This window comes from Hordeum vulgare, chromosome 6H, assembly GCF_904849725.1.
Source record: "Hordeum vulgare subsp. vulgare chromosome 6H, MorexV3_pseudomolecules_assembly, whole genome shotgun sequence".
Classification (NCBI taxonomy): Eukaryota; Viridiplantae; Streptophyta; class Magnoliopsida; order Poales; family Poaceae; genus Hordeum; species Hordeum vulgare.
Window position 1 is genome coordinate 145,003,318 of NC_058523.1, and position 72,089 is coordinate 145,075,406.

Below are 72,089 nucleotides of genomic sequence, written 5' to 3' on the forward strand. Positions count from 1 at the left end.
AACCCATCATATACTTACTACTTCCCAATGCCTTCCTCTAGGCCCTAATAATGGTGAAGTGTTATGTAGTCGACGTTCACATAACACCACTAGAGGAAAAACAACATATAACACATCAAAATATCGAACGAATACCAAATTCACATGACTATTATTAGCATGACTTATCCCATGTCCTCAGGAACAAAAGTAACTACTCACAAAGCATAATCATATTCATGACCAGAGAGGTAATGAGTAGCATCAAGGATCTGAACATAAACTCTTCCACCAAGTAATCCAACTAGCATCAACTACAGAGAGTAATTAACACTACTAGCAACCTTACAAGTACCAACCGGAGTCGCAAGACGGAAATTGGTTACAAGAGATGAACTAGAGTTTGGAGATGAGATGGTGCTGCTGAAGATGTTGATGGTGATGAGTCCCCTCCGATGAGAGGAGTGTTGGTGATGACGATCGTGACGATTTCCCCCTTCGGGAGGGAAGTTTCCCCGGCAGGATCGTCCTGCCGGAGCTCTAGATTGGTTCTGCTCAAGTTCCGCCTCGTGGCGGCGGCGAATCCTTCGAAAAGCCTCCTCCTGATTTTTTTCCGGATGAAACCCTTCTTGTAGCAAAAGGGGGGAGCCAGTGGGCCAGCTGGGTGCCCACAAGCCCCCTAGGCGTGGCCAGGGGGGTGGCCGCGCCTAGCAGGCTTGTGGCCACCTGCTGGCGCCCCTCTGGCACTTCTTCGGCCCAGTATTTTTTATAAGTCCCGAAAAAATCCTCGTTGATCTGCACGGTGTTTGGAGTTGCGCAGAATAGGTATCTCAAACTTGCTCCATTTTCAAGCCAGAATTCCAGCTGCCGACATTCTCCCTCTTCATGCAAACCTTGCAAAAGAAGAGAGAAAAGGCATAAGTATTGTACCATGAAGTGAAATAACAGCCCAAAAAGCGATAAATATCAAAATGAAAGCATGATGCAAAATGGACGTATCAATGCTCAGTCCTGCATAATATAAAAATTAATTACAAAACCCCCCTAGCAAGTTGATTGTTTGGAGGGAACCCGAGGATTTGTCTAGCCATGGAATGTGTTTAAAAGGTGGACATGGGATAAAAATTCCAATTCCGATTGGGAATCGCTATTGATTTATTTAGCATGGTAGATACCAACATCCTTTGGCATGACTTTGACAGGAAAGGCATACCACCCAAAATATACATTCATCTGTGTTTTAAACCTTAAGCTCTGGCACCTCTGCATTTATGTTTTAGCGTCTCAGAAAGGGCTAACGAGATACCATTTTATCATATTATATCATGATTGTCTTATTAACTATTATCTTTTGAGACATCTTATTATTGCCCCCTAGTTTATTATGTTATTGATATGAGTAAACGTGATCTCTTAGTGATATCTTTATATGGTTAGTTCATGATACTTTTTGAAAACATGGTTACTAGTTAACTTTATATACAACAATAAAAACAAAAGAGTTTGTAAAAGCTTTCTTTATCACTTCCAGTTTACCAACTGAATTGCTTGAGGACACGCAATGAGTTAAGCTTGGGGGAGTTGATACGTCTCCATCATATCTACTTTTCCAAACAATTTTGCTCTTGTTTTGTACTCTAATTTGCATGATTTGAATGAGTCTAACTCGGACTGACGATGTTTCCAACAGAACTACCATGGTGTTGTTTTTGTGCAGAAATAGAAGTTCTCAAAATCGGACAAAACTTTGCGGAGATTTTTTATTGAATAAATAAAAAAATACTAAAACGAAGATCTACCAAAGGGGACACCTATTACCCAGAAGACAACAGGGTGTGCCTACCCCAACCTGGTAAGCCCTGATGTCTTGTGGAGCCCACGGGCAACTGTCTTACCTAATTTCAATGACATAAATTTCCTTTCCTCGAGAAAAAAAATAATAGAATTTTTTTCATCACATTTTATGATATGAAGCCACCGCCACCTCCTGTTCTTCATGAGGAGGGTGATTCTGGAGTCCGTCCGGGGCTACGAAGAGGGAGATTCATCGCCATCGTCATCATCAACCCTTCTCCATCAAAAAATCCCATGATGTTCACCATGGGGAGTGAGTAATTCCTTCATAGACTTGTTGTACGGTGATGGAGTTGGATAATATTTATCATGTAATCAAGTAAATTTGTTAGGGCTTGGTCCCTAGTATCCACTATGTTCTCAGATTGATGTTGTTATGACTTTCCTGTGCTTAATGCTTTCATTATGGCGCGGGTGCCATGATTTCAGATCCGAACCTATTATGTTTCTATGAATATGAGAGTGTTTTGGATCCTTTCTTTCAAGTTGTATGCACCTATTATGTGTTATGATCCGTAGACCCCAAAGTGATAATAGTTGGGACCCCCTCTAGTGATGACCGATGTATGAGGAGTTCATGTATTCATCATGTGTTAATGCTTTGTTCTGGTTTTCTATTAAAAGGATACCTTAATATCCCTTAGATTTCCTTATGGACCTTGCTGCCATGGGAGGGTAGGAAAAATATGTTATGCAAGTTCTTATTATAAGTGCGTATAACTATATACGGAATACATGCCTACATTACATTGATGAATTGTATCTAGTTCTGTGTCGCTCTAGGTTGTGATTGTTGCATGATGAATGACATCCAATTATACAAATATCCATCCCTGATCCAATGCATGTGCTTTTTTCATACTTCCTCTATACCTAAATACTTGTAGTTGTAAAAAACTAGTCTAGTTTTCCCCGATTACAATTATTTAGGTATACATGGAGTATTATTTTTCGCTAAGTTACTACCATTGCCGCTGTTACATTCACTACAAAACTTCTACTCAAACTGTTACTCTTGCTGCTGTTACCACGACTACCAAATGATCATATTACTATGCTACTAAACACTTTGCTGCAGATATTTAGTTTTTTAGGTGTGATTGAATTGACAGCTCAACTGCTAAGGCTCATAAATATACTTTGGCCCCCCTTGTGTCGAGTCAATAAATTGGGTGAAATACTACCCTTGAAGACTGTTGTGACCCCCTATAGTTGCAGGTCATCAATGCCTTCATTCCTCATTTGACGCTTCCGATACTGTACAAACGGAGGAAAGGAGTCGACCTCCCCTGGTTTTAAAATCTACTACTCCTTGTATGAGACTAGGCCGATCACATTCCGCCGCCTGCTTGACTTACTTCCCTCCTCATTCTCAGAAGATTCGTCTTGTGAAGAGAGGTTGGGATCCGATTGTCTCATGAGCTAAAAACCCACATAAGATCATTACTATCAAGACATATACCAACTATAATAATTTTCGAGAATGACACTTACCCACATAGGTATCTCGTTACCGTTGAGGTCTTGACTGGACCGTCCCAGAGAAGGACATTGTAGACTTTGTTGGAGCAACACGGTCCTCGTCTGATCGCCCAAGCAATACAACCACATCCTAGTGGCGCACGCCTGGAGCGGCTAGATCCCCCTGCTAACCTAGGATACTACAATGTCATCATTGCTAATCAACCCCAATTTTGACAAGGTGCCGATTTGCTCTGCCCTCATCATCTTGATGGACTATCCAGAATCCTAGTGAGCAATCGAATTCATGTATGGTAGCAGAGAAGCCGGACTATCCACAATGGAGAGATTGACACAATAGAACTATGTCAACTGCGAGCTCTTGACTAGGTCGAGCTATTTCATGTCGAAGTAGCCCGAGATCCTCTTCACCTCGATCTCGAGTCTGTCGTAGATCTGTATTATGTCCTTCTACACCGTTAGTTGTGACTACTTGGTTATACTTTTTTGACATGGCCTAACTTTCATATTTTGCAAGGAAAATTTCATGGTATATTAGTGATAACCCACAAGTGTAGGGGGTCGCAACAGTCTTCGAGGGGAGTATTCCACCCAAATTTGTTGATTCAACACAATGGAATCCAAAGAATATTTATTGGTCTTAGCATTTGAGTTGTCAATTCAACCACACCTGGGATTTCCTCTATAAAAAAAGTTTGGTAGCACAAAAAAATAGCAACAATAACAGTAACAACAGTAGTTTTGTAGTGATTGTAATAGTAGTAGCAACAATAGTAACTTAGCAAGAATCAATATATGAAAAACATAGGCATTTGGATCGGTGATGGATAATATATATTAGATAACATTCATCATGTAACAGTTACATACTAGAGGGATACATAACTAGCTCCAATTCACCAGTGTAATGTATGCATGTATTGTGTATATAGTCATACATGCTTATAGCAAGAACTTGCATGACATGTTTTGTCCAACCCTCCCGTGGCAGCAGGGTCCATAAGGAAACTAAGGGATATTAAGGCCTCCTTTTAATAGAGAACCGGAACAAGGCATTAACACATAGCAAATACATGAACTCCTCAAACTACGGTAAGCATCAGAAAGAATCCCAATTATTCCCACCTTGGGGTATGCGGAACATGACATGTAATATGTGCATATAACTTGCAAGATAGGATCCAAAACACTCTCATATTCATGAAAACATATTAGGTTCACATCTAAAATCATGGCACTTGGTTCCTAGTGACAAGCATTAAGCATAGCAAAGTCACAACAAGATCAATCTCAGAATATAGTTGATACTAGGGATCAATCCCTGTCGAAATAATCTGATTACATGATAAATCTCATCCAATCCCATTACCTTCCAGCAAGCCTACGAAGGAATTACTGACTCCCTATAGTGAGCAACATGGAATCGTTCATGGAGAAGGGTTGGTGATGATGACGATGACGAATCCCCCTCTCTGAGCCCGAAACAGGCTCCACACCAGCCCTACTGAGGAAGAACATGAGGTCGCAATGGTTGTGTCTCGTAAAACGCAATGAAAACCTCTCTCTTATTTTTTTCTCGGGGAATAGGAATTTATAGGCTTGGAATTTGGGTAACAAGGCAGCAGCTGCTTCCCCCGTTCGGTGGATCTTTGTTCCAATATTTTTTATATATTTCAAGAAAAATCTCTAAAAAGTTGCATCCAATTCCGAGAACTTCTATTTTTGCACAAAAACAACACAATGGTAGTTCTGCTGAAAACAACGTCACTCCGGATTAGTTCCATTCAAATCAGGCAAATTAGAGTCAAAACAAGGGCAAAAATGTTTTGAACAGTAGATATGTTGGAGACGTATTAACTCCCCCAAGCTTAACTCATTGCTTGTCCTCTAACAATTCAGTTGATAAGCTGAAAGTGACAAAGGCATTTTTATAAACTCTTTTGTTCTCGTTGTTGTATATATGCTTAGCTAGTGTTCAAGTTTTCATCATAGGTCATAAATAACCATATCGATGATAACACTTAAACATTATATTCACTCATGGCAACAACATAACCAACTAGTGAGCAATAATAAAATATCTCACACGCCAACAATCTATCAAAACAAGCATGATATAATATGATGATATGGTATCTCGCTAGCCCTTTCTCAGACTGCAAAACATTACTGCAGAGTACCTCTGAGGTTCAAGCAGTGACTCATTGTAATTTAGAGTAGAAAAGATCGAGTCATGCTTATATCCAACATTAACTAGACTCAATGCATAAGAATGAAAATAGTGCTCTCAGGTTTGGTGCTTTCGTAGGAACATGATTACTCAATATAATAGAAAATAACATAAAAGTAAATAGAAAGCCCCTTCGTAGAGGGAAGCATTGACTTGCACAGGTGCCAGAGCTCAAGGTTTAAAACTGAGATGAAATTGTAATTTTGGGTGGTGATCTTTTCCCGCCAACGTCACAACATATATTTTGGTATCTTCTATGCTAAAAACATTATTTGTGGTTCCTAAGCGGAAATATAAACTTTACAACCATCCACCATACATACACAATCCATGGCTGACCGAATCCTCAGGTGCCTTCCAACATCTCAACTGTCCTAGGAGTTTTGTTTAATTTATTTTTGAGTATGCAGGACTGGGCATGCTTTTTACGAGCCGCTGCCTGCAATGACAAGCGAATACACACCCATCTTCAGAATAACCCGCTTAGCATGGAAGATACTGACCGCCCCTCGCTCCATGAGCTGTACGACCACACAAAACAAATTTTTATTGGAATGTTTAGAGGTGGCACATGCAAATTTACTTGGAACAATAGAGTAATACCTATTATAGGTAGGTATGGTGATATCATTTGGAACAACTTGGGTTCAAGTATTTCATATGTACACGCAATATTCTTGTTTAGTACAGGTGAAGGATAGCAATATATTGAGAAGCGACAAGCTAGAGAGCGAAAACGGTCATAATCATGCATTGAGAATAATTAACATTGAAAGCTAGCATGAGAAGGACACGAACACTCTGAATTTAAATATCATGAAGGTTGCATTGGTTTTTTGTACATCGGCCAAGTCAAGCCGTTCGAATTACTCAAAGGAGGATACCATACTATCATACCACATCACAACCATTTTAGTGCATGTTGATCCATAAGATAAATCATTATCCACTCCTTGCTATTTAAGCATGGTATGAACAATCATAATCTCTAATAGTCATCATAAACATATTTACACATAATATGTTGAATCAGGATCGAACGAGCTAAACATATTTATAGAAACAAAAAACAAGAAGAGTTCATGCCGGCTTCCTTTACCATGATCACTTCATCAAATTATCATCATTATTGCCTTTCACTTGCATGACCGAATGATGTGAAAATAATAATAGTGCAAGTGTGTTGTGGACTAAGTTGAAATCTACAAAATAATTAAACAAAGGAGAAGAAGAGGTAAAGTTGGCTCTTTGTTAGATAAACAATAATGCATATGAGAGTCACGCAACATTTTCATTGTGGTCTTCTCCTTCCACTGACTCAACGAAAAGGGAAGAAATTCAAAGAAGCACACTAAAATATTTTTGGTGCTTTTAATTTTTTTAAAGAAAGCAAAAATAAAAAAAGAAAAACAAGAACGTGAAAACTATTTACACGAGAAAGCTCCCAACAAGCAAGATAACTCTTCTTGGGTTTTACTTTAATACTACAAACTGATTAAACAGGAAGGAAAAATAAAAAGAAGCAAGAAATATTTTTGGCTTTTCCGAAATTTATTCAAACGCACAAGAAGAGGGTGAAAAATAAAACTAACATGGATATACAACAAAGGAGGATGTACATTGACAGTTGGAATGAAAACGCGTGAACATGAATGTAATGTCGGTGAGAAGTATGCACTCCACTAAGCTTATGCTTTTGGCCTAGCTTGGTAATCACCATTATTGGTCTGGTTAATAGTCAAAGTGATAGTTTGTGGAGGCGTTCTGCGCCTCCTCCTCAGCCAGACGAGCAACCGCTACTGCCTTGTTGTGCTAGTGTGCTTCCTCCTCATAGGTAAAATATATATGCCTGTTCTCAAAGTCAAAGAGAGTAGGTGCAGTAAAAATAACATAAATAACATGGTATTTATCAAATGTCAAGTTGCAATCATAAGATTGAGGGAGATTCTCTTCTTCAGTTTGCACAACTTTAATATTTCATGTAAAGTATCTTGTTTCTTATGAGCAAGAAAATATTTTGCAAAGAAGTAATGTATCATATCCCGTGGGCTACGCACACCACGAGGAGCAAGAGTATGAAACCATTTCTTAGCATAACCTTTTAGAGAGAAATTTAAAAATGTTTAAGTATAGGGTTTAGGTATCCTTTTAGTATAGAACCGGAACGAAGCATTAACACATAGTAATCTTTATGAGTAGCACATATAGGAGAAGTAGCAAATTTAGGATCATGTTTCATTTTCTCCATTATACATTTTTTCAGTTTACATAGCAATTTTCTTAAATCATCTCTATCATTGCAAGAAAGAAAGTCTCTAGCTATCTCCTCCTCCAAAACATAACCCTCGGGTACTTTAGAAATATCATATCTAGTAGGAGATCTAGGCATCATAGGTGAATCATAGTTTTCATCACTTTCAGCATTTTCAGTTTCTATAGATCTAGCAATATTAGCATCAAGGAATTCACCTAGTGGCATAGTTTCAGCTTTATTAAGCATACTGGTAGAATCATCATGAGTCTCATGAAATTAAGAAGTAGCATCATCAAGTACTTGCGACATATCAGAACGAACAACAAGTGGTGGTGTCGCAAGCCTACTCAAAATAGAATGTGAATCAAGTGCACAACTAGATGGTAGTTCCTTACCTCCCCTCGTCTTAGAGGGTATGGTCTTGGTACTTGTATCTTTTAGATTCTTCATAGCAACAATTGGATTTACTCAAGTGTACACAATAAATACATCCATGCTCCCAAAAAATGGTTCCGGAAAATAGTCTTTATAACCTACAAGTGTAGGCGATTGCAATAGTCTTCGAGGGAAGTATTCTACCCAAACATATTGATTAGACACAAGGGGAGCTAGAGATTATTTACTGGTCTTAAAAGTTGAGTTTTCAATTCAACCACACCTCGGATTTGCTCTGTAATAAAAGTTTAGTAGCACAACAAAAATAGTAATAGGAACAACAATAGTAAGAGCAACAATTTTGTAGTGATTGTAACAACAGTAGCAGCAATAGTAACTTAGCAAGAATCAATATATGAAAAAGCATATTCATTTGGATCAGTGATGGACAAGTAGATATTGTATAACATTCATCATGTAACAATTACATACTAGAGCGACATAGAACTAGCTCCAATTCATCCATGTAATGTAGGCATGTATTCCGTATATAGTCGTACGTGCTTATAGTAAGAACTTGCATGGCATATTTTTTCCGACCCTTCACTAGCAGCGGGGTCAATAAGGAAACTAAGGGATTTTTAGGTCTCCTTTTATTATAGAACCAGAACGAAGCATTAACACATAGTGAATACATTAACTCCTAAAACTACAGGAATCACTAGAAAGAATCCCAATTATTGTCACCTTGGGGTATGCGGATCATGAGACGTAATAGGTGCATATAACTTGCAAGATAGGATCCAAAACACTCCCGTATTCATGAACACATAATTGGTCTAGATCTAAAATCTTGGCACTCGGGCCCTAGTGACAAGCATTAAGCATAGCAAAGTCATAGAAACAACAATCTCATAACACAGTGGATACTAGGGATCAAGCCCTATCAAAATAACTCGATTACATGATAAATCTCATCCAATCTCATCAGCTCCCAGCAAGACTACAAAGGAATTACTCACTTCTAGTGGTGATCATCATGGAATTGTTGATGGAGAAGGGTTGGTGACGACTCCAGATCCCCCTCTCCGGAGCCCCAGACGGACTCCAGATCAGCCCTCCCGAGGATGAACAAGAGGTGGCAGCGGCTCCATCTCGTATAACACGATGAAACCTTCTATCTTATTTTTCTCTCGGGGAATATGAATTTATAGGCTTGAAATAAGGGTCAGTGGAGCCACTTGGGCTTTCCAAGGTAACAAAGCACGCCCTATGGGGGTGGGTGCACCCTGATGCCTTGGCAGCAGCTGGTTGCCCCCTCCGGTGGATCTTCACTACATTATTTTTTATATATTCCAGAAAAAGCTACAAAAAGTTTCCTCCAATTATGAGAACTTTTATTTCTGCATGAAAACAACTCCATGGTAGTTCTGCTGGAAAAACAACATGAGTTCGGATTAGTTTCGTTCAAATCATGCAAATTAGAGTTCAAAACAAGAGCAAAAGTGTTTGAAAAAGTAGATACGTTGGAGGTGTATCTATTAGGCAGTACTACCATATTACGTTTTCACAACCAAACATAGATTTGGTCAAATATTTATAATTAGACTATTATTATTCTAAAATATTTGGATTTCTTAAGTTCCAAATTTTATTACTCCCCGTAATTCATATTAATTGGCGTTGATTTAGTACAACTTTGTACTAAAGTTGTACTAAAGCAGCATGGCTTAATATGGATTAGAGGGAGTATTAAATTTTTCATGCAGTTCTTTCACACTATCATTGCTTTTCGATGAGTTGCTTTTGATTTGGAGTTGGTCCCAGTATTTTCTAGGATTTATGTAAAGTCCCCACCATAGCCATGAATTCCCAACCATTACGTTTAGCAGGATCTAGCCTAGCCCGACAGACTAACACTAGTGTTTAATGTATATTTTGTTCTCACTCTTGTGCACCCGGGATCAACTTCCCACTCAGCCAACCATCCTCAAATCTCTCCAAGCACACGTAACTTTGAGGTTCCTTCTGACTGGGTATCAGAAATGAAGGAATTCCTTGCTGATATGATTAGTCTAGTATTCCTATAAAGTCAGGATGTCACATACAACTCCACTCAAAGAATAGACGTCCTAATCCACCTAAAAAAGAATGTTCCTCCTAGCACACATCAGTGCAAACTAGTGCCAGAATCCACATGTGCTCCTGTCATGTGCCATCATGGCGCACACACGCCATGCACATATGTGTGCCACTTACTCACACTAACCCATGTAACCGCAAGGGTCACCTCTCATACCATTTATAATGCCCCGACAACAACCAGTAGTTCCCGACCGTTACGTGATAACCCACAAGTATAGGGGATCACAACAGTTTTCAAGGGTAGAGTATTCAACCCAAATTTGTTGATTCGACACAAGGGGAAGCCAAAGAATATTCTCGAGAATTAGCAGTTGAGTTGTCAATTCAACCGCACCTGAAAGACTTAGTATCTGCAGCAAAGTATCAGTAGCAAAGTGGTGTGATAGCAACATTAGCAACAGTAACAGTAGCAGCAGTGACAGCAGTAGCGACAGAGTAATAGTAGCAGTAGTGACAGCAGTAGCGGCAAAGTAACGTAGCAAGGACCAGTAGGAAAAGCTCGTAGGCATTGGATCGGTGATGGATAATTATGTCGGATGACATTCATCATGCAACAGTTATAACATGGGGAGATATGTAACTAGCTCCAGTTCGTCAATGTAATGTAGGCATGTATTCCGTATGTAGTCATACGTGCTTAGGGAAAAGAACTTGCATGACATCTATTGTCCATCCCTCCCATGGTAGCGGGGTTCTAATGGAAACTACGGGATATTAGGGTTCTCCTTTTAATAGAGAACCGGAACAAAGCATTAGCACTTAGTGAATACATGAACTCCTCATACTATGGTCATCTCCGGGAGTGGTTTCGGCTATTGTCACTCCGGGGTTGCCGGGTCATAACACATAGTAGGTGACTACAACTTGCAAGATAGGATCAAGAACACACATATATTGACGAGAACATAATAGGTTCAGATTTGAAATCATGCTGCTCGGGCCCTAGTGACAAGCATTAAGCATGGCAAAGTAGTAGCAACATCAATCTCAGAACATAGTGGATACTAGGGATCAATCCCCATCAAAACTAACTCAATTACATGATAGATCTCATCCAACCCATCACCGTCCAGCAAGCCTATGATGAGATTACGCACGAACAGTGAAGAGCATCATGGAATTGGCGATGAAGGAAGGTTGGTGATGACGATGGCGACGATCTCCCCTCTCTGGAGCCCAGAACGGAGTCCAGATCTGCCCTCCAGAGGAAGAACAGGTGGTGGCGGCGCCTCCGTATTGTAAAATGCGATGAACTTTCCTCCTCGATATTTTCCGGATGAAAGGGACTAAATAGAGCTGGAGTTGGAGGCGGTGGAGCTCCGAGGGCCCCACAAGCCCGCTAGGCGTGGTCGGGGGGGCCCGCGCCTAGTGGGCTTGAGGGATCCTCGCTCCACTCCTCCGGTTGATTCTTGCACCCGTAATTTTTATATATTCCACAAAAAATCCTCGTAAATTTCCAGGTCATTCCGGGAACTTTTATTTCTGCGCAAAAACAACACCATGGCAATTCTGCTGAAAACAACGTTAGTCTGGGTTAGTTCCATTCAAATCATGCAAATTTGAGTCCAAAACAAGGGCAAAAGAGTTTGGAAAAGTAGATACGATGGAGACGTATCAACTCCCCCAAGCTTAAAGCCTTGCTTGTCCTCAAGCAATTCAGTTGACAAACTGAAAGAGACAAAAGAAAAACTTTTACGAACTCTGTTTGATCTTGTTGTTGTAATTATGTCTAACTCATATTCAGATTTTTAGCAAGATCACAAGCTAACCACATAAGCAATGACATTTAGGTCTCAAGAGGAACTCATATCAATGGCATAATCAACTAGCGGGCAATAATAATAAGTTTCAAACGTCAACACTTCAATCAAGACAATCATGAAGCAATATGAACAGATGGTATCTCGCTAGCTCTTTCTGAGACCGCAAAACATAAATGCAGAGCACCTTCTAAGACCAAGGGATGACTGAACATTGTAATTCATGGCAAAGAAGATCCAGGCACAGTCATACTCAATAACAATTAAAAGCAAAACATAGAAATGACATAGGTGCTCTCTAATTGGTCCTTTTTGGAAGAAGAGGATGACTCAACAAAAACATAAATAGATAGGCCCTTCGTAGAGGGAAGCATTGATTTGTAGAGGGGCGAGAGCTCAAGCTTTGAAGACAGAGAAAAATAATTTTGGGTGGCATGCTTTCATTGTCAACGCAATGACCAATAGTTTTCATCATCTTCCATGCTACACATACTATAGGCGGTTCCCAAACAGAAAGTAAAGTTTTGACTCCCCCACCACCGATCAATCACACTCCACGACTAGCCGAATACTCGGGTGCCGTCCATACCAACAACAATCTAGGGGGAGTTTTGTTTGCAATTATCTTTTCGATTTGAGCATGGAACTGGGCATTCCAATTACCGGCCCCTTTCTCGTGAATGATAGTGAATAAACACATATCGAGGACAAGACGCCTAGCATGGAAGATACAGATCACCCCTTGTCACCACATGAGCGGTTCGGGCATGCAAAACAGATTATTACTTGAAGGTTTAGAGAGTGGCATATGCAAATTTACTTGGAACGACAGGTAGATACCGCATATAGGTAGGTATGGTGGACTCGTATGGAACAACTTTGGGTTTATGGAAGTGGATGCACAAGCAGTATTCCCGCTTAGTACAAGTGAAGGCTAGCAAAAGATTGGGAAGCGACCAACTAGAGAGCGACAACAGTTATCAATATGCATTGAGATTAACCAACATTGAGTGCAAGCATGAGTAGGACATAAATCACCATGAACATGAATATCATAGAGGCTATGTTGATTTTGTTTTAACTACATGCGTAAACATGCGCCAAGTCAAGCCACTTGAATCATTCAAAGGAGGATACCATCCTATCATACTACATCATAATCATCTCAAAATTCATGTTGGCATCCAAGACAAACCATTATAAGCTCCTAGCTAATTAAGCATGTCATCAGAAACTATGATCTCTAAGTTGTCATTGCAAACATGTTTCTCTCACAACAAAGCTGAATTAGGAACGATGATCTAGTCATATTTACAAAAACAAAATAGATCGAGTTTATACCAGCTTTTCCAGGCTCAGTCACTTCATCATATATCGTCATTATTGCCTTTCACTTGCACGCCCGAATGACGTGAACTATAATAAGAGTACTCGTACATTGGACTAAGCTGGAATCTGCAAGCAAACACACAGGAGAAGACAAAGTAATATGGCTCATTGACAGATAAACAGATATGCATGTGAGAGCCAGTAAACATTGTAACCATGGTCTTCTACCTTGATCGAAAGAAAAAGAAAACTATTTACACGGGAAAGCTCCCAGCAAGCAAAAGAAGAACGAGAAATCTTTTTGGGTTTTCTCAAACTAGACAAACACACGAGAAGAAAGCAAGAAAAAGAAATAAACTAGCATGGATGATACAGTGGCAAAGTGTGAACACCGACTAACAAAGTGAAAGTGTGAGCAAGAATATAAAGTCGGTGATAAACACATACTCCCACAAGCTTAGGCTTTTGGCCTAAGTTGGTCTACTCCCAAGGAGGGAAATAACCGTCTCCGGGGTACTCCGGTGTGTACTGAGGGTGCCACTGTTGTGTGAGCTCCTCTGGCTCCCACTGATAAACTGGCGTCTCGTACTCGACTGGTAGCTCGGGCACGGGCGCCTGTGATGATGCTATGCCCCAATATGCGTAGATGTCCGAGGGCATAATAATATACCTGCCTAGATGAAGATTGAACAAAGAAGGAGCAGGCAAAGTAATAGTCTCACGAGTACCCTGACTAAATACCAGGTTATAAATCATCCTCTTATTTATATCTTTATCAAGAAAGTCATGGCGAACCATGCTATCATAATCTAGATATCTCTCAGGAAGAAGAATCTCTTCTTCCTCGTGCAGTCTAATAGGTATCTCAAAATGTCTAGCAAGACGGGTAGCATAGATACCTCCATAAACAACGCCTTTAGAATGATTCGTGTTCAACCGTTGAGCTATTATAGCGCCCAAGCTATAAGTTTTATCATTATAAAGGGCTTCGCGCAAAACCGCAAGATCTGGGGAGCTAAGGGCTCCAGCTTTCCCACGGCCAATCAAACATTTTCCCATGAATAATGAGAAGTACCGAAGCACGGGAAAATGTATGCTAGCAGCTCTAGCGCAAGACACTCCTCTCTCCTCTCCTACAACAATAGTATCTATGACAGCCTCAAAGTCCCGTGGACGAGGTTCATGAATTTCCCCAACATAAGGTAATTTGCAAACATTGCAAAAATCTTGAAGTGACTTGCGCTCGGGGATATCATATAACTTGAACTCAACCATAGGAGGACTCTTCCTCGGAAAGAAATTAAAGCTTTGCACAAAAACATTAGTGAGGAGGAGGTATTGCGGGCACTTATCTTCAACGAGGGCGGTAAGGCCTGCGTTCTGCACCAAGTAGTAAAAGTCCTCATAAAGTCCGGCGGCGCGTAAGAACACATCGCTTGGCCACTCGCAAGCTCGAACTTCTGCAACTCGGGGGACCGGATACTTGGGTTTATTCTTCACATTTTCATTATCCTCGGGGTCACGGCTTGAAGAGCCTCTTAAGAACCTCCTCATCTTTTCCTTTTTATTTCTCTAAAAAATTCTGAAAATTTTAGTGACTCTAAGGAAAAGTGAACAAGGCCCAACGAAACTCGTAGAAACTACTCCTACAAGTGCCTAGAGGCCATATCACGCATCAAAACTACTTGGGACCATCTAAAATTAGCATGCAAAGCTCAAGAACAGGGTCACCAAGGCAGCAAAACTACGCAACGAATAAGGAACTAGAGCAAAAACTAATTGGACCAATGGAGGAGTCACATACCGAGGAACAATTTCCCCAAAACAGTTTGGTGAATGGGGATTTGCACAAGGAGAACGAAAATCGCAGCAAGAAGAGCAAGAACGCGGGTTTGAGGTGTTGTCGTGGGTATAAGTCTGACAGTAGATGTGTAGGGTACGAAAGGATGGGCAGAGCGTTTGCTACGGCGAGGTTGTATGAGTTCAGGCCCCTCTGCGGTGGAGGTAAAAGCCCTACGTCTCAGTGCTCTTGGGAGCTTAGTGTCGAGTGGAATATAGGATTACAGTAAATGCCAACCCCTGCACCAATGGGGAAGGGCGGCTTATATAGAGTGCTCTGCCCTTCACAACGGCCCGATGGACAGGGGTGGAGTAGCGGCGAATAAATGCCTACGTTACAGGTAACGTATGCCTTAAATGCTAATAATGGTGTATGAAAACGTATGACCGTTGTCCTCCTGGGAGGTTACAATGTACAGAGTGGAATTCAGTCGGTACGATAAATATCTCCGAATGCTCGTCACCGACTGGATGATGGGGGGGGGTCCTTGGTTCAGTCGGAACTGTCTAAGGGCCTTGCCCTCTATGAAGGGTAGTCCTTGGGTAGGACCTATAGGGCAGGCCTATGACCCTACCCTGGGACTATAACCCCATCATTAGTCCCCAAATGGACCAGGGTTGGAACGACGAAGTGGTGCGTGGAGTACGGATCCGACTGGTATGGATGGGACTTTGGCGTTGTTTGCCTCGATCCATTTTATCCTTTCGACCAGTGATCCGAGTGAATATACCAGTGAAATGAACCGTCAGGGACCGAGTGCTTCCTCGGAATCTTTCGATGTGACTGGTCAAACTGACAGCGGCGGATTTTCTGGGATCTTCAAATTTCGGTTGCCGCGCGCTCAGCGGGGATGTCGACATCGTCATCGAGTAGTTTCTGCCGCCTCGATTACCGCGCCTTTATCTTCTCCACTAATATCGCAGCAGCCGGTCGGGGGATAAGATTCCGGGGCCACCTGTTAGTGACCCAGTCGTAACCTTATTTAAGCCTCTCCGGTGGGGGTTTCTTCTTGCGCTACCCTTGTTACTCGGACTCGCCCCGCTTCTCCCGTAGCTCCCTGCGCATTCCAAGCCTCTTCCTTCCTCTCCTCCTCTGCGGATCTGCTGCCTTCACCATGACGAAGGGGCAGACGAGCAAGCTCGAGTCGCAGAAGAAGAAGAAGAAGGCGGCATCTCCTGCTCAGCGGCGACAGCGAGCACTACCGGCGGGTTGGATACAGGGGGATTTCCTCCCCTCCATGGTGACGGCGGACAACCTGCTGGAGCTGGTGGAGCAAGGCATGATTGCCAACAAGTCGTGGAGGCTGCCGATGGAGGGCGAGATGGAGCCGGCATCGCAGGAGGGAGAGCGCGTCTTGCTGCTCAGCCACGTGTACAGGGGCTTCTCCTTGCCTCCCCACCCCTTCTTTAGAGGTATTATGAATCACTTCGGGGCGCAGCTCCATCATTTTCCTCCCAACGCGATAGCCCATCTCGCCGCATTCGTCACTTTGTGCGAGTGCTTTATTGGATGTCCCCCCCATTGGGGGCTCTTTAAGTACATCTTCTCCGCTAGGTCTCAGACTGTCAAAAAGCTTAGCTAGTCGGACGATAAAACCCATCTCCTCCAGCTCTGCGGGGGCTTAGGCTTCCAAAAGAAAACGAAGAGCAGCTACCCCCCTCTCAAGTTGTCCGAGTTAGTTAGGAACTAGCAGTCGACCTGGTTCTACTGCCAGGACATAGCTTGTCCGAATGCTGCGACCGGGTTGCCGCCCTTTAGCCTAGACCGTCCGGCTCCTCCCAGGCAACTTGCGCTCTCCAAGTTGGAAAAGATCTAGATCCAGCCTCTGGTCGACGCGCTGATAGCCGTCGTCCGCAAGGGAGTCACCGGCACGGACTTGCTGGAGACCTTTCTGGGTCGGCGCATCTAGCCACTGCAAGCCCGACACCACGCCATGTGGCACTATGTGGGGCCTGAGGATTCCACTCGAACTCACCCAGAGTGCGTGACCGGGGAGACGGTGACAACGTGGGTCCGTGGCATCACAGGTGCATGCGACAACCCCCAAGGAGCCCGACGAGTGAGGCCCTTCCGAGCCGACAACCCTCCTCCGAATGAGGTGAGCGCATCTTGTCGAGTGCTTTCAATCTTCTTAGATTTATCGTTTTTTTTGTGTCGCCGCTTGGTGTCTGACGTTGTCGACTGTATTTTGTGCAGGAGTGGACCAACTGGCATTCTCCCGTCTCGAACGGGAATCCCGCTGAGGAAGAGGAGGGCAGCCAAGAGGGCAGCATGGATAGCGCCGAGTACGTCTCCGACAGTGGGGAGACAGAGGAGGAGTCTGAAGAGGAGGAGGGGGAGGCTGGGGAGCAGAGCTCGCCACCTCCACCATCAGAGCCTCGAACTAAGCGCCGTCACAAACCCGCGGCTCCACCGGCTCCTCCAGCAGTTCCGAGTGCTCCGCCTGCTTCTCCCGTGGCTCCGAGTGATCCGCTAGCTCCTCCCGTGGCTCCGAGTGCTTGGAGCGTGAAGAGGACCAGGGACGCTTCTGCCGAGCCTACGGACCAACCGTCCAAGGTGGCCAAACCGAGTGGGCCCAAGCCTCGGAAAGCTTTGCCTCGGATGAGGATCGCTGTTCCAGTTGCCTCAGCGTAAGTGTCTTGTTCTCCCATCTTCTTTTAATATTTTACTGAACTCATGCTTATCGGACGAGTGGATTTTACTCGACAGAGCTGCCATCTCTGCCACCTCTCTGTCGCGCCAGGACGATGATCCCATGGATACGAATAACGTTGCCACATCTCAGCAAGGTACGTTGTGACGACTCCGAGAGTTTGCATTATTGTTTCGCGAGTGCTGTCTTTAATCTTGCCCTTTTTCTGCAACCTCATGTTGTTCAGTCGGGCTTCCTTTGGAGGTGATTCATCTGGAGGAGGACGACCAAAGGGGATCAGGGCCAACTTTGGCGCCTGTCCTTGAGGTTGTTCCATCTGCTGCTGCTCCTACCATGGACGCGCCGCCGACCGAGCCGATGCCGTCGACTGAGGCGGTGTCCCTCGCGGCGGAACCGACTGGAGCGGGACTTGGGATGCCCAAGGAGACTTCTGTCGTGCCAGGTCCATCGACCATCCAGTACGACGCCCGACACCTCCCGGAAGACCAAGTGGGAGCCGCCAAGGAGGCCATGGTGCAGGTGGAGTTGATGGTGGGTGATGCCAAGGGAGCGTACGACTCCATCGCGTCTTTGTATAAGAGAAGCTTGGAGCTCCGAGACGATACCCGAGTAAGTGCGCTAGTAAGTGTTTACTTCCCTCTTGTAGCCCACTGGGTGTCCAAGTGATATACTCGGATAGAGTAGGATTATTTCGCAGTGGGTTCACTCAGAGTGAACCCAGTGGGTGTAGTCCCCGAGACTTCTGTCGAGTGCTTTCACCGGCAGTTGTCTTTATATGTATTTCCCGTTATCTGAGCAGATCCGAGCTGGTCTGCCCGAATATTACCAGTGGGGGCACTCGGAGTGCATCCACTGAATGTAGTTCCCGAGAGTAGTGTTACTCAAGTCGGGTAATAGCATTCTCGTAGATTTTCATGTTCGTCATGTAGCTCAATAGGGCCGGCCTGTTCGAGCTTCATGCCAGTGGGGTCACTCTTAGTGAACCCACTGGGTGTAGTCCCTGAGACCGCTGTCGAGTGCTTGCATCGGCAGGGGTTTGAAGAACTTTGTTTGTTTTCCTTGTTGAATGTGTCTGAGCTTCCCTTTGGGCTGATTTGGCAGAAGACTTGCGAAATGAGATCCGTGTACAATACTCTGAAGGCGGAAAAGGTTCAGCTTGCTGCGGAATTGGAGGCGGCTGTGAATGACTTGGCTGGTATGAAGGGGGCTCTTGCTGACCGAGAGAAGTCTTTGGAGGAGTCCTGGGAGACCAACAAGGCATTGGTGGCCGAAATTGAGAAAATGGGCAAGCAAAGAAGTGAACTGATGGGTCAAATGAAGGTGATGAACCGTCGATGCATTTTGCAGGAGAAGTATGTCAACGACTGGGCAAGGAAGATGATTGCACTGCTCGGTGGTAAGCTTCTTGCCGAGTGCTTCTTGACTTTGTAATTCATTCTGTGCTTACTTTTTGCTCTTCTTTTCTTCGCGGATTTTTGTCTGGACGCTGAGGCTGAAGCAGCCGACATTGAACGGTCGGTTGTTCCGAACGTTCCACTCGGCGACGAAGCAAATCGGGACATGCTCCGAGCACATATTCGCCTTGGCAGAGTGGGGCCTTTCATCCGCTGTCTGAGAGAAGTCATCGGCCGGATCGACAAGGAGCTGTGGCCCGAAGACGATTCCCGGCAGGAAATAGAAGGGTTGATGACTCGGCTGGAGGACGTCCCGAACAGAGTGCAGGCATGGAAGAAGTCTGCCACGCGTTGTGGTGCGGACGTGGCGCTATCGCTGGTCCGTGTGCATTGCAAGGAAGCTCGCGAAGAAAAGCTGAAGGCGTTGCAGGTCGCCAACACCAAGAAGCTTCGATTCAAAGATTTCATGGAGATCTTCCTCGAGACAGCCACTCGTATCACGGAGGGGATCGATATTGAGACCTTTGTGGAGCCTGCCAATCCTGGTGCCAGTCCTGATGACGCTTGAAAAACTTTACCTCGGTATGCCGAGTGGTATCTGCATCAAACTTGGGCCACTGCTGTTGGCCGTCACATTCGTGGTTCGGTGTGGGTAAGCTTGATCCACACTGAGCCGACTATCGTAGATCCAACGTTGAATTCGAATCGAATATTTTGTTGTTCTTTCGTCAAGTTTATTTTCTGACAGGATTTGGGCTCGTGGTTTTTGTTTGGCGTTTCTTGGTGAAGCCAATGGCAAACATGCGGAGCATGTAATTGTCAGTTGTCTTCACATCCACATGAGGCTCAATGAGGGTCTTCTAAGCCTTCGAGTGGATCTCGAGGATACACTCGAAGGAAGCTTTTTACTTAGGTGATTCTGGATCGCAGCTAAGTCCCCGAGTGTGGCACCTCGTGCGCACTCGGAGTGAGTTGATACTCATGTAGTTGTCAGTTATCTTCACATCCACATGAGCCTCAATGAGGGTCGTCTAAGTCTTCGAGTGGATCTCGAGGATACACTCGAAGGAATCTTCTTTACTTAGGCGATTCTGGATCGCAGCTAAGTCCCCGAGTGTGGCACCTCGTGCGCACTCGGAGTGAGTTGATACTCATGTAGTTGTCAGTTGTCTTCACATCCACATGAGCCTCAGTGAGGGTCTGCTAAGCCTCCGAGTGGATCTCGAGGATACACTCAAAGCAAGCTTTTTACTTAGGCAATTCTGGATCGCATCTAAGTCCCCTAGTGCGGCATCTCGTGCGCACTCGGAGCGAGTTGATACTCATGTAGTTGTCAGTTGTCTTCACATCCACATGAGCCTCAATGAGGGTCTGCTAAGCCCTCGAGTGGATCTCGAGGATACACTCGAAGGAAGCTTTTTACTTAGGCGATTCTGGGTCACAGCTAAGTCCCCGAGTGCGGCTGTTAGCGCAAACTCGGAGAGAATTTTTACTTAGGCGATTCTGGATCGCAGCTGAGTCCCCGAGTGCGGCTGTTAGCGCACACTCGGAGAGAATTTTTTACTTAAGCGATTCTGGATCGCAGCTAAGTCCCCGAGTGCGGCTATTAGCGCACACTCGGAGGAAAGTTTTTACTTAGGCGATTCTGGATCGCAGCTAAGTCCCCGAGTGTGGCTGTTAGCGCACACTCGGAGACAATTTTTTACTTAGGCGATTCTAGATTGCAGCTAAGTCCCCGAGTGTGGTTGTTAGCGCACACTCGGAGAGAATTTTTTACTTAGGCGATTCTGGATCGCAGCTGAGTCCCCGAGTGCGGCTGTTAGCGCACACTCGGAGGAAATTTTTTACTTAGGCGATTCTGGATCGCAGCTAAGTCCCCGAGTGCGGCTGTTAGCGCACAATCGGAGGAAATTTTTTTACTTAGGCGATTTTGGATCGCAGCTAAGTCCCCGAGGGTGGCTGTTAGCGCACACTCAGAGAGAATTTTTTACTTAGGCGATTCTGGATCGCAGCTAAGTCCCCGAGTGTGGCTGTTAGCGCACACTCGCAGAGAATTTTTTACTTAGGCGATTCTGGATCGCAGCTAAGTCCCCGAGTGTGGCTGTTAGCGCACACTCGGAGAGAATTTTTTACTTAGGCGATTCTGGATTGTAGCTAACTCCCCGAGTGCGGCTGTTAGCGCGCACTCGGAGAGAAATTTTGACTTAGGCAATTCCGGATCGCAGCTAAGTCCCCGAGTGCGGCTGTTAGCGCACACTCGGAGAGAATTTTTTACTTAGACGATTCTGGATCGCAGCTAAGTCCCTGAGTGCGGCTGTTAGCGTGCACTCGGAGAGAATTTTTGACTTAGGTGATTCTGGATTGCAGCTAAGTCCCCGATGCGGCTGTTAGCGCACACTCGGAGAGATTGTTTTTAGACCGGAGTCTGCAAACGCGGAAGAATTTTGGATTTGCAAAAAATCAGTCTGCTTTGTATTGCTTCAATGATACTTGTTCTTTACATTGCCTCCATCAGCGGTCACGTGTAGAAGCGCTTCAGGAGATCTCCGTTTCATGCTCGCGGCTCGTCCGTTTCCCTGTCGAGGTTGTAGAGTCGATATGCCCCGTTGTTTAGCACCTTAGAGATGATGAAGGGTCCTTCCTAGGCGGGAGCCAACTTGTGAGGCCTCTGCTGGTCCACTCGGAGCACCAGGCCACCTGCTTGGAATATGCGACTCCTGACGTGCCGCGCGTGAAAATGCCGCAGATCTTGTTGATAAATAGTTGAGCGAGGTAGTGCCATCTCGCGCTCTTCTTCTAGTAGATCCACTCCGTCTTGCCTGGCCTGCTCCGCTTCGGCTTCGGAGAAGAGTTCGACTCGTCGAGAGTTGTGAAGCAAGTCACTCGGAAGGACTTCCTCCGCTCCATAAACGAGGAAGAACGGGGATCGCCCTGTAGATCTATTCGGAGTTGTGCGGAGGCCCCACAATATCGAAGGCATCTCGGTGACCCATGCTCTGGCGGCATGTCCAACTTCTCGCAGGAGTCGGGGCTTCAACCCTTGAAGAATAAGTCCGTTCGCCTGCTCTGCTTGCCCGTTGGTTTGAGGGTACGCCACAGATGCAAAATCCACTCGGATACCTTGGCCTGTGCAAAAACCTTTGAATCTGTCCGAGTCAAAGTTTGTGCCATTGTCAGTGATTATGCTGTGCGGTACTCCGAATCTGGAGATGATGTCTGTGAAAAATTTGATGGCCGTAAGGGCGTCAAGCTTCTTGATGGGCTTGGCTTCAATCCACTTGGTGAACTTGTCGACTGCCACCAACAGATGAGTGAATCCCCCTTGGCCTGTTCTGACCGGACCGACTATATCTAATCCCCACACTGCGAACGGCCAAACAAGAGGGATTGTCTTTAGCGCAGATGTTGGCTTGTGGGACTTGTTCGAATAGAACTGACAGCCTTCGCATCGGTCGACCATATCCTTTGCCATTTCATTCGCCTGCAGCCAGAAGAAGCCAGCTCTGAATGCTTTGGCGACGATTGCTCTTGAGGAGGCATGATGACCGCAAGTTTCCGAGTGAATTTCTTCCAGGATTAACTGTCCCTCCTCAGGGGAGATGCATCGCTGAAGGACTCCTGAAACACTTTCCTTGTACAACTGGCCATCAATGACGGTGAAGGACTTCGACCTGCGGACGATCTGCCTCGCTTGGACTTCGTCCTCTGGTAATTCTTGCCTCAGGATGTATGCAATGAAGGGCACAGTCCAATCGAGGATGATAGCAAGAATCTCCATGATCAAATCAACCACAGCGGGGACCTCGACCTCAGTCCCATCTGTTGAGCTCTTCGGTTGTACCGGTTCCTCTATAAAGGGGTCTTCTTTCACCGAAGGGAGATGTAGGTGCTCGTGGCAGACATCACTCGGGACTGGTCTCCGAGTGGATCCGAGTTTTGCCAACTCATCAGCTGCTTGGTTCTTCAGTCGCGGAACATGGTGAAGTTCCAAACCTTCAAACTTCTTCTCGAGCTTCCTTACTGCGTTGTAGTATGCAGTCATGGTGGGGTTCCTGACATCCCACTCCTTCATCACTTGATTAACCACCAAATCTGAATCGCCATAGACCATCAGGTGACGGACGCCGAGTGTGATGGCCATGTGCAATCCGTAAATGAGAGCTTCATACTCTACCTCATTGTTGGAGGAATCGAAATGTATCTGCAACACATACTTAAGCTTATCACCTTTCGGCGATATGATCACTACGCCAGCGTCGGAGCCATTCAGCATCTTGGACCCGTCGAAGAACATAGTCCAATGAGCCGAGTAGATGTGAGTCGGTTGTTGTTGTTCTACCCATTCTGCTATGAAGTCAGCCAGGGCTTGAGATTTTATAGCCTTCTTGGCTTCAAACTTGATGTCGCAGTATAACATCTCCATAGCCCACTTCGCCACTCGGCCTGATGCGTCTCGATTGTGGAGGATTTCCGACAATGGAGCATCAGAAACGACAGACACCGAGTGGTCTTGGAAATAGTGAGCCACCTTCTTTGCAGTCATGTAGATCCCATAAATAATCTTTTGATAATGGGGATACCTCTGCTTGGAAGGAGTCAGGACTTCGGAGACATAATATACTGGCCGCTGAACCTTGTACGCTTTGCCTTCTTCTTCACGTTCGACTGTAAGAGCAGTGCTGACGACTTGATTTGTAGCCGCGATGTACAGAAGAAGGGGTTCTTTACTGAGCGGGGCAATAAGAACCGGCTGGGTGGAAAGCAGGGCCTTGAGGTCGTCGAGTGCAATCTGTGCTTCGTCTGTCCACTCGAAAGTATCTGATTTCTTCATGAGTCGGTACAGAGGTAACGCCTTCTCGCTGAGTCGAGCGATAAACCTGCTCAAAGCCGCTAGGCAACCTGTGAGCCTTTGAACATCATGTATTCTAACCGGCCGCTCCATTCGAACGATGGTCCCGATATTTTCGGGGTTGACATCGATTCCTCGTTCAGAAACGAAGAAACCGAGTAACTTTCCGCTGGGAACACCGAATGAACATGTCACATCCCTAACCCTTAAGCAAGTTAACCTTGTGCTCATGTCTTCTTTGCATTTGCATCTAAGATTTTTTCAACAAGAACAACAAAGTGGCAAAGGAAAAACTCAAAACCCTAGCCACTATTTCAATTAAAGAAAATCCCAAACTAGTTCAAATCAATAAACCCAAAATGGCCTCAAGAAATGTTCAAACTTTATGATAAATCATGAAAGTAAATGAGCATTGGAGAAAACTATTTTCTTGACACTTTAAGCATTTTAAATAAATGCAAAAGGCTACTGGTTTCAAGTTTTAAATTTGAAATCAGAATCTATAAATTTCCAAAAATGTTGAAAACTTTGGAAATGGTTGGGAATGTTATAACAATATTTCAGGAGGTCTAAAATAGTTTTTACTTTTTGTTTTGGAGCTGAAATAATTAGAAAAACAATAGTTAGCAAAACAGAAAAACAAAAACAGAAGAAAAAGGGAAAAGAGTTACCTGTCGCCTAAGCCTGGCCCGGCCCATCCCTGGCTCGTCCCCTCCCTCGCGCCAGTAGGCAGCAGGAGGTGGCCGCCGCCTCCTCCGGCGCGGCCACGCACCTGTGCGCCTGCCTGGCCGCCGCCTCGCGCTGGCATGGCCGGGGATAAGCTCCCCAGGTCCTCTTCTATCCATTCCCCGCATCCGTTCTTCCTCTCCTCTCGGATCTAGCCCCCCCCTCCTTGCTGCCGCCATTGGAGCCGAGCTCGAGCTCGAGCCGCAGCACCTCTAGCCATGGAAACCCTCCTCTGAGTAGCCTGTTAGCTCCGCCTCGTCGCCCTGGTCATCTCTGCAGAAGCCGAAGCTTCCCCAAGCTCTGCATCGCCCCCAACGCCATCATCTTCCACCTCTGGCCGCCGGACCTCTCCCGACGATTCGTCGCCCCAGGCCTTCCCCGAGCCGTCTAAGCCCTGCTCTGCACTCCCCGTGAGCATGCGGTCGTTTCCCCTAAGTTTTCCCCGTCGATCCCCTCCTCTAGCTCTAGTTTCACCGGAGCCCGACGAGGACCGCCGCTGCCGCTCGTCGCCGGTAGCCCTCCGATGATCAGCTCGTCCTTCCGAGGGCACCAGCAGCTTCAGGTCGACGCGTAGATGCTGTAGCAGCTAAGAACCGAGCATAGTTTCCTCTGGATCAAAGCCCCCAATGACGCCCGAGCCTTGGCCGCCGCCAAGCTCGTCGCCGGCGTCATCTCCGGCCAGATCAGCCCCGGCTAAGTGCAGAAATGGAGCTGCGGGAGATGTGTCGTTCCTCTGGTGCTCTCCGCGCAGCATTTGGCCCCCTGTGCGCCGTTTCCGAGCCCCTCCGCCGTGCTGGTGGTCGCCGGAGGCTCCCCGCCGGCGAGGACGACCTCGCCGCCGGTGGATCTCGGCTGGCCTGAGCCACTGACTGGTGGGGCCAGCCTCTGGCAAGTTTAAAACTAATAAAAATAAATCAAATAAGTTAACCAGTCACTGACATGTTGGTCCAGCAAGGTTAATCAGTTAATTAAGTTTAAACTTAATCTAAAATTGACCAGAGAGACTCACTAGTGGGTCCCACTGGTCAGGTTTGACTTTCAACGGCCAGATGGACCTGCTGATGTCATGCTGATGCAATAAATAGAATTTCCAGTATAAAACTAATTCAGGAAATTGCTAAAACTTGTAAAATCAGAGAAATTAATCTGTAACTCCAATGAAAATAATTTATATATGAAAAAGTATCAGAAAAATTTAAGGATTCTGATTATGCTATTTTCAACTATATTCGAAAAAGTTACAGAACCCTAAATTGTGAAATAAGGAATAATTCAATTCTCATAATTACTTTTAAAATGGAATTTGGAAAAATATTCAAATTTCATTATGATTGCCATGATCACACACTGCCCTAATTACAAATCAGTACCATAACATGACATTTCATGCATGTTAACATCAAGTTGATCTGAGCATCAGGTCGAATCAATTAAACCGGTATCCGAGAATACCCCGTTTGAATTGCTATTCGAATGTGATTCAAATCAACTCTAAACCTAATACATGTTGAAAATAATAACTTAGCACCTTGCATTCTCATGCCATGCTCATGCATCATTTTGATTGCATATATTGTTATTGAATGTTGCCATTTATTTCGGTAGGCTCCGCACCCCCGGATTCCACCGAATATCCGTCTGACGGATATCGTTCCTCGTCTGAGCAACAAGGCAAGCACCCCCTTTGATCATGCCGATAATTCCCATGTTCCTGCTCCTGCACTTATTTATTGCACTAGGATCAAATGCTTCAACTGCTTTTGCCACGTTAGTTGAACCCACTTCCTTTGCATGACCTAACCTTGTCACAGTAAATAGCCGAACCTTGCAACCTAGCATACCTGGTAGTTGCTTGAGCTATGATGTGCCTTATCGTGCTATGCATGCTATGCTTAGAGTTGTGTATGGTCTGTCATCTGGGAGATTAACAGAAATGTGGAATGTGTTCAGTGAGCAAAGGTTGTGTGTTGAATTTGATTTGGTAAAGGTACCGGTGAAAGGCTGTGTAGGAGTACATGGCGGGTTGTTTCATTGGAACCGTCCTTAGGAACTGAGTTCCGTGTATGTAATCCAAGACTAGATACTACAAAATGTTGGGCCCTGAAATATGACCCCGCTCGGCCTATTAATCGCGTAGTACTCGGTCCAAGACTTGCAAGTAGTTTCTGGTGTTTATAGTAATGCTGGAGGCCGTGCATGGTGCTGACCTGAGAGGTGGACCGTGATGTGGTAGGCAGTGGCATGGTGTACCAAGTGGCACCCGGATGGTGGGCTTGGGAACCCTGCGCACATCGTTTGAGGCCGTGGCGGAAACCTCGGTGGGACTTCCGTACGGGTTACTCTCAGATAGGCGATAAACCTGGACTAGGTACTAGTGTGGTTAACGGTCGTGGCCGACTCCCTCGCTGGGCTTCCGCTTGAAGGTTGCCGAGGTGCATGACGTGCACATGGCGATAAGTGGCGAGAGCGTGTGTGACGAAGTACACCCCTGCAGGGTTATGATCTATTCGAATAGCCGCGTCCGCGGATATGGACTACTTGGAGACATATGTTGTTCATAGATAACTTCAATGGCTACTCATAAAATTGTCAAGATAAGTGTGAGTGTCGTGGACGGTATTTCCATGCGGAGACGGAATGATTCCTCGATGGTGTATTGTTGTGGTGTTAGTGGACTCGTGTGCGAGAAATCAAGTTGTCAAAATTATTTAAAAATGCAAGTTGTCTAGCCACGAGTCAAATGCTGGCTTTCCGCATGAAACCCCACAATACCTTTTGATACCTTGCATGAGTTGTTAGTCATCCTAAAGTCTTGCTGAGTACCTTCGTACTCATGTTTGCTTAATAAATGTTGTAGAGGTAGCTAATGACCCTAATGGAGGGTTCTTCGTAGACATCGACGACGACGAGTAGCTGGTGTCCCAGCTACGATCTGGCCCTACGTCGGCTCTGTAGTATAGTCAGGCCATGTGCCTTCTAGTTGCCCTGTCTGTACCCAGACAGTTTATAACTCTTCCGCTGGCTTGTATTTGTATGACTGCTACTATGGGTCGAGAGACCTTAATGTGTAATATTATGTGTGAGGCTCTTCCGAGCCTCTTAAATAAAGCTTGTATGTTTATGGTTATGTTGTGATGCCATCGATGTATCTATACATATCGGTATGCCATGTGTACGTGTGTCTTACTTGATATGTATGGGGTTCGAATACCTAGTCGTGAACTTTAGTAGCACTCCTTACAAGGAAATGCCCCTTTGTGATCCAACGAGCCTTGGTAGTTCGCTACTGCTCCGGACACATTGGTTGACCGGCATGTGTCCTTCTTAGCTGCTGTGTCTGTACCCTTTGGGGAAATGTCACGCGACGTAATGGAGTCCTTGTAGCTTGCTACGACTCGTCTACGTTCGCTGATGACCGACACCTGCTTTGTTGGGTCATGTATGCCTGTCCTTGTGCGGAACTGCCACTTTGGTTTATGACTAGACATGTCGATCCGGGTTCTTTGACATTGGATTGCTAGCGACACTATCGCATACGTGAGTCAAAAGACGCAAACGGTCCCGGCTAAGGTAAGGCTAGAGCCGTGGAGTTAACCGTGCGTGATACCACAAAGGGATGTGATGTGTTATAGGCTGGATTCCTATGGCTTAGGATCGGGGTCCCGACAGCGTTGGTATCAGAGCCTGACTGACTGTAGGATTACTAAGCCAAACTGGTCGAAGTTGAGTCTAGAATTTCTTTAGTTATATATAAGGGAATTGTTTGTGGAAGGGAACGTAAGACTCTTGTTCTCTTCTCAAGTTATTCTATTCTGGTCATCCTCGTCTTTTCTGCGGGTATTAAGGACTAGGTTACTCATCTTCTCCTAGGCTCGTGTTTCCGATCGGCAGCTTATAGGACTACGGGTTGAGAGATATTGGGTTTCTTTTATTCCTAGGAAGCAGGAAGTAAGTTTGATGATCAGAGAGTTGAACTGGATAGTTGAGTGGTTACGCTATTCCATTTTTGGGTTGTCTCAAAATTTGTTTTTGAGCATTTACAGCCGTTAAGCTGCCCAATTTTGCATTCAGAGCTCTAATGCTTTTGCATTACTCTCTATTATAGATGCCTGGCCGCCCTTCCCGTCAGGTGGTACGTCTGACCAGGTGCATTGATGTGCCGGGTCATACGGCCATGCTGGTCCGGGTGATGTCGGTGTGCGGTTACCGCTGGTACCCCGAGTACACAGTGGAGGAACAGTACCGAGACTTCAACCAGAGCCAATACATCTGCACTGTTAGGGTATTTTGAGACTACCCTGGAGCTGCGAAGCCAATCCATTGGTCCTATGGGTTGGGGGTCACCGTTGACATGGCAGTACAGGATGCTGCCTATTCAATGCTGACTATTATGAGAGCGAGACATGCACTGCTGCAGAATTCAGAGTTCTGCTATGTTCCGGCCTCTCAGTCTGGTGAAGAGGGATACCTCAGTGGAGTTTATTTCGATTCTTCTATGGAGGATCCACTTCTGCAGTCCACTGTTGAGATGCTAGAGAACAGAGACAGGGATGCTCGTGCTCTCCGCATGGAGCTTTATGCTACCCGTGCCCGTCTGTGGACAGTTTTGACGCAGCTGGCACCGGTAGTCCAGACAGGGTATGGAGAGATGGAGATGCTGAACCCTGTTAGGACCCATCTTCCGGCTCACGTTGACTGGCCAGCTATAGGAGGAGTCACACCTCTTCGGGGACCCCTCTTACCACCAGTAAGGGGACCAAGGCCACATCCGTGTCCTTATGGATCTCAGGGATCTCAGGCTAGAGTGTTTCCTGATCCGCAGGTTGAGCTTCCAGGCCATGGAGGTAATCTCTATGAGATGTTCTATGCGGATGCCTGAGCTGTGAGCGGAACGATAGTATGGTAGTAGCCGTACGATCACAGTCCTGCGTGACTTGTGAAGTATGTATGTAATGTGAAGTGAATTCCGGAGGCCTAGATAAATAATGTATAGGCAGCTTGTAAGCCTCTGATGAGTAGTTTCACAATTTCAGTAGTTGCTCTTCGGTTAAGGGTGTACTGAACTATGTAAGGGTGTGTATGAACCATGGTGTATATATAGCAGTTGGTTGTTACCATGCTGTTCGGATATTAATTTCCGCATTCCGTGTGTTCAGTACATTCTTAATCCATAGCTAGTATCGATATGATATTTGTCTAAGCTATGAGTTTGTTTGTCAGGATGGTGTTCACCAGGTTGAACCGTGCCCCTGCTCATGAGCAAGGTGAGGGTAGTCAAGCATCGCAGGAAGACCTGCCTCACCCACCTTCTCTGGTAGAAGTGATGCTTGAGGCAGAAAAAAACAAAAGGGAGACCCACAGACTGCTAGAGCGTATTGAGTAGAATACGGCTCGACAGCCTAGGAATGCTGCAGTGTCCCTCAATGACTTTGTGAAGCTGAATCCTCCAAAGTTTCATCATTCCGTCGATCCCCTCGACGCTGATGACTGGCTGTGCAACATCTCACGCAAGATTCGCTCTGCGAATGTGTCTAAGGCCGACAAGGTGACCTTCGCAACGTATTTCCTAGAGGGACCCGCCAATCTGTGGTGGGAGAATTTTGAAGCTATGCGTCCCGCTGAACCAGTGGCCACATGGGCAGACTTCAGCGCAGCTTTTCTTCTGCACCATATTCCAGAGGGCCTGATGGACAGAAAGAGAGAGGAGTTCTGTGCCTTCACTCATGGCAAGTTGTCTGTGGATGCCTATAGCCGCGAGTTCGGTAACCTCGCCCGCTATGCATCAGAGGAGGTGTCTACTGACGCCAAGAAGCAAGCAAGATTCCGTAAGGGTCTGAGCCCTGAGCTCCGTCGTGATCTGCGCCTCCATGAGTGTGCAAGTTTTCAAGCCCTGGTCAACAAAGCGATCACTGCCGAGACTGGTCATACCGACTTCGAAGACACAAGGAAGCACTCCCATGACTTTGGCTCGTCTTCTGGTTCCGTGTTTCCAAAACGCAGGTTGTGGGTTCCAAACAGTTCTCTGCCGCCAAGATACACTCCGAGGCCATCCTACATGGCACCTCAGACGAATCAGGCCAACCCTCCAGCAAAAGCTTAAGGTGGTCCAGCTAGCAATGATGCACCACGTGCCAACCAGGTGATATGCTACAAGTGTGGAGAACCAGGGCACTATTCCCGTGAGTGTCCTCAGAATGTGGGTGCCAAGCAACCCGGAAAGTCCGTCGGGCAAGCCAAGTCGGGCAAAGCTTACTATGTGAAGCCAACTCGTGCACGTGGCCGTGTGAACTATGTGTCAGCAGAAGAAGCTGCAGAGGATCCCGATGTCATGCTGGGTACGCTTCTTGTTAATCATCACCCAGCGTCCGTTCTCTTTGACACTGGGTCTTCTCATTCCTTCATTTCAGAAAGTTATGCACAGTTGCATAACATGTCTTTTTGTGATATGCCAATTCCATTGGTTGTCCAAACCCCTGGTAGTAAATGGCAAACCTCTAGGATAACCTATGACAATGAAATTCTAGTAGACAGGCTAGTTTTCCTAGCCTCTTTGATAGCTTTGAAATCTTCGGATATTAATATCATCTTGGGCATGGACTGGATGTCAGCTCACTATGCCAAGATTGATACTCACTCTAGAAATGTCCAGCTTACCCATCCCTCGGGTGAGATAGTAAATGTCTCTACTCGAGTTGCCAAATGCCAACTCTATTCCCTAAATGCCAACCCTCTTCCGGAACTTGAAGACATTCCGGTAGTCCGTGACTTTCCGGATGTTTTTCCAGAGGAACTGCCAGGAATTCCCCCTGACAGAGATGTAGAGTTTGTAATAGATCTTGTTCCGGGAACTGTCCCAATAGCCAGAAGACCATATAAGATGGCACCCCTGGAGCTAGCCGAACTTAAGAAGCAATTAGATGAGGCCTTGAACAAGGGTTTCATTCGTCCTAGCTCTTCTCCTTGGGCTTGTCCCGTCCTCTTCGTCAAGAAGAAAGACGGAACGGATCGGATGGTTGTAGATTACCGACCAGTTAATCTGGTCACCATAAAGAACAAGTATCCGCTCCCCAGGATCAACGATCTGTACGATCAGCTCGCTGGATCCTCAGTCTTCTCTAAAATGGATTTGAGGTTGGGATACCATCAAATCAAGATTAAGAACGGGGACATTCCAAAAACGGCTTTTGTTACTCGTTATGGCCAATATGAGTACAGCATTATGTCCTTCGGTTTAACCAATGCCCCAACCACCTTCTCTCGGCTGATGAACTCAATCTTCATGGAGTATTTGGATAAATTCGTCGTGGTGTACCTCGATGATATTCTCATCTACTCGAAGAATGAACAAGAACATGCCGAGCATCTAAGGCTGGTATTGATGAAACTTCGAGAGCATCGCCTTTATGCCAAATTTTCAAAATGTGAATTCTGGTTACCAGAAGTGACCTATCTAGGCCACGTAATCTCTGGTAAGGGTATTGCTGTCAATCCCGAGAGAGTTCAAGCTGTCCTTGATTGGACCCAACCTGAATCGGTTAAGCAAGTTAGGAGTTTTCTTGGTCTAGCGAGCTATTGTCGCCGCTTTGTCGAGAATTTCTCCAAGGTTGCAAAGCCTCTAACTGAACTCCTCAAGAAAGATAAAAAGTTCGAGTGGACACCATAGTGTGAGCATAGTTTTCAGGAACTGAAAAGACGCCTGACTTCCGCACCTGTGTTGCTACCACCAGATTTTTCTAAGGACTTTGTTATCTATTGCGACGCCTCGCGACAAGGATTAGGTTGCATTCTCATGCAAGATCATCATGTGATCGCATACGCATCTCGACAGTTGCGTCCACATGAGGATAATTATCCCACCCATGACCTTGAGCTTGCAGCTGTGGTCCATGCAGTAAAAACCTAGCGACATTACCTTCTGGGTAATCGTTGCGAAATATTCACTGATCACCAAAGTCTGAAATATATCTTCACCCAGCCGGATTTGAATCTCAGGCAAAGACGGTGGGTTGAGTTAATCTCGGATTACGACTTAGGGATAACTTACACCCCGGGGAAGGCCAATGCTATGGCCGATGCACTAAGTCGTAAATCTTATTGTAACAATTTGATGCTACAACAAGGTCAACCACATCTCCATGAGGACTTTCGGAAGTTGAATCTTCATATTGTTCCTCAAGGATTCCTTTCTACCCTGGTGGCGAAGCCTACTCTTAAGGATCAAATTATAGCTGGCCAAAAGCGTGACAAGGGTATATCACGGATCAAGGAGAATAAATTTAGCGGAAACGCTAAAGAATTTTCCATGAACGATCAAGGTGTTGTGTTCTTCCAGAATCGTTTAGTGGTTAACCCACATCTAAGGCAGTTAATCCTTAAGGAGGCTCATGATTCTCCTCTCACCATTCATCCCGGTAGTACTAAGATGTATCAGGACCTACGCCAGAGGTTCTGGTGGACTAGGATGAAGAGAGAAATTGCTGAGTTCGTTGCTAACTGCGACGTTTGTCGTCGAGTTAAGGCAGAACATCAAAGGCCTGCTGGCACCCTTCAACCTCTAGCTATTCCTGAATGGAAATGGGATAAAGTTAGCATGGATTTCATTACCGGATTTCCCAAGACCAAGAAAGGAAATAATGCTATCTTTGTGGTCATTGACCGTCTTTCCAAAGTGGCTCATTTTCTTCCTGTTCGTGAGAGTATAACAGCTAGCCAGCTAGCAGAGTTATATATCTCCCGAATAGTGTCTCTTCATGGTGTTCCCCTGGAGATTAACTCGGACCGTGGGAGTATCTTTACTTCTCGCTTCTGGGAAAGTTTTCAGAATGCCATGGGGACTCACTTATCTTTTAGCACTGCTTTCCATCCTCAATCAAGTGGTCAAGTAGAAAGAGTGAATCAAATTCTAGAAGATATGCTCCGAGCTTGTGATATATCATTCGGTATGAATTGGGAGAAGTGTCTTCCATTCGCCGAATTCGCTTATAACAATAGTTACCAATCGAGCTTGGCAAAGCCCCTTTTGAAGTTCTCTATGGAAGAAGATGTCGAACACCTCTTAATTGGTCAGAAACCGGAGAGAGGCAACTCTTTGGTCCGGATATGATCCAGGATGCAGAAGAGCAGGTTCGCATTATTCGTGAAAAGTTGAAAACAACCCAGTCTCGTCAAAAGAGCCAATATGATCGTCATCATAAGGCTGTGACCTTTGAAGTTGACGAGAAGGCTTACCTTCGGGTTACACCTTTGAAGGGTACCCATCGATTCGGTATCAAGGGAAAATTGGCTCCTCGTTACATTGGTCCTTTTCGCATTCTTGCCAAACGAGGAGAAGTTGCCTACCAGTTGGAACTTCCTCCGCATCTTTCCAAGGTTCATGATGTTTTCCACGTCTCGCAACTCAGGCGTTGCTTTTCGGATCCTATCCGTGAAGTGGACCACGAAACGCTTGATCTACAAGATAACCTTTCATACCGAGAATACCCCGTGCGTATTCTTGATCAAGCTGAGCGTACCACTCGACGTCGAAACCTCAAGTTTCTTAAAGTTCAATGGTCAAATCATTCTGAAAAGGAGGCAACTTGGGAAAGAGAGGATCGTCTCCGACTTGAGTATCCGGCGTTATTCCCGACGACTTCTAAATCTCGAGACGAGATTCTTTTGAGTGGGGGTGAGTTGTCACATCCCTAACCCTTAAGCAAGTTAGCCTTGTGCTCATGTATTCTTTGCATTTGCATCTAAGATTTTTTCAACAAGAACAACAAAGTGGCAAAGGAAAAACTCAAAACCCTAGCCACTATTTCAATTAAACCGGCTGGGTGGAAAGCAGGGCTTTGAGGTCGTCGAGTGCAATCTGTGCTTCGTCTGTCCACTCGAAAGTATCTGATTTCTTCATGAGTCGGTACAGAGGTAACGCCTTCTCGCCGAGTCGAGCGATAAACCTGCTCAAAGCCGCTAGGCAACCTGTGAGCCTTTGAACATCATGTATTCTAACCGGCCGCTCCATTCGAACGATGGTCCCGATATTTTCGGGGTTGACATCGATTCCTCGTTCAGAAACAAAGAAACCGAGTAACTTTCCGCTGGGAACACCGAATGAACAGGTCACATCCCTAACCCTTAAGCAAGTTAACCTTGTGCTCATGTCTTCTTTGCATTTGCATCTAAGATTTTTTCAACAAGAACAACAAAGTGGCAAAGGAAAAACTCAAAACCCTAGCCACTATTTCAATTAAAGAAAATCCCAAACTAGTTCAAATCAATAAACCCAAAATGGCCTCAAGAAATGTTCAAACTTTATGATAAATCATGAAAGTAAATGAGCATTGGAGAAAACTATTTTCTTGACACTTTAAGCATTTTAAATAAATGCAAAAGGCTACTAGTTTCAAGTTTTAAATTTGAAATCAGAATCTATAAATTTCCAAAAATGTTGAAAACTTTGGAAATGGTTGGGAATGTTATAACAATATTTCAGGAGGTCTAAAATAGTTTTTACTTTTTGTTTTGGAGCTGAAATAATTAGAAAAACAATAGTTAGCAAAACAGAAAAACAAAAACAGAAGAAAAAGGGAAAAGAGTTACCTGTCGCCTAAGCCTGGCCCGGCCCATCCCTGGCTCGTCCCCTCCCTCGCGCCAGTAGGCAGCAGGAGGTGGCCGCCGCCTCCTCCGGCGCGGCCACGCACCTGTGCGCCTGCCTGGCCGCCGCCTCGCGCTGGCATGGCCGGGGATAAGCTCCCCAGGTCCTCTTCTATCCATTCCCCGCATCCGTTCTTCCTCTCCTCTCGGATCTAGCCCCCCCCCTCCTTGCTGCCGCCATTGGAGCCGAGCTCGAGCTCGAGCCGCAGCACCTCTAGCCATGGAAACCCTCCTCTGAGTAGCCTGTTAGCTCCGCCTCGTCGCCCTGGTCATCTCTGCAGAACCGAAGCTTCCCCAAGCTCTGCATCGCCCCCAACGCCATCGTCTTCCACCTCTGGCCGCCGGACCTCTCCCGACGATTCATCGCCCCAGGCCTTCCCCGAGCCGTCTAAGCCCTGCTCTGCACTCCCCGTGAGCATGCGGTCGTTTCCCCTAAGTTTTCCTCGTCGATCCCCTCCTCTAGCTCTAGTTTCACCGGAGCCCGACGAGGACCGCCGCTGCCGCTCGTCGCCGGTAGCCCTCCGATGATCAGCTCGTCCTTCCGAGGGCACCAGCAGCTTCAGGTCGACGCGTAGATGCTGTAGCAGCTAAGAACCGAGCATAGTTTCCTCTGGATCAAAGCCCCCAATGACGCCCGAGCCTTGGCCGCCGCCAAGCTCGTCGCCGGCGTCATCTCCGGCCAGATCAGCCCCGGCTAAGTGCAGAAATGGAGCTGCGGGAGATGTGTCGTTCCTCTGGTGCTCTCCGCGCAGCATTTGGCCCCCTGTGCGCCGTTTCCGAGCCCCTCCGCCGTGCTGGTGGTCGCCGGAGGCTCCCCGCCGGCGAGGACGACCTCGCCGCCGGTGGATCTCGACTGGCCTGAGCCACTGACTGGTGGGGCCAGCCTCTCGCAAGTTTAAAACTAATAAAAATAAATCAAATAAGTTAATCAGTCACTGACATGTGGGTCCAGCAAGGTTAATCAGTTAATTAAGTTTAAACTTAATCTAAAATTGACCAGAGAGACTCACCAGTGGGTCCCACTGGTCAGGTTTGACTTTCAACGGCCAGATGGACCTGCTGATGTCATGCTGATGCAATAAATAGAATTTCCAGTATAAAACTAATTCAGGAAATTGCTAAAACTTGTAAAAATCATAGAAATTAATCTGTAACTCCAATGAAAATAATTTATATATGAAAAAGTATCAGAAAAACTTAAGGATTCTGATTATGCTATTTTCAACTAAGTTTGAAAAAGTTACAGAACCCTAAATTGTGAAATAAGGAATGATTCAATTCTCATAATTACTTTTAAAATGGAATTTGGAAAAATATTCAAATTTCATTATGATTGCCATGATCACACACTGCCCTAATTACAAATCAGTACCATAACATGACATTTCATGCATGTTAACATCAAGTTGATCTGAGCATCAGGTCGAATCAATTAAACCGGTATCCGAGAATACCCCGTTTGAATTGCTATTCGAATGTGATTCAAATCAACTCTAAACCTAATACATGTTGAAAATAATAACTTAGCACCTTGCATTCTCATGCCATGCTCATGCATCATTTTGATTGCATATGATTGTTATTGAATGTTGCCATTTATTTCGGTAGGCTCCGCACCCCCGGATTCCACCGAATATCTGTCTGACGGATACCGTTCCTCGTCTGAGCAACAAGGCAAGCACCCCCTTTGATCATGCCGATAATTCCCATGTTCCTGCTCCTGCACTTATTTATTGCATTAGGATCAAATGCTTCAACTGCTTTTGCCACGTTAGTTGAACGCACTTCCTTTGCATGACCTAACCTTGTCACAGTAAATAGCCGAACCTTGCAACCTAGCATACCTGGTAGTTGCTTGAGCTATGATGTGCCTTATCCAGCTATGCATGCTATGCTTAGAGTTGTGTATGGTCTGTCATCTGGGAGATTAACAGAAATGTGGAATGTGTTCAGTGAGCAAAGGTTGTGTGTTGAATTTGATTTGGTAAAGGTACCGGTGAAAGGCTGTGTAGGAGTACATGGCGGGTTGTTTCATTGGAACCGTCCTTAGGAACTGAGTTCCGTGTATGTAATCCAGGACTAGATACTACCACATGCTGGGCCCTGAAATATGACCCCGCTCGGCCTATTAATCGCGTAATACTCGGTCCAGGAGTTGCAAGTAGTTTCTGGTGTTTATAGTAATGCTGGAGGCCGTGCATGGTGCTGACCTGAGAGGTGGACCGTGATGCGGTAGGCAGTGGCACGGTGTACCAAGTGGCACCCGGATGGTGGGCTTGGGAACCCTGCGCACATCGTTTGAGGCCATGGCGGAAACCTCGGCCGGACTTCCGTACAGGTTACTCTCAGATAGGCGATAAACCTGGACTAGGTACTAGTGTGGTTAACGGTCGTGGCCGACTCCCTCGCTGGGCTTCCGCTTGAAGGTTGCCGAGGTGCATGACGTGCACATGGCGATAAGTGGCGAGAGCGTGTGTGACGAAGTACACCCCTGCAGGGTTATGATCTATTCGAATAGCCGCGTCCGCGGATATGGACTACTTGGAGACATATGTTGTTCATAGATAACTTCAATGGCTACTCATAAAATTGTCAAGATAAGTGTGAGTGTCGTGGACGGCATTTCCATGGGGAGACGGAATGATTCCTCGATGGTGTATTGTTGTGGTGTTAGTGGACTCATGTGCGAGAAATCAAGTTGTCAAAATTATTTAAAAATGCAAGTTGTCTAGCCACGAGTCAAATGCTGGCTTTCCGCATGAAACCCCACAATACCTTTTGATACCTTGCATGAGTAGTTAGTCATCCTAAAGTCTTGCTGAGTACCTTCGTACTCATGTTTGCTTAATAAATGTTGCAGAGGTTGCTAATGACCCTAATGGAGGGTTCTTCGTAGACATCGACGACGACGAGTAGCTGGTGTCCCAGCTACGATCTGGCCCTACGTCGGCTCTGTAGTATAGTCATGCCATGTGTCTTCTAGTTGCCCTGTCTATACCCAAACAGTTTATAACTCTTCCGCTGGCTTGTATTTGTATGACTGCTACTATGGGTTGAGAGACCTTAATGTGTAATATTATGTGTGTGGCTCTTCCGAGCCTCTTAAATAAAGCTTGTATGTTTATGGTTATGTTGTGATGCCATCGATGTATCTATACATATCGGTATGCCATGCGTACGTGTGTCTTACTTGATATGTATGGGGTTCGAATACCTAGTCGTGAACTTTAGTAGCACTCCTTACAAGGAAATGCCCCTTTGTGATCCAACGAGCCTTGGTAGTTCGCTACTGCTCCGGACACATTGGTTGACCGGCATGTGTCCTTCTTACCTGCTGTGTCTGTACCCTTTGGGGAAATGTCATGCGACATAATGGAGTCCTTGTAGCTTGCTACGACTCGTCTACGTTCGCTGATGACCGACACCTGCTTTGTTGGGTCATGTATGCATGTCCTTGTGCGGAACTGCCACTTTGGTTTATGACTAGACATGTCGATCCGGGTTCTTTGACATTGGACGGCTAGCGACACTATCGCATACGTGAGTCAAAAGACGCAAACGGTCCCGGCTAAGGTAAGGCTAGAGCCGTGGAGTTAACCGTGCGTGATACCACAAAGGGATGTGATGTGTTATAGGCTGGATTCCTATGGCTTAGGATCGGGGTCCCGACAGAACACTTGGCAGGGTTGAGCTTGATATCGTACCTACGAAGGTTGGCGAATGTTTTTGCCAAGTCAGTCAGCATGTCGGAACCTTTGCGTGACTTGACTACGATATCGTCCATATATGCCTCCACATTTCGACCGATCTGGTCAAGGAGGCATTTCTAGATCATGCGCATAAAAGTTGCTCCTGCATTCTTCAAACCGAATGGCATAGTGATGTAGCAGAAACACCCGAATGGGGTGATGAAGGATGTTTTTAATTCATTCGGACCATACAGACGGATCTGATGATAGCCCGAATAGGCATCAAGGAATGATAAACGCTCGCAACCCGCAGTCGAATCGACAATTTGATCAATGCGGGGGAGCGGGAAATGATCTTTCGGGCAGACCATATTGAGATGCTTGAAGTCGATGCACATACGGAGGTACTTGTCCTTCTTGGGCACCATGACAACATTGGCGAGCCACTCGGAGTGGTGTACCTCGCGAATGAAGTTGGATGCCAAAAGTTTAGCCACCTCCTCTCCGATTGCCTTCCTTTTGTGCACGGCGGACCGACGTAGGCGTTCTCGGACGGATCGAGCGGTAGGATCCACATGTAGTCGATGCTCAGCCAACTCCTTGGGTACACCTGGCATGTCAGCGGGCTTCCATACGAAAATGTCCCAGTTCCTACGGAGGAATTGGATGAGCTCGGCTTCCTATTTTGGATCAAGGGTGGTGGAGATGTTCGTCGGGGCGGCGGTGTCGTCCGTCGGGTGGATGCTGACTTTCTTCGTGTCGCCCGCTGACTGGAATGCGGACTCCGAAGCTGGCTTCTTCGAACGCATCAAGTTAGCGGGGTCGGCCGTCTTCTTGTACTCATCCAGCTCGAGGATAGCCATCTGCTGATCGGCAATCCGCGACCCCTGCTGCAGACACTCTTCGGCCCGCTGCCGATTGCCTGTGATGGTGATCACACCTTTGGGACCCCGCATCTTCAGCTTCAAATACACGTAACATGGACGGGCCATGAAACGTGCATACGCCGGACGGCCCAGAATTGCATGGTATGCACTCTGGAAGTCCACCACCTCGAATGTCAGCTTTTCCTTGCGGAAGTTCTTATCGGAGCCGAAAACGACGTCCAACGCGATCTGGCCGAGTGACTTGGCCTTTCGTCCTGGGACGACTCTATGGAACTGCATGCTGCTCTCGCTAAGTTTGGACATCGGAATGCCCATCCCCTTGAGAGTGTCAGCGTACATGATGTTCAAGCTGCTGCCACCATCCATGAGGACTTTGTGCAGTCGGACTCCTTCCACCACCGGGTCGACTAGCAGAGCCTGCCTCCCCGGGGTGGGCACGTGTGCTGGATGATCCGACTGATCAAAGGTGATCGCAATCTGAGACCATTTGAGGAATGTGGGGTTGGTCGGGGTGGCCATGTTCACCTCCCTGTTCACCAGCTTCAGTCGACTCTTGCTTTCCACGTCAGCAAAAATCATTAATGTTGCATGGACTCGGGGGAACGGATCCTCCTTGTCCTCATCATCCTGCTCGTTGTCCTTTTCACTCGGCTGCCCTTCGCCGAACCCTTGGATCAGGAGGCGACATTGCCGGGTGGTGTGCTTCGGGAATATGGCGTTGCCTTCTTCTTCCATCTTCGTGTGGATTGGACATGGCTGATCCAGGATGGAGTTCTCAAACTGCTTCTTCTTGGGGGTATACTGAGCTTTCCCCTTGCCCTTGAACTAGGCATTTGTAACGTCAGCTGCCTCTGCCTGCGGAGTGGACGGAGCTTTCTGCTTTTGCTTCCGATTGCTGTTCCCATCTCCGTCGGCGACTGCCTTGTGCTTGCCGCTACGTATGCGGTCCTCTTCTTCGCCATTTGCATAGCGCGTGGCTATCCTCATGGAGATGTCGCCTGTCCGACCGAACTTCAGGTACAGATCTCTGTACCGCACGCCTGCCTTGAATGCGCAGACTGCTTGATGCTCTGTGACGTCTCCACCGTGTGGTAGAGGGTCATCCAGCGCTGGATGAAATCGCGCAGGGGCTCATTCTGCTTCTGGACGCAGTGCTGGAGCTCCACGAGACCAGCAGGGCGTTTGCACGTGCCCTGGAAGGTCCTGATGAACACTCGGGACAGATCTGCCCAGCTGTAGATGCTTGATGGAGCCAACTGATTCATCCACGCTCGTGCCGAGCCGTCGAGCATCAGGGGGAGATGTTTCATGGCGACCTGGTCATCTCCGCCACCGATCTGGACCGCCACTCGGTAGTCGTCCTGCCAAGTTTCTGGCTTGGATTCTCATGTGAACTTGCTGAGCCCCGTCGCCAATCGGAAGTTGGGAGGGATGTCAGCTGAACGATGGCCCGACTAAAGCATTCGGGGCCAGAGACGATGGTCCTGCTTCCACTCGGACGGTCTCTATCGTGCCCATCACGGTGGGCTCGACTCCTGTCGACCTTCCTCTAGGCGATGTGGCCTATTGCGTCAGGCCTTGGATCATACGTGTCACCGACTGAACGCCGATCATCATGATGTCGGGGCCCATAAGGCCCACCCTGCAGAGGGGTGCATGAACGGCGACGATCTTCGCGATTCGTGGAACGGCTGCCCCCTCTGCGTCGCTGATGAGAGTGGGGGCTATAAACCGACCGATGCGTGTTCGCGTGAACAGAACTTTTGTGGGTCCTGTTGTGCGACTGGGAGACCGCCGAATTCTGCTGTTGCGCTGTGTGTAATAGGGCACGGATCTGCTCGATTCCTCTACTAGCCTCCGAATCAGTCGGTTGGAGGGAATCGGCTATCTTAGTAGCGGCAGCCAGGTTGAGGACGGGTGTACGGAACACCTCGACATTGCTCTGACGAGTGCGTCGACTGGCAGAACGGTGAGGTTGACGGCGAGCGCCGGACGATTCGCCAACCTCGTGCTCGTTCCGGCTAGTCCGGTGGGGACTTTCATGGGAATTTGTCATGAGAACTTCGGCTGCAGGCCCGTGACCCAAGTACTCGGAAGGTAACTCAGTCGGAACTGAGTCCAAGCACTGGGACGGCGGCGCGACCACAACCGACTCGAGGACCGCCACTTGAGAGTACGCGTTCTGGCGCCTGGGCGTGTCGCACCCAACGCTGGAGCCGCAGATGGTGGGACCGCTTGTTGTGGCGCGTGACGGGGGCGAAGGTCGACACCGGGGCCGACTGCTGGAGAAGAAGGACGCCGCAGGCACCGGCACGGAAGTGCGTAGCCCCGCGACTGGGGAGCGCCTTGACGTCGAGAGACGCATCCCGAAGCCATGCCGAATCGTCAACGATGAAGGAGAGTGCGTCGAAGAGGATCTCCCTACCCACGCATAAATCTCCGCCGGACGACATGATGAAAAGATGAAGCTGCAAACTCGCCGGAAGTCGCTTAGACGCCTGCCCCAAGGTGGGCGCCAACTGTCGTGGGTATAAGTCTGACAGTAGATGTGTAGGGTACGAAAGGATGGGCAGAGCCTTAGCTACGGCGAGGTTGTATGAGTTCAGGCCCCTCTACGGTGGAGGTAAAAGCCCTACGTCTCAGTGCTCTTGGGAGCTTAGTGTCGAGTGGAATATAGGATTACAGTAAATGCCAACCCCTGCACCAGTGGGGAATTGCGGCTTATATAGAGTGTGCTGCCCTTCACAACGGCCCGATGGACAGGGGTGGAGTAGTGGCGAATAAATGCCTACGTTACAGGTAACGTATGCCTTAAATGCTAATAATGTTGTATGAAAACGTATGACCGTTGTCCTCGTGGGAGGTTACGATGTACAGAGTGGAATTCAGTCCGTACGATAAATATGCTCTAAATGCTCGTCACCGACTGGATGATGGGGGGTCCTTAGTTCATTCGGAACTGTCTAAGGGCCTTGCCCTCTATGAAGGGTAGTCCTTGGGTAGGACCTATAGGGCAGGCCTATGACCCTACCCTAGGACTATAACCCCATCAGGTGTAGAATGAATTTTTCTGGAGTTAGGAGAAGGATATGGGAGCTGGAATAAGTGGAGGGGGGACACATGGGCCCCACAAGCCTGGTAGGCGCGGCGAGGGGGGTGCCCGCGCCTCCGGAGCTTGTGGCCCACTGGTCCATCCCCCTAACTAGCTCTCCGTCTCAGAATTTTTCAAAAATTCCAGAAAAAATCATACTTGATTTTCAGGGCATTTGGGGAACTTTTATTTTCGGGACACTTTTCTACGGGATGCAAAAAGCAGAAAACAGGAGAAACAAAAGCTAAATCTATCATTTTTCTTCTAAGCAACCAAAGGTAAAGGTTTGGAACAGAGGCATGTGATTCTTAGATTCATCCATCATGGTCATCAAAAGAAATCCGTCAATGAGGTTGATCAAGTCTCCTTGACAAACTTCTTTTGAATCGCGTAAAAACGGAGAATTTTCGAATAGTCACTAGGTTACCTCAATGGGGATGTGCATATCCCCAACAAGCAAATCATAATTCATCTTAACAATAGGTATAGGGCATTCAAAGCTCCCAATAAGAATCGATGAAGTTTTTTCAATAGCATTGATGCAATGTACTTGATATTGTTTCTTTGGAAAATGCACCGTATGCTCATTACCATTAACATGGAAAGTGACATTGCCTTTGTTGCAATCAATAACATCCCCGTGCAGTTTTTAAAAAGGCTCTTTCAAGGATGACCGCCATGGCGTCATCCTCGGGAATATCCAGAATAACAAAGTCTGTTATGATAGTAACGTTAGCAACCACAACAGGCACATCCTCGCAAATGCCAATAGGGAAAGCAGTTGATTTGTCGGCCATTTGTAGAGAGATTTCAGTGGGTGTCAACTTATCCAGTTCAAGCCTACGACAGAGAGAGAGGCATAACACTAACACCAGCTCCAAGATCGCATAAAGCAGTTCTAACATAGTTTCCTTTAATGGAGCAAGGTATAGTGGGAACTCTAGGATCACCTAGTTTCTTAGGAGTTGCACCCTTGAAGGTGTAATTAGCGAGCATGGTGGAAATCTCAACCTCAGGTATCCTCCTCTTATTAGTCACAATATCTTTCATGTACTTGGCATAGGGAGACATTTTGAGCATATCTGTCAAACGCATTTGCAGAAAGACAAGTCTAATAATTTTAACAAATCGCTCAAAATCCTCATCATCCTTTTTCTTGGATGGTTTGGGAGGAAAGGGCATGGGTTTCTGAACCCATGGTTCCCTTTCTTTACCATGCTTCCTAGCAATGAAATCGTTCTTATCGTATCTCCTATTCTTAGGTTGTGGGTTATCAAGATCAACAGGTTCAATCTCCACATCCTTATCATTGCTAGGTTGAGCATCATCATGAACACCACTATCGATATTATCATTAGGCTCATGTTCATCACCAGATTGCGTTTCAGCATCAGAAACAGAGACATCGTTTGGACTCTCGGGTGTAACAACAACATGGTTGCTAGCCTGCAAGTTCCTAACATCTTTCTTTTTCTTTCTAGGATGACTAGGTGCCTCGGTGCTAAGTCCTTGATAATCTTGTTCAATTCTCTTAGGATGACCCTCAGGATACAAAGGTTCCTGGGTCATTCTACCGCCTCTAGTGATAACTCTGACAGAATTGTCATTCAACTCATTGAGGAAGTCATTTTGAGCCTTAAGTACTTGTTCTACTTGAGTGATAACCATAGAGGCATGTTTACTCAAGAGCTTAAGATCATTGACATTTCTATCCACACAAGCACTTAAATGACTAAGCATACGAGCATTCTGTCCCAATTGTCTGCTAACATAATCATTGAAACTTTGTTGTTTGGCAACAAAGTTATCAAATTCATCCAGGCATAAGCTAGCAGGTTTATCAAAACGAATATCACTCTCATTGAATCTACGAAGAGAATTTACCTCTACTACCTTTGTCGGGTTATCAAGACCATGGATCTCTTCGATAGGTGGTAGATTTTTGACATCTTCAGATTTAATGCCTTTCTCTTTCATAGATTTCTTAGCTTCTTGCATATCTTCAGGACTGAGGAATAGAATACCTCTTTTCTTCGGAGTTTGCTTCGGAGGTGGTTCGGGAATAGTCCAAGCATTCTCATTGCACAAGATATTATTCAATAGAACCTCAGCTTGTTCCACAGTTCGTTCCCTGAAAACACAACCAGCACAACTATCTAGGTGGTCCTTAGAAGCATCGGTTAGTCCATTATAGAAGATATCAAGTATTTCATTCTTCTCAAGAGGGTGATCAGGCAAAGCATTCAATAGCTGGATAAGCCTCCCCCAAGCTTGTGGGAGACTCTCTTCTTCAACTTGTGCAAAGTTATATATTTCCTGCAAGGCAGCTTGTTTCTTATGGGTAGGGAAATATTTCTCAGAGAAGTAGTAGATTATATCCTGGGGACTGCACGCACAACCAGGAGCAAGAGAAGTGAACCAAGTCTTAGCATCATCCTTTAGCGAGAAACGAAACAACTTAAGGATATAGTAGTGGCGAATCTTTTCCTCACTCGTGAATAGGGTGGCTATATCATGCAGCTTAGTAATATGTGCTACAACCGTTTCATACTCATAACCAAGAAAAGGATCAGATTCGACCAGAGTGATTAACTCAGGGTCGACAGAGAATTCATAATCCTCATCGGTGACAAAGATAGGCGAAGTAGCAAACTTCGGGTCGTATTTCATCCTAGCGTTCAAAGATTTTTCTTTCCACTTGCACAGTAATTTCTCAAGATCATAGCTATCCTTACAAGCAAGAATGTCCTCAGCTATCTCTCCCTCCATAACATAACCCTCAGGCATATCAGGCAATTCATATCTAGGAGAGCTAGTTCTAACAGGTGAAATAGCAGTTCTACTTCAATAATCTCAACAGTTTTAGAAGTATCATCACATCTAGCAGCAACCCTAGCAATTTGTGCATCTAGGAATGCACCTAGTGGAAAAGCAGTATCAAGAAAAGCATCATCACAAGCATCATGGACAGCAGAAGTAGCATCATCAAGCACATGCGACACATCAAAATTTCTAGTAGGAGGTGGTGTCGCAAACTTACTCACAACTGAAGGTGAATCAAGTGCAGAGCTAGATGGCAGTTCCTTACCTATCCTCGTAGTTGAGGGCAAACTTTAGTTTTTGGATCTCTCAGATTCCTCATAGTGATCAGCACACGTAAATCCCAAGTGACTCAGAGAATAGAGCTATGCCTCCCCGGCAACGGCGCCAGAAAATAGTCTTGATAGCCCACAAGTATAGGGGATCGCAACAATTTTTGAGGGTAGAGTATTCAACCCAAATTTGTTGATTCGACACAAGGGGAAGCCAAAGAATATTCTCGAGTATTAGCAGTTGAGTTGTCAATTCAACCACACCTTAAAGACTTAGTATATGCAGCAAAGTATCAGTAGCAAAGGGGTGTGATGGCAACAGTAGCAACGGTAACAGTAGCAACAGTGACAGCAGTAGCGACAGAGTTGTAACATCCCAATTTTCCTAATTGGGAATGTTCTACAAATGTAGCTAAGAATCTATGCATATTGCATGGCAATAAAGATTTACATTTGAATTCTTTCAAAAAAAAATTCTTTTGCATTTCTATTTGTTTCCTTCGTGCAAGAAGTGCCGGGAAAGAATTTCTTGCAAGCAAGAAAGAGCGGAGGAAAATGACCCTCCAAAATTGTGAGGCATTTTTGAAATATTTTGAGCCAAGAAAACCAAAGTTTTATTGAGAAAATAATTGCAAACAGAAAATAAAGCTTTTGGGTTTTTTCTGAAAAAAAACATTTTTAGAAGTTTTTATTTTGGCCTTGGAAAAATGTTAAACGTGTGGAGATTTTTTTCTGAAAATTTTGGTATATAATACCCTATATTAATTATTTTATTTTGTTTCCTTTTTATTCGTTTTAGTTTCTGTTTTATAAAAAAAAGCTAAAACGGGAAATGTTTCTTTTTAAAGGGAAACCCAGCCCGAGCGCATATTAGCCGGCCCACCGCCCCCGCTGGTCCGGGATCTCCTGCGCCCAAATGCACCCAGCTGCACCCTACCTGCCCTCACTGACCCCTGGGCCCCGCCCGCGCTGACCCCACCCGCAACGCCGACCCCACCCGCGCGCACCCCCCCTTTCTCCTTCCTCCTTCCTTCTTCTCTCCTACCCTTTCCTTTCTCTGGCTCGAGCCCCGTCCAACTTCGCCGGAGCACCGATCCACACCCGGATCTCTCTCACCTTCTTGTCCCCGAGCCCCTAGCCCCCTATAAAAGCCGACCCCGAGGCCCCTCGCCCCGTTCCCCACCTCGCTGCCCCAGCCCTCGCCCGGCCCCAACCCCCACGCGAGCTCGCCGGAGCTCCGAGCTCGGCCGAACCCCGGCCACTCCCCTCGCCGCCCCGAGCCTCCCCTCGCCTCGTCGCCGCCGCCTTTGGACTCGGGGGCTCCGCCGCAACCTCCCCGACCTCTCAGCCATCGCCGGAGACCACCGGAGCCGCCTCCCCATCACCACTTCGCCTCGGCCTCGCCGGACTTCTCGCCGGAGCTCCAATCCCCACTGTGAGCTCCCTGCTTCTCTCTCCATCGTTAGATCTTGAGTAAACGGTATAGATTAGAATGCGCATACCCTTTCGGTTTTCAGTTAAAAACCGAGCCGGTTATTACCTCACTTATTATTAGCCGAGAGGAATTAATTAAGCTTCGGTCGTTTGTTAGATTTCCCCGCAGCAAACGAACCCGCAACCAATCTGGGGCCGCCACGTGTACCCCCTGCCCGTTAGAATTAATTTCTTTTTTTTCTGTTTAATTCCAAAACAGAGAAAGTTCCAATATTGTTTTGATCATAACTTTTGATCTAGAGATCCAATGAGGTTCATTCTTTTTCCAGTAGATCACAAGTTTTCTTTAGTTTTTAAAAACATATAATTTGTCTATGTTTGAACGTTTCAAATTTGAATTAGATCAGATTTAGTTTATACCTTGTTTTGCTTATTCCAGGAGTTTAAAAAATGATTTTTATTTGATTCTTTTTGCTACTGCTTCCTAGTGACAATATCTTACTGTAGTATAAGTTTCAATTTTTTTTAGATATTGTTACTTGGGGTTTTAACATAAACAATTTCTGCCTTAGTTAGGTGAATTGAATTCGTTCACTTTATGCCATAGCTACTTTATGCTTGTGATGTATTTTACTTGTTGATGATTGTAGTGCTTATGGTGTGTATTTCTTTGTATCGGTAGATCACTCGGAGTGCGAAGCTTGTTACTTAGAAGTGCTGGATCAAGACAACTATCATCAAGGCAAGTCATTTTGATCATACTATGTCCTATGTTTTCTATGCATGGTAGTTTCACCTTTCTTTGCCCAATTGCATGCTGAGTAGGTACTTGGAAATTATAGTTATAGGTTGTAGCATCATGTGGTAGGCACACAACAACCCCGATACTTGGCCCGGGACGACAAATTTCATATTGCTATGCTTGAGTAGACGGGTTTCTGGTTGAGTGCATAACACGAGTGATGCGAGGATAATTAAATAACCAAGACTGGTTAAGTCAAGATTTTCAAGACCTCGTGAAGAAATGAAACTCTGGGTGAAGGACGGTTTGACGGGCTCCCTGGAGAAACCAGTGGACGACCCCGGGATGCTGGAGACGTGCCATGACATCTTGCGGAAAGCTTCACCCAGGCTCGAAGAGACGGACGGAGGCTTCAAGACCCAAGGCTTACCTGCACAGCCACAAGTCATTATGGGCTCTGGCTTGGTTGGACAACGCGGCGACTCTGGACAGGCGGTGCCGGCAGATGTAGAAGAACGGTAGGATTGGATGGGCTCTGACAGGGATTCAGAGGGACCCGTTGAAAGACCATGTTTTGATCATCCGGTCTTCAAACACCCTGAAGTGCGAGGACATACTCGGAGGTGATCAAATCTTGTGGGGAACGTGTGCAAAACTCTGCAGAGTGCCCAAACCTAATCGATTAGCCATGTCCACGGTCATGGACAACTTGAGCCGAAGGCATTGAAATTTCCCTGAACTCTCGACACAACTTAATAATGATGTGGGAATTATCAACAAGTCGGGTACGAGAATTGGTTGGCGGAACCATCTCGTTAACAACAAACACTGTAGTAATATTTTGCTTTCAGCCCTCTCTTGTTGTTGGAGAAAATTGGCCTTATGCTAAAATTTATAGCCCCGCCTGCCAAATATGCATGTAGAGATAGTTGGTTATTATTTTTCCCCTCTCTTTGATGACTTGCCGGCATATTCCATATGCTGACCTACACGGCTACAACGTATCATGTGGCAGAGTACTTTTCCGACCAGGAGTGAGGCTACGATCTACGCTCAACGACATGCCCTGGAGTCGGATGGACTCGTCTACCTGATGCTTCCGCTAGTCTTCGTTAGATATCTCATGAGATGGCCTTCAGCCACTTTATTGTAATTCGTTATTGTAATAAAGTACTAGATATGAGATTTCGATTAATAATAGCTGTGTGATTGAACTCTTGATATATACATTGATGTACTGAGTGTGTACCAGCATGATCTTGGGATGGTACGGAAACACCAGAGGCTTGACTTGTATTGAGTCGGGTCGCTACAGAAATGGTATCAGAGCACACGCTGACCGTAGGACGTAACCTCTAGGAATGGAAAAGCCTTAGGAAGAAAACTATTTTCTTATGTCTATAAATCCTCTATTTCCTCTTCTGATCATTTCTGACTTCTCTCTGATTTTCCAATGTTTTAGATGGCCACCTTCATCCCCACTAAGTTCACGGAGTTTTGCCAGCCCGACGCCACTATGCCTTTCGGAAAGGAGCTGATACAGATCACCAAGGACTTGAGGATTGCTCTGTCGACTATCACAGGGAAGCCTACTTCGTCTTACCCGGAGGATTCACACTACAGGATTAAGGTGCACGTTCCCGGAAGGACATTCGAGCCGCGCACTGAGCCTGTGGACTTCAAGTTCATCGCACCCAACTGGATTCTCGGAAGGGACATGGCGGTCCATTGTGCACTCGGACGTATCAAGGAAGTGTACAGAGGCTGCCCTATTTCACCGGACCTATTCACGGTATTCCGGAGAGGAGAAGATGGAGAAATCATCTCAAGCAAGACCAAGGACGCTCTCCTGTCCTATGCCCAGACCTTGGAGAAGCACAACGGGACTCTGGAGCATCGTGTGATCAAGGACGCCAGGAAGATCAAGCAACTATCGCTCCGCGAACTCGAACTCGAAGAAGCAGCCCGGGAAGCCCACTATGAGCACGAATTTGAGGTGAAGGACTTCCTGGATAGGATCGAGAAGCTGAAGACTCGAGTCGCATACCTGGAGGAGGAACTGGACATGTGCGACAACCTTCATCCTGAAGGAGATGTAGCCCCCTTGATCAGCAATGAGGAAGACTATGAAGAAAGCTCCACCGAAGGACCCACCACCATGCTTTTCTGAGGAGGACACTTAGACTAGTCCACCAAATTTATCTTATCGTTAAACGCTTAGGCCGATGTTTAGGTTATCGAATTTTGTATCCCCGTGTGTGAACCTTTTGTGATGGTATTGAATAAAATGTGTGGTGTGATACTTGTTTGTTGCATTTCATATGGGTAGTGTAATTACTCTTAGACCATTGTTCTATGCTAATCTCACCCCTCTACAAACACCAGATGCCTCCGAGATGTGCCCCTACTTCCAACTTCCCGCCGTAACTCACTCAGTTGATTCAGCAACAAAATACCCTGATGCAGCTGATCATCCAGAACCAGAACAGTAACAACAACCGTCATGCACCCCAGGCCGACAATCTCACCCGTTTCGTGAGGTTGAACCCTCCGACTTTCTCCAGCAGCATTGAGCCCATTGTGTCAGATGATTGGCTCCGCAAGATGGAGCGGGAACTTATCACTGCTGGTTGTACTGAAGCTGAGAAGTTGCGCTTTGCCGCGCATCAACTTGAAGGCCCTGCTGCTGCATGGTGGGAGAACTACACCACCACATACCCCATTGCTGGAGTCACTTGGGAGCAGTTCAAGCAAGCCTTCCGCACCGCACATGTCTCAGCTGGTGCAATGAGTCTGAAGAAGCGTGAGTTTCGCAACTTATGCCAGGGGAATCGCTCTGTGGCTCAGTATGTCGATGAATTCAGCATGCTCACCCGTTATGCACCTGGAGATGTGGCCGATGATGCGGCCAAGCAGGAAAAGTTCTTGGAGGGACTCAATGATGAGCTGAGCATTCAGCTGACTGTAGCCAACTTCAACAACTACCAGGAGCTGGTAGATAAGGCCCTCATCTTGAAGGGGAAACATCAGCAGATGGAGAACCGCAAGCGGAAGTATGGCAATGGAAAGTTCAACTCCGGCACTCAGCAGAAGCCTCGCTACACCCCCTATTCAAGTAATACCGGGACTGGATCCGGTAAGTTTGGAGGACACGTCCAGCATAACCACCCAGTGCACAACCATGGAGGAAATGGGAACCACCGCAACAACAGCAACTTCAAGAATGGAGGTACCGGCACTCAGCATCATTCAGCTCCAGCTCAGAAGGATTTGAATCACATCACCTGCTTCAAGTGTCAGAAGACGGGACACTATGCCACTGAATGTCCCCAGAACAAGCAGGGAAATGGAAATAGCAACGACAACTCTGCAGCAAAGAAGCCCAATCCTTTTCCTCGAGCTCAGGTGAATCACATTGATGTTGAAGAGGTCTATGATCACCCCGATACTGTGGTTGGTAAGTTTTTGCTAAATTCACGTCCAGTATTGGTACTTTTTGATTCTGGTGCAACGCATTCATTCATATCAAGGGTAGTTGTGGAAAAGTATAGTTTGCCAACTAGGACCCTCCGCCAGCCTATTAAGTCAGTTCCCCCGAAGGCATGATGACAGCCGGGATAGGATGCCATGCTTTGAGTCTCAACATCGGGAACCATAAGTTTCCCACCAACCTCATCGTATTAGAGTCTCGGGGATTGGATGTAATCCTAGGCATGGATTGGTTGGCCAAGTACGAAGGGAATATTGATTGTGCCCTTAAGTCTATTTTGCTCACCACCCCCGAGCAAAAGCGGATTAAGTACGTGTCTCAGCGCCCGACACGCAGTAAACGAGTAAACTCTCTCATGGGAGTAGTCCAGGAGGAAGTACCGATTGTACAAGAATACCCAGATGTATTTCCGGAGGAATTGCCATGCATGCCACCCGATAGAGAGATTGAGTTCCTGATTGAGCTATTACCTGGAACAGCCCCTATATCCAAGAGACCCCATCGGATGCCCGCAAATGACTTGGTAGAAATCAAGAAGCAAATTAAGGAGTTGTTGGACAAAGGGTGTATTCGCCCAAGTTCTTCACCTTGGGGAGCCCCAGTGCTCTTGGTTGAAAAGAAGGATAAGTCCTTGAGAATGGTTATCGATTATCGTGCATTGAACGAGGTGACCAACAAGAACAAGTACCCCAGTTAGTTGGAGCCCGAATATTCTCCAAGATCGATCTTCGATCCGGGTATCATCAGCTGAAGATTCATGAACAGGATATACCCAAGACAGCCTTCACCACTCGGCACGGCTTGTATGAGTACACGGTCATGCCATTTGGACTGACTAATGCTCCGGCATATTTTATGAATCTGATGAACAAAGTAATTATGGAATACTTGGACAAGTTTGTCGTGGTGTTCATCGATGACATACTGATATTCTCCAAGAACGAGGAGGAACACAAGGAATATCTGCGTCTAGTTCTGGAGAAACTTCGAGAGCATCAGCTGTATGCAAAGTTTAGCAAATGTGAATTTTGGTTGAAGGAAGTCGGATTCCTCGGACACGTCATTTCAGGAGAAGGAATAGCAGTGGACCCTGCCAAGGTCGCAGCAGTCACCGAATGGGTAGCACCCACTTCAGTTAAGGAGATCCGCAGTTTCCTCGGACTTGCCGGATATTACCGGAGGTTCATTGAGAATTTCTCAAAGATCGCCAAGCCTATGACAGAGTTGTTGAAGAAGGAGTCCAAGTATGTTTGGACTGAGGAATGTGAATCCAGTTTTCAAGAGTTGAAGAAACGTCTGGTTACAGCCCCAGTGCTGATATTGCCGAACATTCGGAAGGACTGCCAGGTTTACTGTGACGCTTCTCGTCAAGGACTCGGAGGAGTGCTCATGCAAGAAGGTAAAGTTGTACCCTATGCATCCAGACAGCTCAGACCCCATGAGTTGAATTATGCCACGCATGACTTGGAGCTAGCAGCCGTAGTGCATGCTCTCAAGACTTGGAGACATTTCCTGATCGGAAATAGTTGTGATGTTTACACTGATCACAAGAGCCTGAAATATATCTTCATGCAGAAGGAGTTGAACCTCATATAGAGGAGATGGCTAGAATTGATCAAGGACTATGACATGAGATTGCATTATCACCCAGGCAAGGCAAATGTTGTAGCCGATGTGTTGAGCCGCAAGAGTTATGTGAACACACTCATAGCGGGAGGATTACCCCAGGAGTTAGCCGATGATCTCCGAGAGCTCAAATTGGAAATAGTTCCAAGAAGATTTGTAGCCACACTGGAAATTCAGTCCACCTTGACAGAAAAGATCCGCGACGCACAGAAATCAGACAAGGAGATAGCTGAGATTAAGCAGAAAATGAAAGTCGGGAAGGCTAAAGGTTTTCGTGAGAATGAACATGAAACTTTATGGTTTGAGGATCGCATTTATGTGCCCAATGATCCCGAACTCAGGAAGTTGATACTTCAGGAGGCCCATGATTCCCCGTACTCGATACACCCCGGCAACACCAAGATGTATCTGGATCTGAAAGAAAGTTTCTGGTGGACAGGAATGAAGAAAGACATTGCCGAGTTTGTAGCAATATGCGATGTTTGTCAGCGAGTAAAAGCCGAGCATCAGAAGCCAGCAGGTTTGCTTCAACCTCTGCCGATACCCGAGTGGAAATGGGAAAAGCTTGGTATGGACTTCATCACAGGATTACCCAGGACCCGTTCTGGCTATGATTCTATTTGGGTTGTGGTCGATCGTTTGACCAAGGTAGCTCACTTCATTCTCGTGAAGACTACTTACACGAGTGCCAAGCTGGCCAAGATATATATGACCAGGATTGTATGTCTGCATGGAGTACCAAAGAGTATTGTGTCAGATAGAGGGACTCAGTTCACATCAAAATTTTGGCACCAACTGCATGAAACCTTGGGAACGAGATTGGAGTTCAGTACAGCTTTTCACCCAGAGACAGATGGACAGACCGAGAGAGTCAATCAGATTCTGGAGGACATGTTGAGAGCTTGCGCACTAGACTATGGGTCTAGTTGGGATGACAATTTGCCTTATGCCGAGTTCTCATACAACAACAGCTATCAGACTTGTCTGAAGATGGCCCCTTTTGAAGCTCTATACCGAAGGAGGTGCAGAACACCGTTGATGTGGGATGGAGTTGGAGACCGACAACTTTTTTGTCCCGACCTTATCCGAGATTCTGAAGAGAAGGTCAAGCTGATTTGTGACCGACTCAAGATAGCTCAGTCCAGGCAAAAAAGTTATGCTCACAGCAAACGCAAGGAAGTAACATACGAAGTGGGAGACCGAGCATATCTTCGGGTGTCTCCACTTCGAGGAATCAAGAGATTTGGTGTGAAAGGAAAGTTAGCACCCCGATTCATTGGCCCCTACAAAATTCTTGAACGTAGAGGCAAAGTTGCTTATAAACTGGAACTGCCGGAAGGATTGTCCGGAGTTCACGATGTCTTCCATGTTTCCGAGTTGAAGAAATGCCACGCTGAGATGGCTGATGTTCCGTTGAGAGATACAGTGCCCCTAGAGGCCATACAGCTTGACAGTGATCTGACGTATGAGGAGAAACCCGTCAGGATTCTCGAGCCTGCCAACAGAGTTACCCGCAGCAAGATCATCAAGTTATGCAAGGTGTTGTGGATCCACCACACCGAGGAAGAAGCCACCTGGGAACGAGAAGAAGATCCTCGTCGAGATCACCCGCACCTATTTTCTAGCCAACCCGAATCTCGAGGGCGAGATTCATCTTAAGGTGGGTAGGTTTGTAACATCCCAATTTTCCTAATTGGGAATGTTCTACAAATGTAGCTAAGCATCTATGCATATTGAATGGCAATAAAGATTTGCATTTGAATTCTTTCAAAAAAAATTCTTTTGCATTTCTATTTGTTTTCTTCGTGCAAGAAGTGCCGGGAAATAATTTTTGCAAGCAAGAAAGAGCGGAGGAAAATGACCCTCCAAAATTGTGAGGCATTTTTGAAATATTTAGAGCCAAGAAAACAAAAGTTTTATTGAGAAAAAATTAATTGCAAACAGAAAATAAAGCTTTTGGGGTTTTTCTAAAAAAAACATTTGTAAAAGTTTTTATTTTGGCCTTGGAAAAATGTTAAAACGTGTGGAGATTTTTTTCTGAAAATTTTGGTATATAACGCCCTATATTAATTATTTTATTTTGTTTCCTTTTTATTCATTTTGTTTCAAATTTTGTTTAAATATTTTGACTTGGGGTTTTAACAGAAACAATTTCAGCCTTAGTTAGGTGAATTGAATTCTTTCACTTTATGCCACAGCTACTTTATGCTTGTGATGTATTTTACTTGTTGATGATTGTAGTTCTTATGGTGTGTATTTGTTTGTATCGGTAGATCACCCGGAGTGCGAAGCTTGTTACTTAGAAGCGCTCGATCAAGACAACTATCATCAAGGCAAGTCATTTTGATCATACTATCTCCTATGTTTTCTATGCATGGTAGTTTCACCTTTCTTTGCCCAATTGCATGCTGAGTAGGTACTTGGAAATTATAGTTATAGGTTGTAGTATCATGTGGTAGGCACACAACAACCCCGATACTTGGCTCGGGACGACAAATTTCATATTGTTGTGCTTGAGTAGACGGGTTTCTGGTTGAGTGCATAACACGAGTGATGCGAGGATAATTAAATAACCAAGACCTGTTAAGTGAAGATTTTCAAGACCTCATGAAGCAATGCAACTTTGCGTGAAGGACAGTTTGATGGGCTCCCTGGAGAAACCAGTGGACGACCCCGGGATGCTGGAGACGTGCCATGACATCTTGCGGAAAGCTTCACCCAGGCTCGAAGAGATGGACGGAGGCTTCAAGACCCAAGGCTTACCTGCACAGCCACAAGTCATTATGGGCTCTGGCTTGGTTGGACAACGCGGCGACTCTGGACCGGCGGTGCCGACAGATGTAGAAGAACGGTAGGATTGGATGGGCACTGACAGGGATTCAGAGGGACCCGTTGAAAGACCATGTTTTGATCATCCGGTCTTCAAACACCCTGAAGTGCGAGGACATACTCGGAGGCGATCAAATCTTGTGGGGAACGTGTGCAAAACTCTGCAGAGTGCCCAAACCTAATCGATTAGCCGTGTCCATGGTCATGGACAACTTGAGCCGAAGGCATTGAAATTTCCCTGAACTCTCGACACAACTTAATAATGATGTGGGAATTATCAACAAGTCGGGTACGAGAATTGGTTGGCGGAACCATCTTGTTAACAACAAACACTGTAGTAATATTTTGCTTTCAGCCCTCTCTTGTTGTAGGAGAAAATTGGCCTTATGCTAAAATTTATAGCCCCACCTGCCAAATATGCATGTAGAGATAGTTGGTTATTATTTTCCCCTCTCTTTGATGACTTGCTGGCATATTCCATATGCTGACCTACACGGCTACAACGTATCATGTGGCAGAGTACTTTTCCGACCAGGAGTGAGGCTACGATCTACGCTCAACGACATGCCCTGGAGTCGGATGGACTCGTCTACCTGATGCTTCTGCTAGTCTTCGTTAGATATCTCATGAGATGGCCTTCAGCCACTTTATTGTAATTCATTATTGTAATAAAGTACTCGATATGAGATTTCGATTAATAATAGATGTGTGATTGAACTCTTGATATATACATTGATGTACTGAGTGAGTACCAGCATGATCTTGGGATGGTACAGAAACACCAGAGGCTTGACTCGTATTGAGTCGGGTCGCTACAAGAGTAACAGTAGCAGCAGTGACAATAGTAGCGACAAAGTAACGTAGCAAGGACCAATAGGAAAAGCTCGTAGGTATTGGATTGGTGATGGATAATTATGCCAGATGACATTCATCATGCAACGATTATAACACGGGGAGATATGTAACTAGCTCCAGTTCGTCAATGTAATGTAGGCATGTATTCCGTATGTAGTCAAACGTGCTTAGGGAAAAGAACTTGCATGACATCTATTGTCCATCCCTCCCGTGGCAGCTGGGTCCTAATGGAAACTACGGGATATTAAGGTTCTCCTTTTAATAGAGAACCGGAACAAAGCATTAGCACTTAGTGAATACAAGAACTCCTCATACTATGGTCATCTGCGGGAGTGGTTCCGGCTATTGTCACTCCGGGGTTGCCTGGTCATAACACATATTAGGTGACTACAACTTGCAAGATAGGATCAAGAACACACATATATTGACGAGAACATAATAGGTTCAGATCTGAAATCATGGCACTCGGGCCCTAGTGACAAGCATTAAGCATGGCAAAGTAGTAGCAACATCAATCTCAGAACATAGTGGATACTAGGGATCAATCCCCATCAAAACTAACTCGATTACATGATAGATCTCATCCAACCCATCACCGTCCAGCAAGCCTACGATGAGATTACTCATGAACGATGAAGAGCATCATGGAATTGGCGATGAAGGAAGGTTGGTGATGACGATGGCGACGATCTCCCCTCTCCGGAGCCCAGAACGGAGTCCAAATCTGCCCTCTAGACGAAGAACAGGTGGTGGCGGTGCCTCCGTATCGTAAATCATGATGAACTTTCCTCCTCGATTTTTTTCCGGACGAAAGGGACTAAATAGAGATGGAGTTGGAGGCGGCGGAGCTCCGAGGGCCCCACAAGCCTGCTAGGCGCGGCCAGGGGGGCCCGCACCCGGTGGGCTTGTGGGCTCCTCGCTCCACTCCTCTAGTTGATTCTTGCCCCAGTATTTTTTATATATTCCACAAAAAATCCTCGTAAATTTCCAGGTCATTCCGAGAACTTTTATTTCTGCGCAAAAACAACACCATGGCGATTCTGCTGAAAACAGCGTTAGTCCGGGTTAGTTCCATTCAAATCATGCAAATTAGAGTCCAAAACAAGGGCAAAAGAGTTTGGAAAAGTAGATACAATGGAGACGTATCATTACGCCATCTCGGAACTGGATTGCCCCCACAACCCTATACTAGTCTTCCCGTGCACTTTTCGTCTCTCATTCGTATTCGGAATCCACTTCCAATTAGTCATTCATCCTAAAATTGCTTTGAGGTTTCTTATGAATGAGCACCCATTTTTGATATGAGTACTCTATCATCCCTATTAAACCAAGATGTCACAATTTATCCCAATCTTATTTGCTCGGTGACTTAATTAGAGTGGAAATTTGCTTGCATGTAATGTATAATTATATTATGTGTTCAATAAGAAGTATATTGCTAAATGACTTCGTCAATCTCAATATTTGCCCATTCAATCTTGGAATAATAGTGTTGTTGTAAGTCATTTTGAGAAACTTATGGAGGCACTACAAAGAAGCAAAAAAACATCCTCGCCTTAAAAGTCTTAGATTAGGGATTCCAACCTCCACCTCCTATCTCGTTGTCCCATATGCAAGCCATCTCGCTATTTCTATGACTCAGGAGCTCTATCGACGTGAAATGACTTGGTGGTACCAACAATGTGCTACCTCTTCGAGCATGGACCTGCTATTGAGGACAACATTGTCAGGGAGGGTTACCTAGCCTGGTTACAGCAACAAACCATGCTAGGTTCTTGCGCAAATCTTTCGACATGCCTTCGTGCACAACTTTGAGTACCTATCATGCCATGACGAGGAAGGAGTGGTGCCTCCTCTTCTGTGTTGAGGAGTTCCTCAATGCCAAGACAATCTTAGTGTCATTTTCCCCTCATCACGCAAAAGTGATACCAACATGCGCACTTGGTCAGTAACACCAAGCATGCCAAGGACGACATCGTCGACACACTAGATCGTCGCAGTAGTGGCAGCATGCACGCAAATGCTAGTTGGACAAGCGGCAATGATGGCAATAGACATCATGATATAGGCGATGACCTTAGTTGGATGCATGGTGCTAACGTCCTAGCGGATATGAGATCTCTCTTCACCTCTCCCTTCTTGCATGCCTCACTTATGATGCTATGCTCACATGCGACGATGCTAGTAGTCGTGCTGGTGGCAGCATATGCGTGCGAGTTCACGACTAAGGAGGCATAGGGGTGATGGAAGCTTTTTGGAACACCGCAACACTGGTGGTGGTGATGACCTTAGTGGGTCACAAAGGCATGGTAGGTGAATGACAAATCCTATGAGAACTAGTCATGGTACCAGTGGAATCCGATAGCTCTTGCGATGGGCCGATGATACTCGTGATCTGCGTTGGGTTTTCCATGAAGAGAGACGGGTAATCGCAACACAAACTGGGTAAGTATAACCCTCAGTTATGAAACCAAGGTTTATCGAACCAATAGGAATATCAACCCACAACCGACTTTGACGGATGCACACAAAATAACAAACATCTTGCACCAAACGCGGGCAAGAGGGTTGTCAATCCCCTTGGTCTCGTTATTTGCAAGCGAATGAGGTGTGTAGATAATTGTAAAATGCAAAATAAATATAAGTAAATAAATGGCAACAAGGTGTTGGAGGTTTTAGTAATATGTTGTGAATAGACCTAGGGGTCATATCTTTCCCTAGTGGCATTTCTCATGAAAATAAGCATATAGTGGGTAAACAAATTACTATTGGGAAATTGATAGAAGAGCATATAGTTATGCGGTTTTCTCGGCAATGATCATGAAATATAGGAATCACGTCCATAAACAAATAGGACGACTACTGTGTGCACTTATTACTATTACTTCACTTCAAGAGTGCTTATATGCTTGCCTCTCTACGTATTAAGTTCATGAAAAACGAAGTAATGCTTTGAGTAAGATGACATGACGTAGCCAAAGTAAACTCAACTAATATGAATAAACCCCATCATTTTACCCTTAGTACCAGCAACAAAAATACACAACTTGTCCCCTTATGTCACTGGGATATAGAAACTCGCCAGGTTGAACCTACTACAACGCACCTCTCTCACCGAAGAAATATCAATCTAGTTGGCCAAACTATTTCAATAGATCGGAGAGAATTACGAAGCTATCATAATCATGTACATAAGAACCATATTATATATCAGAGGAGACTCAAGTATTTAGCATGAATAATCTGAACATAAATCCACAATTCATCAGATTGCAACAAATGCACGGTACAAAAGAGTTACATCATATGGATCAAAGAAAAGATGTAATGATCATTGTATTGAAGATCAAAGACAGAGAGAGAGATGCCATGTAGGTACTCCTATGGACCCGTAGGTCTGTGGTGATCTACTCCCACGTCATCATGAGGATAGCAAGATTGATGAAGAATCCCTCCGTGGTCGACCCCCCTCCGGCAAAGTGCTAGAATGGAGGTCCAAATGGCCTCCCGTCGGAATGGAGACTTGCGGCGGTGTATAAAAGTGTTTCGGGACCTCTTTGGAGTTTTTAGGGTAAATAGGAATTTATAAGCCAGAGAGCAGGGTCGGGAGAGCCACAAAGTGGCCACAAGCTATCAGGCCACCCCTAGGCCACGGTCTGATGGCTTGTGGGGGCCTCATGTGCATCCCGGCCTTCTTCCAATGCTCCATGGTCTTCTTTTGGTCCAGAAAAGAAATCACAAAAAATTCACGACAATTGGGTTTCGTTTCTTACTAGAACTTGAAAAGTGGAAAACACACAAAAAACAACAACTGACAGAGGGCACCGGGTTAATAGGTTAGTGCTCAAAAATAAAATAAGTGCCTAAAAAGCGTTCTTAAATGATAACATAATAGCATGTAACAATGAAAAATTATAGATACGTTGGAGACGTATCAAGCATCCCCAAGCTTAATTCCTGCTCGTCCTCGAGTAGGTGAATGATAAAAACAGAAATTTTGAAGTGACATGCTATCGATGATGTGTTCTTATGTGTTTATGCTCCTAGAGAAACGATGAATTAACAAATATTAACACAACAATATTTAAAAGTATATGCAGAAAATTAATTAATCTTTCAAAGTGTACAGTCCTTAAAGATTGTTTCAACACTTTCCATATTTATTATATTAGCAAGGCATGGCTCGATCTTCATCACAAAACTACAAATGTCAAGCACTACGGTACCCAAGTCAGGCAATTGGATCATACTTTTTCAATATGCATGCACTTTTTATTCTTCAACAATACATGAGCGTGAACCATTAGACATAGCATATACGTGGAATAGAGTAAGGTGGCAGGTTTCAAAGGGGTTGAAAGGTGAAGAAGATAGTCTCGTATCAACTAGGCGTACCAATGGGTTATGGAGATACCCATTGATAGATATTGATACAAGGAGTTGGGATTGCCATGCAAATGATGCACTAGCTATACGTGTATAAAAGCTCCACTGAAGCTAAGTGGGGTGTGCATCCAACTTGCTTGCTCATGAAGACCTCGGGCATTTGAGGACGTCTGTCATCGGAATATACAAGCCAAGTTTATAATTTTTTTGATTCCCACTAGTGTATGAATGATATAACACAAGACTCTCAACATGATGAACATGGTGCCACTTTGAGGCACAAGTGTGGTAAAGGATAGTAGCAAAGCCCCTTCACTCTTTTTCCCTCATTCATTCATTATTATTATGGTGGGCTCATTTGGCCCCCCCCCCCATCTTTATTTCCTCACTAGGAAAACGTTGTAATATTGATGATCATCACACTTTTATTTACTATACAACTCATGGATAACTCGATATGATGAATGAAGCAACTTGACTCCAATATGAATGCCTCTAGCAGTGTACTAGGATGTGCAATGATCTAGTTTGACATGTATTCAGCATATAATTTTGGTGGTTTGCCACAAATGCTATTATGAATGGTGGCTTTCCCACAAATACTATGTCAGCTCTATATGACCATGCAAAGCAATATGATGATGAACGAACTAGTCATGTGATGTGACGATGGAATTTGCATTGAAATATGTCTTGAAATGGATGTGCAAATGCCATAATAGGTAGGTATGGTGGCTATTTTGAGGAGGATATAATAAGGCTTATGTGCGAGAGAGCGTATCATGTCACGGGGTTTGGATGCACCGACTAAAGTCGCACCAATCCTCGACGTGATAATGGGCTATGCGCGGTACTAGAGATGCTAGAAAATATGAGAAGGTAAGATTGTGTATGTCCATGGTGTCACACTAGTCATAAAGAAGTCATAAACTTATTGCAAATTTTTATTAGTCATATCACAAATCAAAGTACTACTCGCATACCCCGAGGGAGAGGGTTGGTAGGAATTCACCATCGCGCGACTCCGACTCAAAACAACACTAGGTTTTCAACGAGGAATAGAAATGCTCCCACATCATCACCATGCCCTTTTAATTTTTTAGATATTCAATTTTTTTAACATCTCTTAATATCAACACCTCTTTGAATTAATAGTTATGCACTCACACCTATTCATATCACGACATCAATATCAGTAACCACAATTTCTCTATATGTGCTACATGATGGTTTCAATTATCACTTATTGAAGACTCATTATTTTTTATCTAGTATTATGACCCATGCAAATTACCGTCACTATTTGTACATCTCTCAAACAATGTAAGTGAAGAACGAGAGCATATTATTTCTATAAAATCTACACGCCACCGTGCTAAAAAATATATAAGTGAAGTACTAGAGCAACTTCTAAGCTCAAAAGATATAAGTGAAGCACATAGAGTATTATAATAAATCATGATGATGGTGTCTCTCTCTCAAATAGGTGTTTCCAAAAAAAAACTGTGGCAAAATGAAAGTAAAAGTAAATAAAAGAAAACGACGCTCCAAGGAAAACCCAGATCACGTGATGAATAAAAATGTAGCTCCGAGTAACATACCGATGGATTGAGACGAAAGAGGGGATGCCTTCTCGGGGCATCCCCAAGCTTAGACTCTTGAGTATTCCTAAAATATTTCCTTGGGGTGCCTTGGGCATCCTCAGTATTAGGCTCTTGCCACTTCTCATTCCTTTGTCCATCAAAATAATACCCAAAACTTGAAAACTTCAATCATACAAAACTCAACAAAACTTTGAGAGATCTATTAGTATAGGCAACATAATAAACTCTTTTAGGTACTGTTATAAATTGATTCTTCTTTTATTTTAGCATAAGGTATTGTATTCTAACTTCTCCATGGATTATACCCCCCCCCCCCCGATATAATCCATAGCATAATCAAAACAAGCAAACTGTGCATGCAAAAAACAAAATATGTTTAAAACAGAACAATCTATAGTATTCTATTTAATTGCCATAATTCTGTAAACCCAAAAATTCTGAAACATTAGGAAGACCTGGGTAATTTTTTTATAAGTACGGTGTAAAACATTCAGGTTAAAAAGACATCCACTAAAATCTGAGAAATTCTGCATTGGGCGTCAAATTTTCTGTTTTTTGCACCGTATCAATTCTACTCATCATGCAAATCATCCCAAAGGATTTACTTGGCACAAACACTAATTAAAGCAACAAAACACAATAATTACAGAATAAATAATTATGTCATCACGCACTAATAGAAAGTAAAGCAAAAAATTAAGATAACTATTAGTTTCCTCCCGACAAGCACTATTGTTTTATGCCCCTAGCTAGGAATAATGCATAGTTTCAAGTATTGCCATCTTTAACATTTAATCCATAAGTGGCCCTCATGATAGATTCATAAGGTGTTTTGATTCTATTTCAAGGGAAGTGTTCCATCCCTTTTTCAATGGGAATTGGGACATTATGTTGCCCTCTTTCATATCAATGATTGTACCTATAGTTCGTAAGAAAGGTCTTCCAAGTATAATAGGACAAGTAGGATTGCTATTAATATCAAGCACAATAAAATATACAGGCACATAATTTTTATTTTCAATGATAAGAATATAATTTATTCTACCTAAGGGTTTCATAATGGTAGAATCCGCAAGATGCAAGTTAAGGGAACGGTCTTTAATATTAGTGAGACCAAGCACATCTCATAAGGTTTTAGGTATAGTTGAAACACTAGCACCAAGGTCACACAAAGCATTGCATTCATATCTATTTATTTTAATTTGATAGTATGTTCCCACTCATCATGCAATTTTCTAGGAATAGAAAATTCAAGCTCTAGTTTCTCATCATAAGCTTTCACCATAGCTTCTCCTATATATTGAGTAAAAGCTTTATTTTGTTCATAAGCATTGTGTGCGATAATAATGGATTGCAGAAAGGAAATAAATTCTAGTAAATAGAAATTAGCATAATTAAAGTCCTTTTAATCCAAGATAGTGGGCACATCACTAGTTAAAATTTTGGCCTCTTGAAACCCACTTTTTCCAATTTTATCATTAGGATCATCATCCTCAAAGAAAACGGGACGCTCCTTAACTAAAGTTGAATCATCTCTAGTCCCTTTATAATTAGTATTCAGAGAATTAAACAAAGATTCAATAGGATAGGTACCCATCATTTTAAGGTTTTCATCATGATTATGGTAAAAATCGAGTGGAAGTGCCTTTTCTAGGAATTCTCGCTTAGCTTTCGATTTAGCGGTCCGCTCCTTACTCTCATTGATTGAAACTTGGATATATTTAATAGTATAATTAAAATCATTCTTAGGAGGCAAGTTTTTATTTTTAAGAGTTTCTACCTCAACAGAAATTCTATCCATATTTTTAGCCAAAGTATCGAGAATATGCAATTTCTCCTCTACCACAGTATTGAAAACCTTTTGAGAATTAATTAATTCCTTAATTGTGTTCTCAAGATAAGAGGGTATACTATTAGAATTTGTAGAAGAATTTCCATAGGAATTACCATTAGAACTTCCATAGTTGTTGGAAGAATTATCGGGATACGACCTAGGATTGAAATTACCTCTATAAGCATTGTTGTTAAAATTATTTCGAGAGACAAAGTTAACATCAATAGCATCATTATTTTGTTTAATTAAGGTATACAAAGGCATAACATTGGGATCAACACGAGCATTTTTATTTGTAACCAAGTTCATAAGAACATCTACTTTTTTTTACTCTAAGTAGTGATTTCCTCGACAAAATTTACCTTTTTACCTGTTGGAGCTCATTTGGTATGCCATTAAGAATAGTTGACCATGATGTTGCCCAGAAGTTTGGTGGCCTATCCTAGGGTCACCTCCATGAAGGTGCCACCTATGGCAGAATCTAGAAGATTTCTGGATGAAAAGTTTAGTCCTACATATAATTTTTTGATAATCATCCATAAGTTTAGACGAGGAGTTGGATAATTTCTTATAATCAACTTCATTCTTTCCCAACTTGAGCAACATGTTCATGTTCTTGCTGTTTAAAATTCATTAGTTGATTCCTTAGGGAGATGATCTTAGCAGGAGGAAAATACTTAGCAACTAAAGCATCTTTACACTTATCCCATGTTCCAGTACTATATACGTGGCAAAGATGAAAACCAAGCTTTTTTTATCTCTGAGTGAAAAAGGAAATAATTTTAGTTTCACAATATCATTGTTTAGGTCCTTTTTCTTTTGCATATCACAAAGCTCCACAAAAGTATTGAGGTGTGAAGCAGGATCCTCATTAGGACTTCCTGAAAATTGATCTTTCATGACAAGATTTAGCAATGAAGCATTAATATCAAAAGCATCCATGCTAGTGGCGAGTGGTATTGGAGTACTAATAAAATCATTATTATTAGTATTTGAAATTTCACACAACTTAGTAGTATCTTGAGACATGGTGACCACGAGAGCAAAGTAACAAGCAAACTAGAGAGCGAAGATGCAATCTAGTGGCAAGCTACGCAAGCAAAGAACAGATAAAAATAGGAACTAGTAAATGAAATTTTGTGTGGAGTTACTTGATAGTTGGTGATGATATTCCCCGGCAAACAACGCCAGAAATCCTTTGTGATACTCGTGATCTGCGTTGGGTTTTCCGTGAAGAGGAATGTGTCATCTCAGCATAAGATGGCTAAGTATTTACCTCAGTTATGAAACCAAGGTTTATTGAATCAATAGAAATATCAACCCACAACCGTCTTCAGTGGCTGCACACAAAAGAACAAACAACTTGCACCCAACGAGGGCTAGAGGGTTGTCAATCCCCTTGCTCTCGTTATTTGCAAGCGAATGAGGTGTGTAGATAATTGTAAAATACAAAATAAAATAAAAGTAAATAAATGGCAGCAAGGTGTTGGAGGTTTTAACAATATGTTGTGAATAGACACGTGGGCCATAGCTTTCCCAAGTGGCATCTCTCATGAAAATAAGCATACGGTGGGTAAACAAATTACTGTTGGGCAATTGATAGAAGAGCGGATAGTTATACATTTTACGCTGCAATGATCATGTAAATATAGGCATCATGTACATAAACAAATAGGCCGACTCCTGCCTGCACCTGTTACTATTACTTAAGTCAAGAGCGTTTCTATTCTTGCCTCTCTACATATTAAGTTCATGACAAATGAAGTAATGCTTGGAGTAAGATGACATGATGTAGACGAAGTAAACTCAACTAATATGAATAAACCCCATCATTTTACCTTTAGTAGAAGCAACACAAAGACGCAACTTGTCCCCTTATCTCACTGGGATATAGAAAGTCGTCAGGTTGAACCTACTACAATGTATCTCTCTCACCGAAGAAATATCAGTCTAGTTGGCCAAACTATTTCAATAGATCGGGGAGAATTACAAAGCTATCATAATCATACACATACGAATCATATTATATATCAGAGGTGACTCAAATAATTATCATGAATAATCGATACATAAACCCACAATTCATCGGATCCTAACAAACGCGCCGTACAAAAGAGTTACATCATATGGATCAAAGAAAAGATGTGATGATCATTGTATCAAAGATCAAAGAGAGAGAGAGATGCCATCCAGGTACTACTATGATCTCGTAGGTCTGTGGTGAACTACTCACACATCATGATGAGGGCAGCAAGGTAGATGAAGAAGCCCTCCGTGAGTGATCCCCCTCCGGTAGCATGCCAGAACAGAGCTCTAGATGGCCTCCTGTCGAAAAAGATACTTACGGCTTCGTAAAAAGTGTTTCAGGACCTCCTTTGGAGTTTTTAGGGTAAATAGAAATTTATAAGCCAGAGAACGTGGTCGGGAGAGCCACGAGGCGGCCACAAGCCATCAAGTCGCGCCCCCAGGCCGCGGTCTGATGGCTTGTGGGGGGCTCGTGTGCGTCTATGCCTTCTTCCGATGCTCCACGGTCTTCTTTTGGTCTAGAAAAAATTCACAAAAAGTTTCAGGTCAATTGGGCTTCGTTTGGTACTAGAACCTGGAAAGTGGAAAAACACGTAGAAAACGACAACTTGCACCGGGCAGTGGGTCAATAGGTTAGTGCTAAAAAATAATATAAATTGATAGATAAATGCCTAAAAAGTTTTTTAAAATGATAACATAATAATTGAAACAATAAAAAATTATAGATACTTTGAAGACGTATCAGCCGATGACCATCGATGACAACGACAAGGTGATTAATTGGCATGAAAGTGTATCTGCATTTATGATGATGAATGTCGTTGGTGGCGCTTTGGGCGTTCGATGACGACTCAAAGATGATATTCTATGGTGTGAGGGATATCGTCCATGTCATGACGAGGTTCATGCCACTAGCGGCAGCGCCCTTCGCTCATGTGCTTGAAGTACACAGATGGTTCCATGCTAGTATCTAACACATGTAACGGTGTAACAATAAGAGGAATGCTGCAACGTGTTTCATGTTGATGTGCAGTGACATCGACTAGATCCACGACGAGACATAGTTGGGCACGTGCTGTCATGATGGTGGTCATAGGTGGGAACATGTCCCATCGATCTACTTGTGACTTTTGGTTAGCGTCGAGTGCTGGCGGATGTGATTATTAAATGATCCGTAATTAAGAGGCCGATTGGAACATTGGCTCATTTTAGAGTGAAAAACTCTTGTCCTGACCTTTACTGGTCGGGATCAACAAAGACAAATTTACATTGTTATCTTATTGATGATGTTGTCAACTAGTCTTTCTGCTTATTTTCTTTGATTGGTCTCGGTAACCATGATTAATATCCTTGTCTATGTTGTCTCTAGCAAGACGCGCCAAGAAAGAAATGTCGTAATTGTTTGTTTCAACTTCAATGATTTGGCCACGATTGCCTTTGATATGTGTTTTGTTTAATTAATTATAGAAAATGTAATGAAAATAAAAAGATTGAGTTATCTTTAGAAACCATATGGAGGTAGCCTAAGTTAATACGAGCAGATCACGTTCGCTACTGTTCTACTTCCTCTATCCCAAATTACATGTCTTAGATTTAATACATTAATATTTAGACAGGACTAAAACAAGTAATTTGAGATAAGAAGGTGTATTATTTATAATGCGGTCGTGCTTATAAACTTGTAGGTTAGCATGCGAGAGACGAGCTAGTTCAGGGCATATATTTTGTGGACGGCGGGCCGACCAATTGAAGCTGGAATGCATACGAGGAAGTACATGAAACACGTACTTCCGTTTAAGAAAGTTATATGTGCAATCCGATAAGCTGTGGCAACCACATGACACTAGCCCATGTGCCGAACGTTATTCCTTTTTCACTGGATAATCATCGAATGATTCAATAAAGCACACACAGAAAGTGACATATATTTATACCTCGCTCTGTTCTAGCTAGTTTCATCACGTGCTGCTCCTTTTTCGCCATTGCTTTCGTTTTCTGCTTTAATGGCCACTGCAATCAGATCGTTCGGGATGGCAGCCGCATAGACTAGTCGTGACTTGATTCTGACCGCCGTTTTTTCTCCTTCCTTTCCTTGCTGTCTCATGGGAAGACCAAACATACCAACTGTGTGTGTACTTTGGAAACATCGAAGCCAGCCGTATTTTGAGATTTGTGGGCTGTGTTGCCACATTTCGTTTTCAGGATTAGGAACACATACATATTTGTGGAGAGAATATCAGGTGAAAACCATGTTATGATGCAAACCAATGAAAACCACGTGAAAACTATGATTTGAAGTTTCAAAAAATCCTTTAAAATATATTATGTTGAGAGGGTGATGTTCTACTAGCATGTAAAATCCCAAGTTCAAACTCTCATTCATTTAAGTGGTACGAACGAAAAAATTTCTTAGTAATAAATAGTGTTGAATAGTAAACACCACTATTCATTGTTGGACTTGTTCTTTTCTACCTTGTAAATGACTTTGTGTTTGAACTCGAAATTTCGCGTGCTAATAGAATGCCACCCTCTTAATATATTGTATTTTCTATAGAATTTCGGGAAACTTTCGAATGATTTTCATGAAGTTTCCATTGAAGTAACATTCAACTCTTTCCTTTAGGAATCTAGATACGATTCTGAGAGTAAATTATTGCATCTTAGGGCTAGTTCTTTTGAGCTGTGCTGTGAATATAAGCTCCTGTGAAAATAAGCTCAAGATAAGCTACGATAGAAATAAGCTTCAGATCATAATTAAGCCAGCCAGTTCTTTTTACTGACTATTTTCTCAGCTTATCTGTGTTATGGTCAGTGAAAAGTCTGTAATGCCCTTGAACTATATTGTTGTTTAGATTAAATGAGATCTCCAGAATTTTCTTTAGGACAAATAGGCCATCAATACACATATACATTATAACAGTGAGAAACCATCTAACAATACTACTGCTACTAGTTGTCAATCCGTGAGCAACCATCTAGCAGCACCGAATCAGTGAGCAACCATCATAGCAAACAAGATGAAAAATTGCAACAATAGTCTGTCACCTTGCTCGACGAGCCTATGCTCGGGCTCACTACCACGGACTGCAACGAGGGAAGGGAGAACGGGGTCCTTCATCCGGAGTGGGGTTCGACTGCCGGAGTTGAGCGCCTGTCGGACCGATTCGGAACCGCTGCTGGAGACTGGGGGACGGGAGGGGTCACACCCGAGGGAGGAGAAGCGGCTGGAGATGGAGGCCTACCCGCCGGTCGTGTTCCCGAAGCTTGCCGTGTCAAGGAGCACAGGAGCAAGGCATCGGCGCCGGTGGCGGCTCTCTCTGCTGCGGGGGAGCGAGAGCCTCGATGCGAGATGGGAATCGAGAAGTCTAGCCTCAGATTTGAGCGGTGGCACTTTTGCTGTAAATTGAGCAAACAACAGGGCAAGTTCCATATACCCCTTCGGGTTTAAGTCAGAAGTTGCGGGAAGCCACTCTCCCCCAGCTTTTTTTCATTGTGAAGGAGAGAGGGATGGAAATAAGCTAAGTCAGCTTTTCCAAATCGAGTTCTTTTTAGCCTTTGGCTTATTTTGACAATAAGCTGCTAGAAGCTACAGAAGAACTGGCCCTTAGAAGTTTGAACCAACATCGCTTCATGTTTTGATGCAGCTTTCGTTTGCATATAGGTCTAAACTTGAATATATTAGGAGGCTCCTCTCATGTGCCTCTCCTCTCCTAGCGACGTGGGCCACTCCGGCCGCGGCGGACACAACCTCATGTCGGCGGCCACTCCGGCCCCGGCGGACACACATCCTCCCCCTCCATCTGGTCTTTGGGCGTTACCTAAATGGTGCTCTCTAACCTCAAGTTTGAGCTTAGCCTCGCCTTCGAAGCTTTCATCTGGAAGCAGTTTCATCTTCCGGTCAATCATATTGCGGGTGATAACCGTAAGGAGTTCGTTCTTGTTGTGGAAGTCGCCCGATCTAAGCTGCGCACCAACAATGATTCGACCAGTCTCATCATCCAATCGTGCTTTGGGGGGGCATGCATCTTGTTTCAATGTTTCCTGCGTACAAAACTAGTCTTTCAAGTTCAGTGTTTCATCTCGAGAAGTGGGTTTTGCCATATTTAAGGTCGGAAATTATGTGAATGATTTGTTCAACATTTGTTACTTCCTTTAGGGTAATGCTGGTCTTAATTCTCAAAATGAGTTTCTTCTTTACCACCATGAACTAGAACTTGAATGGACACTCGTTGCTCGTTCTAGATGTGCTAAATCTCATGCTTCGGTTCTCCAATCTCCTCGTTTCTTCATATATGAGTTCTTAGATCCGAAACCGCGATTCACGCCCATTGTCCATTTCAGAACACCTAGCTCAGTCAATCATTAAGTACTTCGCCCAATAATGTCCCGCTAGGGAGGCCACTACTGGAATCACAGTATTTGCCATCTGCGTGGTCTTTGTCGTCTCCTGGCTGATGGCAAAGACCCTCTTTATCGTCCGTTGTCACAAACCAGACGGCAAAGAGCAGACTGATGACAAAGATACTATTTGCCATCAGCCAGAACTTAGCCGTCTACCAGCTGACGACAAAGAGGCAGCACGCAGACGGCAAAGAGCACGTGCCATCAGCAGAACTTTGCCATCTCCCTGCTGATGACAAAGAGGCACAGGCAGACGGCAAAGAGGATGTCGCCCTAACGGCCGTGACCCCCACCACCAACACCATCTTTGCCGTCTGCCTTGTACCTCTTTGCTGTCGGGGGGCAGATGACAAAGAGGCTGGCACCCTAAGGGTCGTCGCGCCTACCCCCACACCCCTCTCTCCCCTAACGGTCATCACCCCCACCCCCACACCCCTTCTCCCCCCTAACGAATCTCTCTCTCACACCCGAAACTCCCAATGCTGCCGGAGCTCGCCCTTCCCTCCTCCCCGCGCGCGACCCACTGCCGAAGCTCGCCCCCTCCTCCACCACCGCGCCCTCCTCCTCCCCGGGCCCTCCTCCACCATGTGCTCCCTCCT